General features: G+C 48.8%; 1 protein-coding gene across 1 annotated transcript; it reads right to left on the bottom strand.

The window, feature by feature from the left end:
* Nucleotides 1-14662: 14662 nt before the first annotated feature.
* Spab (space blanket) lies at nucleotides 14663-53319 on the bottom strand. Its single transcript, XM_077705655.1, has 5 exons — nucleotides 53041-53319; nucleotides 22720-22864; nucleotides 19125-19286; nucleotides 17788-17876; nucleotides 14663-17222 (listed from the first exon to the last, which is right to left on the bottom strand). Exons 1-5 carry the CDS (start codon nucleotides 53164-53166, stop codon nucleotides 17079-17081), a joined length of 666 nt encoding a protein of 221 aa, XP_077561781.1. The 5' UTR covers nucleotides 53167-53319; the 3' UTR covers nucleotides 14663-17078.
* Nucleotides 53320-72089: the final 18770 nt, after the last annotated feature.

Here is a 72089-nt window from a genome sequence, read left to right as displayed (position 1 = left end):
CATAAAATACAAAAAATTGGGCCCATCTCCCCGCGAGGGGGACTCGAGTAAATGCGTCGCATAGGGGATGGGTGTATTGCGTTAACGTTTAGTGTTTAGGGAGTTGGTGGTAGTGAATGCGTTGTATCAGCAGCTTCTTGACGTAGTTTGAATGAGTCAAGGATATAAGGCGCGTTCGTAGCCTCCCATTCTGTGTCGGCTTTGTGGCGCAGTGGGTAGAGCACCATGTACATTGCGTTCCGCCCGCAGGGTCGAATGATCGAAACCAGGCGCCGGATAGTATTTTTTTTATATAGTGTAGGAGGAGGGGTGCGGACTACGACTACGGACGTCAACGCGGGTGACATCGTGAGTTACTGAAATTCTCTGCATTTACAAAAAAAAAAAAAAAAAAAGGAGAGACGAGCCTCATCAGTTTCGCAGGCGACCTTGGTCTGTGGCAGGCGCAAGAAGCGAGAGGCGCCCAGGCGCCTGGTGGACGATACCCAGCGCGCCCCCTCGTTAGCGGATGCGCAAGCGATTGCCGGCGCGCCGCTGAAGTAAATCATTGAAAAATAAAAAGAAGACCCATCGGCGAAAGAAAAAAGTTTGACGTATTTCCGAAGTTTGGCAGCACATGCCAAGCAAGAGAGGTTGGCGAAAAAGGCGCGCTTTGTAAATACACAAGCAGTGCCGTACATATATGTCATTGACCATTTTTAAAGTGCCGAGGCCGCACATGTACGGCCGTGACCCTGAAAGGGTTAATACCTCTTTATTGGCTACGGAAATATTTTGTAAACGTATATCAGATTCCTCGACTAATGTTCTTGAAACGCACAGTCTTTCTTTGCATCTGAAATGGGATCTATTTAAATAGGAGTTAAGGAATTGCGCAATAGACAAGTCCGCTCGCCTTTCGTTTTTGAGGCGTTTTTATGTACAGGAACGCTTCATGAACTCGAAGCGGTCAGTCCAGGATCAGGTGTAAAGGAAATTGGTATTGTTAAAGCACAACTTCAGCAATATGTTACCGAAAAATACCACGGCGCTCTAATTCGGTCGAGAAATGAACAATTCTTTGATAGCTACCCCACTCGCCGTACATTTAGGGATCAGCGGGAGTCAGCACTTTCAAAGGAAGTAATTGAAATTCAACATGAAGGTATTAGGTACACCGAAGCAGCTTAAATTGCTGGTGCTTTCCATGAACATTACAGCACACTATTTGCGGGGTCAAGTCCACTGGCACGGGGGCAAGGATTTAGTTCCCCCCTTGATTTACTGCCTAAGCTGACAAACGATGAGTGCGCTCTTATTTCTGGGCCTATTACACTCGAAGTAGTTAAGGCTCGGAACATTGCTGGCGCTAGGCGGGACAAGGACGAAGAATTACACACACAAGTGAAGCGCACACTACCAACCAACTTATTAATCACAACAAACACAACTTATAAAGAAGTAAAAATTCAGATGACGTGACAGGAAGGGTCAATCAATCTCGATGAAAATATACACAATATTTCTCATTGCTCATGCGTTTGGCTACGAACTGTTGAGTAGTTCTATCTCTGTTGACGACAATGCAATCGATGGCGAACTGATAGCAAACCCATTGCTCGTATCTCCGTACCCATTGCATCACAGCAAACCCATTGCTCGTATCTCCGGCAAAACATCAGCATTTAACACCTCATTTTTTCCCCACGCAATAGTCCTGTGGAATGCTCTACCGGAGCACTGCACGTCATGCACCGACCGCGAAATGTTCCGCTCCAAGCTCACCGACCACTTGTCTGAGCAGCCTGCTTGTTATCGATAATTTGACTACCTCATGTATTTCTGTCAAGAATTCTTGATTTGTACGCACCTTAAAATTGTAATTCTATTTTTCAGACAACATTGCAGTGTTTGGTTGTCTTTACTGTCTACATGTATTCGATTCTAGTTTCTGTATGTTTTCTTTTACTTTTTTGTGTGTGTTATGTTTGAACATTGCTCTGTACCTCGTCACTTGCCCTCCCTTATGTAATGCCCTCGGGCCTTTAAGGTTGAAATAAATGAAATGAAATGAAATGAAAGTGGCTATGGCTCTCTTATCAACTTTGATTGTGCCGAATCGTATGGCAGCAGCGCCTTCTCTCCTCTCGTGCGATAGCACGAACACGTGTGTGACAGTCTCCTCTTTAGGTTAATGTCAAGGAATTGAATGACATCATTAACAGGTTTTTTCATATGCGAAATCAAGGCCCTGGTGCGCAGACTCAAATGTTTCAATGATTGGGGGGATGCTACTTTCCATGTCAGTGCCTGGCTTAAGCAAACCAAAAAAAGAAACCATCCACACACCGGAAACAATTCTGCACATGCAGATCTGGTAATGCATTTTCCAAAATGCGGTTGCTTTGGGCCAAAAAAATGCCGGAAAGCACGGGCGCTACACATGAACCTATGTCTATGCCGTCAGACTGGACGTACACATCATCGTTGTGGTTGATGAGCACAGACTGGAGGTAGAACTTGATTAAGGCCAAAAAGTTTTCGCTCGCAGTGCCTGACTCATTTTGAAATTTCGCAGGTCCGGAGTCAATAGCCTCCTCCACGGCGATCAGAAGGCGTTCGCGAGGAATGCTATAAAAGGTCCTTTGCCTCCACAGAGAAGCAAGGGATCGCCGCCGAGTTGCTCAAAAAAAAAAAAAACGTCACATCACAAAAGTCTCTCATCAGGAATGGGTCTGTCACTCGAAGCCTCCGCAGGTGCATTTGGAGATACCTTGCCACTTCTTTTTGCCAGGTGTTTCGGTCCTCGACAATTGTCTTGAAAAGCATCTCTTCCTTGTGTGTCTTTGCAGTGAAGAAGGGCTTTAGGCTGAGCTCTTTTGCTGCCTTGACATGTTTTGACAGGCTTTCCAAACCTATGCCCTCGCACATGTTTTCCGTAGTGCTCCGTACACCCGTGAGCCTTCTCTTGTTGCAGCCCTCAACCGAGTCGAAGTTCTTAGACACTGCATCATGCGCTTCTCTTCTGTAGTTTTTCTCGCCGAGCACTGCGAAGCTGCCCGTTTTGTCAGTCAAAATCAGCTTCAGACTGTTGCCTTCTAAGAAATCGGCTGTTTTCTTCATGGCTACTGCTTTGCTCCTACCTATCGGCTTGGGGGTTTTGACACATTCAATCCCTTCCGCAGTGCATACGTCTTTCTTCTCGTCCTCAGCGCCGTTGCCGAGCTTGTGCGCCATTGCAAGAAGGTCAACAGTTCTTGTCTTGGGGTACAAGGCAACCGCATTTTGGAAAATGCGTTACCAGATCTGCATGTGCAGAATTGTTTCCGGTGTGTGGATGGTTTTTTTGGTTTGCTTAAGCCAGGCACTGACATGGAAAGTAGCATCCCCCCAATCATTGAAACATTTGAGTCTGCGCACCAGGGCCTTGATTTCGCATATGAAAAAACCTGTTAATGATGCCATTAAATTCCTTCACATTAACCTAAAAAGGAGACTGTCACACACGTGTTCGTGCTATCGCATGAGAGGAGAGAAGGCGTTGCTGCCATACGATTCGGCACACTCAAAGTTGATAAGAGAGCCATAGCCACTTCTTGCATGTCGCAAGCCATCAAGTAATCCTGCGAACACAGCGAAAGTGTCTTTTCAAATTGGTCGCCTAACAAAAAGCGGGTTGACTAATCAAGTCCCTGCCTCTGTTGCAGAAAAAGGGTTAAGAACAGCGGTAAAACAGATTAACAACGAGAAAGACAGCAAAAAAACCAAAGAAGCGGCTGATCTTTCCGCAGTACATCCACAAAGATTCACACAAGTTAAAGAAGCTTGGCACGAGGCATGATGTCCCGGTGGTTTTTTCCGCTTAGAAAAAAAAACTAAAAAGGCTGTGCAAGATGGCTAACAAAACCAGAGATGCTAAACAAACGGAATGTGGCGTTAAGAACACGAGCAAGTTTTGTCGCATGCTGCTCCGGGATTGTTGATAGGATGCCTATATCGTGCGGGAAGGCTTACATAGGCCAATCTGGACGCTGCGTTAACGAAAGGCACGCAGAGAATATAAAAATATGTGCAAACAAGTTTCAGCACCAAGGCACTTGGCTGCCCACTGCGCCGGACATAGGTGCTCTGTGCAATTTGAACGCCCTACGGTCCCTTTTAAAGGAGTACTGACAACACGTTTTTGAGTTATTATTATTACACAGTTCGCTTCCTTTGCTCAACATAATACCCTGGCTGAAATATGAGTGGCCTGCGACGCGTGGAAGGTACTTTAATTTGATCTCATTTATCGTGCCGACAGAGCAGCCTGCGGAGCGGTGCGCAGCAAATGGACATCAGCGTGACATCACTCCGTGACAGGGAAAAGAAGTGACGTAGCCGTCTGCCTACAACGCTCATCAGAAAATCCTGACGTCACTTCCCGTGCGCTGCCCGGCAAGCGGCGATTGGGCGCTGGCGCGTTCACGAAGTGATACACGTAGCCAGAGCTACCGGCATAACGGCTGCCCAGAAAGGCACTCTTGCTAAAAATAAAAAATAAAGTTCCACATGCGGGGAAGGAGCCGATAATAAAGCCGAGAATCGCAACAGAAGCCGGCATCAGGTCCTTTATTGAAAGCGGTCATCCAATTTCCGCCGCAGTGCTAGGCCTAACGCTTTCAGGCAGCTCATCCGCTCCGCTCCGGTGGCGGGGCCGTCGAAACAACGCCCCCTCCGTCCTTTGCAGTGTTTTGACGTCCGCACGAAACGGTGAGGTCATGCCGTGATTCTGTTACGCGTGCCCTCTGGGCTGGAAGCGGGGGAAACCAAAGCGGACGATTTTCAGGCCGTTCAATAAAATTAATTATCGCACTCTCAAGTATTTAAAGTGTTGTTTCTTGTTCGCCAGGCCGTTAAGCATAGATGAAATCAATAAAAAAGAAACAAAGTTTTTCAGTCTGTACTACTTTAAATCTACTGATACGCTCACCCGCAAAATATGGAAAGCCTATGCAATTCCAAAAGTAAGACTTTGTCAGTTCGCCATCGATTGCACTGTCGACAAGAGGGATGGAAGTACTCAACAGTTCGTAGGCAAACGCATGCGCAATGACAGATATTGTATATATTTTCATCGAGATTGATTAACCCTTGCTGTCACGTCATCTGCATTTTTCCTTCCTAATAAGTTGTGTTTGTTGTGATTAATAAATCAGTTGGTAGTGTGCGCTTCACTTGTTTGCGTAATTCTTCGTCCTTGTTTCGCCTGGCGCCAGCAATATTCCGAGTTAACAACCAACTAGCCCCATTTCAAGTTCTGGTTAAGTTATAGGAGCCATGAAGACAAAATACAAGTTGGGTTTATTGGAAAGACTGCTTAGTCCCGATAACAATGATATTAATATCACCGCAACCTTACAACAAATAACGTAGATATTAAAGAAAACGTGTGAACCAGTCGCGACCCCCTAGCCAATTTCCCGCAACTTTTCTATGACATCACGGAACCTTGTTTGTGCGATTGGCGGCCGCATAACTGACATGTCGTGACGACACATGACTGGACGTCTCTAATGGGGCATCTAGTTCCATTTGACCGCATCACTTGAATGCTAACGTGCAGTTAACGCACTGAAAATTATGTTTTATTGTTGGCCCGTATGACGTTGTGGGCGCCGATGTGGTAGTGCGGCTGACCCCACATTTATTTGCACAGGAGAATTCGTAGGCAGCAGGAGTCCGCGAGTCGGGGAGCGCCCGTGGAATGCGGCCGAGCAGCGCCACAGCCTGGGTGTTCTCTGGCGCGTGGCTCGTCCTGCGTGTCGAGGCCACGCGCTGCTGACGATGGCACAGCGGCCCATGGCGATGATAGTGGGCGCTTTCAGCCAATGGCGAAGTGGGTGATACAGGGCTCCCCCCCCCCCCCCCCGAGCGTGGAGCGCGACAAAAAGAAAGCAAGAATATAAGCAACTGCCCAGCAAGGGAAGAGACAAGGGCTACGTAAGTGTATGTACAAGGTGTGTCCGCGGTCAGAGGTCCTTAAGTAGTCCAAGTGAAAAGGTATCTAAGATCCTAGAGTGGTTCTGGTCAGTCCCGTAATAGCGTCCGGTGACAGTCCAAGTCGTTGACATGAGAGCCTCCAGAGCGCATTATAACTTCCGGTGGCCTGGGCTGGGAGTCGAGTAGCGGACGAGCTTGAGTACGAATCTGCTGGTCCGATGTCAGGCTGTCGCGGGAATCCACATAAATGTTCCCCCTTCCCTGTGGCGCAAAATTTGAAAGTTTTTAAATACTTCTTGATTTTTTTTGTTAAAAACATCTTTTGTGGCTGTAATGGAGCTGAGTGAGATACTGAATCCTACTTCTTTCAAGTTAAACGAAGTTGTATTTTCTCTTCATGGCTCCTTTAAGGCTGCCATCTCTGACCTTACGACTAAAAACAGCCCTGGGCCAGATAGTTTGAGTGGAAAGTTCTATCAAATGTTTCTGCTATCCTTGTTCCCGTTATGTAAGAAATATTCACAGCAGCATACGACCAAGACGTTTTGCCGCTAACCTTTTATTTAGGACACACAGTTTTAATTCCAAAAACGCAAGATCATCAGGCTGCGACCACATTAACAGTAAGACTCTAAAAACACTTAGTATTATTTTAGCCGGATTCTGCATCTAATATTCACGCAGTCATTGCACTCAGGTTGCGTTCCAGACGATTGTAAGTTTGCTCAAATAGTACCATTATTTAAATCCGGTATTCGCTCACTAATAACAAACTACCGCCCAATTTCCCTAACCAGTATACCTTCCAAACTACTCGAACACATAATCACCTCTAGCTTAATGACCTACCTAGAATCAGTTATTTTTTTTATCCGCACCAACATGGCTTTCGTAAACGGTTCTCATGTCAGACTCAGCTCGTCGAATTCATACATGATATACTACAGGAAATGGACAATAACCATCAAGTAGACGCAATTTTCTTAGATTTTTCTGAAGCATTCGATCGTGTCAGCCAGAACCACCTACTTGCTAAGCTGTCATCACTAAACATCCCTTCTAACCTGATATAATGGATCGAACGCTTTCTAAAAGGACGCACGCAATTCTCCTCGGCTAATGAGCACTAGTCTTGTCTAACCAGCGTATCGTCCGGTGTCTCGCAGGGTGCAAGCCTATCGCCTCTGCTCTTTTTAATATACATAAATGACCTGCCTACTAACATTACAGCAAACCTAAGGCTCTTTGCAGATGACTGTGTATTGTACCAAACCATTTACGCCGTCGATGATCATTCTAACCCGCAATAAAACTTGGACAGCATTTCATTATGGTGTACAAAATGGCACATGCCATTAAACCTAACAAAATGCAAATCACTCTCATTTTTTTAGGAAACATGCCCGTGCGATATCTCAATACACCTATCACGTCAACAATATACCGATCAGCTCAGTTCTGTCATAGAAATACGTCGGGGTGTACATGACGTCATCCCTTTCTTGGGAAACGCATATCGACACCATTTGCTCGAAAGCCTCACGTACTCCCAGATATCTTCGCCGTAACCTTAAACTTGCTTCTCAAGAAACAAAAAGTCTAGCCTATCTAACATTCGTAAAGCCGAAACTGGAATATGCATCGGCCATCTGGTATCCATCACAAGCATACCTAACTGTACAACTTGAATCCATTTAAAACCGCACTGCACGCTTTATCACCTCGCAATATTCAAATCGTGTCAGCGACAGTGCCGTTAAACTATCTCTCTCCCTACCCGCCGCGGTGGCTCAGTGGCTAAGGCGTTGCGCTGCTGAGCACGAGGTCGCGGGTTCGATTCCCGGCCGCGGCGGCCGCTTTTCTGATGGAGGCGAAAAGCAAAAACGCCCGTGTGTACGAGATTTCGGCGCACGATAAAGATCCCCAGGTGGTCAAAATTAATCCGGAGTCCTCCACTACGGCGCGCCTCATCGCCTGCGTTGCGTCGGCGCGTTAAACCCCACAATCAATCAATCAATCTATCTCTCTCCCTCCCGACCCTTGAATCACGCCGCGTCATTGCTCGCCTATGCCTACTCCATAATTTTTTTCATCGGCCAGAATCAAGACACACGCTACTAAGGCCGCCTCACAGAATATCACCCCGCTTAAATCACACTTGCCCATTAGCTCTGATAACCGGCGGAACGTCAGCATTTGATTCGTCATTTTTTCCTAACGCTATTATTCTATGGAACGCTTTACCCGCCGACATCGCCACATGCACCAATAACAAACAATTTAGAAATAAGCTTGAAAAGACGTTCACATGATGTATTAACGATATAATTCTACTGTTCTGGCTTGATGGTCCTATTGATGCTTTAACTGCTTTTTGTATTTTGAATTCTGTTCGCTTTACTTCACTGTTACCTTTGTACATTTTTTGTGTAATTTTTATTTAAGGTATTCTTTGTTTTGTATTTTCCGGCTTTCATGTTCATCTTCTTGTTTTTTTTTCTGTCTGTTTCGCTCAATGGTACTCCTGCAAACCCTGTTATCCCCCCCCCCCCAACCTTATGTAATGCCTCCGTGCCCTTAAGGGTGTAATAAATGAAATGAAATGAAAAGCTGAAATCTGTATACGGATATCGGCCAATATCTTTCTGCAATGTAGATTATAAAATTTTTGCAAAACTTTTATCTAGGAGCCTTCAACTTGTCATTACTAGTTTAATAGGACCTCACCGAACTTGCGGCATTCGAGGTAGAAGCATTCAAACAAATTTACATATTGATCGATCAATATTGGAGTGTGTGTCTCATTCGACAGAGCAGGTGGCCCTTATCCAAATCGACCTTTCAAAGTGATTTGATCGAGTTTCTCGTGATTTTCTGTTCGCACTATTGGCAGCGGTAAATTTAGGCGATAAATTGTTAAAAGGCATTCAGCTTCGTTACAAACAGTGCACCACACAACTGGTCGTCAACCGCGTTCTGTCTAAGCCCGTTTCGATTAAGTCGTCTGTAAGACAGGGATGCCCCCTTGCACCCTTGTTGTTTGTCTTATACCTCGAACCTCTGGGCCTTAGTATTCAGCAGAGTCAAAAAGTACGGGGTTTTCGCTCACTATCCTGCGAGGTTAAGGTCCTTGCTTACAAGCGGACGATATTGCCTATTTTTGTGTCGATAAAAAGAGCGTTCAAGAAGCCCTTAACTTGACCAGGCAGTTTTGTGACGCGTCTGGATCGGCTGTGAATATGAAAAAAATGTTTCGGTTTAGTGAATGGTGTACGAAACCCTCTTTTTTTCTGGCATTACTTGGGATAAGGGCGCACTTCAATACCTAGGTGTACCTTTGCACCAAATACGAAACACCGGGGTGCGTTGGTCATTGGCACTCCAGAAAGTCAAGCGAGCCTCTCAGGCATGGATGGGGCGAGAACTTCCTGTGCTTGCGCGTGTGCAGGTTTCTAATGTCTTTCTTGTCGCAGAGCTTGTTTAGGTGCTGCAAGTACTTCATTGGGCGCGTTCTAAAGTACAAGCTCTGCATAGAGTTTTTGCGACTTTTGTGTGGGGGGTCTCAATGGGAACCTATGCGTAGGGACAATTTGTTTCTTCGATTAGTGTCTGGGGGTGCTGGCCGGACACATTTGTTTGTACACCAGCTTGTATCTCGGTTTTTCTTTCATAAAGTGGCGCATCATCCACTTCTGCTAAACGTTATTCAACAGCGAATAAGTCTCCACGGGTGAAGTCAGTATGAAGCCACCATGGGGCTTCTTAAAGGGACCCTGCAACACTTTTTAAATTTTGTTTGAAATCTTAAATGCTTGCAGAACGTTGTCACCCAACACACCCAGTACTTAGATTAGGGGGTCGCAACGTACTTCAACCAAAAATTACTGCTCTGTGCACATCAGATAACTTGTATACTCGCTCAAACGATTTTTCTGTGTTTTCTGTGTCTTGATGCTCTTCGACGGTTCTTATTACGTCACTGAGGCAATGTAGCGGCTGTTGGCCTGTTTTCCATCAGTTGCAGCCATGAACGCTTTTCGATAGCAACTTAAAAAAAAGCCACAAAAACAAAGCAGGAATGGAAGGCGTATCTGGTGCGACGAGCAAATCGCGCAGTGCCGCTCCATGCTGGCGATACTAACCATAGCCTTCGCATTGGTTCCAGACGCTAAGGAAAGAGTGAAAGCACTTATCGAAACTGTTGCAGGATTCCTTTAAAGGAGGTGGTGGACATGTTTCACTTGCTTACTTCCAGGTTTTCCCTGTAATATATGTTTACTCTTTCCAGGAAGGCATTGACGAACACTTTATTGGAGTCTGTTCCGAGTGCGGGTTTATCACCAGCCTTGCATTGGCCACCATAAGGACAGTGTTTTGAAGCGTGTGCATGTGTCTTCCTTCAAAAGCAAAAACGTTTTTCTTTAAGCTGCATACATCAACACTCCCAGTGAAAACATGGTTGCGCGAGAAAGGAATGTCTATTTCTTGGTGTGACAGTTGCCGCTTATGTAATAAACCTGAAACCATTGATCATTGTTTCGTTTTGTGCCGGGATGCGATGCTTTTCTGGGATGTGTTACGACGAACTGCTAAAATTGACATGGACATTACCCTCATAAAATTCGGTTCTTGCCTTTTCGAGATGATATATTTGTTGTCATGGGATTATGTAGCTTGCGGAAGTGCCGCATGACTGACAGGCACGCGGAACGCCCTCGCCCAATGAAGTCCATTTTTCAGGAGCAGGCATGCGTTGATGCAGAGCATTTATGCGGCGCAAAGTGACCCACCAGAAAGGCTGCGTCTGTTGGACGCGTGCGTTTGCTTGCCGTAGTTTTGACGGACGGCTTATTTTAGCTGCAGTGATGCGCATCTTCTTGGATGTCTCATAGCTTTTGTTGGCTGTAATAAGTGCAGTCTTTCATGCAGTAAAGAAATTTAATTCAATTGGATGACATTTATTAAGATGAGGGAGGTCGCATGGCCGTAGTTGGGGAAGGGGAGAAGGGAGGAGAGAGAGAGGTGATCACTCAATCGGTAGAGATGACTCGTTGGAGATAGATGATCAGTGATTTCTTTGGGAGGGGGAGTGTAGACCCCATCTCACACTACCCTTTCCAGGCCACTCTTAATGGAAAACACACCTAGAGCATGCAGAAAATTTGGGTCTTTGTACGGGGGATGATCAGGGGACGAATTGGGGGGCACAGCACTGAGCAAAGAATTGCGAGTAGATGCGAAAGCTGCAATGCTTGAGGTCTGAAAAGACATTTTGCTGGCAATGGTGACAGTACAGAGAGGCTGAAGAGTCCAAGTGCAACCATTTCTGCAGTGCGGAGGGCGTAAGGGCAGCATTAGCGATTTTCTTATTAACAAAGACTTCTGCGGAACGGGGTAGGGTGGGGACACCATGCAGGTAGCCCTGCGGAGTCTTCTCAGCGAGCCGCTTTCTGCGAGAATGTTTAGCATGATCCAGTTGGAGGCGCGGATGTAGACCTGGATCAGGTGCAAGATCTGGAGCAATCAAGGGAGGTGTAGACTGAAGGCTCTCCCGCGCTCAATTACGAGCAGCGTGATTGCCGACCCCCTGGGTCACATGCCCCGGAATCCGGGCTACGCGGACTTGCGTTCCGTTTCGGGCCAGTAGGTTTACCATGGCCTGGATGTGATGAACGGTAGGGTGATCAGAGTAAGCCCTGTTGAATTCCCTGATGGCGGCGTGGGAATCGGGGAGGAGGCGGACTCTGGGTGGTGGTGGTGCACGAGCCATGTAGGTCATGTGATCCAGGGCTCCTAGGAGATCATGGAACTCGGCTTGGAGAGGCAACGGGGCGATGGTAGCCATAGTAGTGGCGCCGCTAAGATCAGGGCGTTCTTCACAGTGCCACGCCAAACCGATAGAGTTGTCTCGTAGGCTGGTGTCTGTAAATATGTCCACCTCGTTTGGTAGCCTCTGTGCCATGCATCGGCGGAGAGCGCGCAGACGTGGAACGACGCCAGCTCGAGGGATAGCCGACCGTTGCGAAGAAACCACGGTACATCGAGCCCAAGGGGAGGGGCAGGAGATGGCATGGGTCCGATTGGGGGCGTTTGAGAGTCCCATGCAGTAGCACCCTGGATAGCGAGCGTGCGCCGGAGTTGATGGTGCTTCCTGGTCTCTTCAAGAATGTCTGGCAGGGGAGGCAGATGAGCAGCTTCCTCTAAAGCGCAGGTCCTAGTGTGCCGTGGGAGGCCTGTGATCGTCCGCAGGGACGCACGATGTAGAATTTGTAGTTGCTTCATGTGAGCTGGACGGAGACATTATGCAGGGGAGCCATACAGAATTCGACCAAGGGCAACTGCTCGAGTGAGTGCGAGGCAAGGAGCCTGACTAGCCCCAACCTGCCTATTAGACATCCTACATATCAAATGTAGCATTGGTTTCCAGTTGCGTCTTAGTTGAGTGATCCAACGTCTCACACTGTTGTGGCTGCCCAATGGGATTTCCAAGATGCGAACCTGGTCGCACTTGGTTTGGATTGGCGTTCCGGCCAGGAAAATAACATGATGGAAGTAAGATGGTGGGTTATGTAGCTCATGAACACGAGTAGAAACTCTGTCTTGTCAGGAGCCAACTCTAACCCAAGTGAAGGGAGGCTTTGAGCGAGACTAGCAGCCGCTGCTTGAAGTTTAATAATCATACTTTCGACATCTGGATAGTCAGCTGCCTCAGTCCACACCGTGACGTCATCAGCGTAGATTGTAAAACGTGATGTGGTATCGGTCTCTAGCTGACGAGCGATTCGAGTCATTGCCAAATTGAAAAGCACGGGCCCGAGGATGGAACCCTGGGGTACCATTCTAGCCAAGAAATAGGTTCTGGGGCGCCATCCCGGGTGCGTGCCACTAAGCTGAATAGGCCTATTTTCCAGAAAGGATTTTATCCGATTTTGAGCCCGTTGGCTTGGATATGCAGCAGCCAGTTCGGTAAGGATGGCTGCTTGACTGACATTATCAAACGACTTTCGCATGTCGATAGCTAGAACATAGTCCGGGTTACCGGCACGCGATGTACGGTTAATGACTTTACGGAGGAGCCAAAGGCAGTCGTAAGTGCTGAGATGCGGACGAAAACCGGTTTGGGATGGATGATACCAGGGCTGTACGTACTCGAGATAGTGTTGCATTTTGTTGTTGGTTAGTCTTTCGGTAATTTTTAAACAGAGTTGGGGTGAGGGAGATGGGGCGCAGGTTAGAGAGTTGAGCCGGATCCTTGTTGGGTTTGGGAATAGGGCTAACCAAGGTCAACTTGAGTGTGTCAGGAACAGTCCCCGTCGCCCAGTGGTCATTAATCTCAAGGAGTACCAATTGGGTGTTTTCGTCCAGGTTACGGAGGTGTTGCCATGTAAGACCATCATGGCCAGGTGCAGAATGAAGTTTGCCTTGGTGAAGAGCTGAGCTGAAGTTCAGGAAGAGTGAAAGGGCTAGGTCCTTATCAGGGGATGAAATTATATAGGCAGGAAGCGGGGGGTGTGGATTCAAGGAGGCGTGGGGGAAGAATGTGGTGATGAGGTTATGTTCCACAATGTCAGGCGGATTTTGTCGGGTGAGTGTGGTGAAGAGCGTAGAGCGACGTTTACCTTTACCGGCGAGACCTCGGTAAACCCTCCATAGTTTGCTGAGGCCACGTTCACGGCCGAGGTCGGAACAGAGATTATGCCAGCTTTCATTAGTGAGAGAGCGTTGATACTCGCGTATGAGCTTGTATTGGTGTCGGATTTTAAGATCTTTGTGCCTTTTACCATTTTTGAGGTACCGAGTAGTGAGGGTATGGGCACCCTTCCACAAGTTAGCAAGGTGTGCGTCAAGAAAGGCCGTTGTTGCGCCACATTCGACAAGTTCACCAGACTGAGCCTTGGCGTCTTTCAAGGTGGCATTGAACTGTGGACATCCGAGCTCGAATCCCATCGGATCACGCATGGGTCTTATTTACTCTTTACGGCGGCCACCATTTTTTGTACCGAACAACTAAAGCAACCACGACGGTTGTTCGCACAATGCGGCACTTAAGGCTTCCGCCTTAAAAATCCACCCTACCGCACATAAAATACAGGGTTTATCTGACCAAGTAATTATCTGGTATACGAGGTGAACCGTAGTCAAGGGCACCGGTTAATTTACAAAAGCGCTTCATTGGGCACCAAAGCACGGTGCGCATTGGAGCTTTCGTGCATTTCGCCTGTTCCCGAAAATTTAGCCACTGGTGAACGAGAACCATGCCTGCAACGCTGTGCCAACTAAGCCTGAGTAAAAAGACGTCATAGCCACTGGGACGCCGAGGCCAATGATCCAGGGCAATTTTAGGGCGTAGTTTAGGCAAGATTGCGCAACCAAGACTCTATTTCCCGCGAGGATTTTTAAGAAACGCGGGAAGGAAAAAACCACGCACCTCGTCTACATAGCCGAGGCCGTTTCATTGGCCAGGCGTCGTACTACATGTCCTCTGTGCAGGCATTTTCTCTCAGGCATCACTAAACAGCACCAAATGCAGAAAAACGTACAAAAAACGTAACAACAAGATATACCTGAAAGAACAACGGCCAGTGTAGCTTCATTCAGTGGGCTGTTTGTCTGTCACATGATGTTTTGGCGTCCTGAGGTAGCGCCGTTATCTTGCGTGAAAAGCCAGAGAGAACGACGAAAGAAAGAAGGAAAACACGAGTCCCAAGTGAATAAACTTTATTCGAACAGGCGCCTCGCAGCGCAGTCCTGACACAACCATTCCAGCGCACGCAAAGGTACACGCCAGTTTACTTGTACGCTACTCGGATCCGGTTAACGGACATCTGACAAAAGGGTACACGCTTACATTAAGAGAGACACCACCAAAAAATAGACGCCTGTTGCCGGTCCGGTGTATAGGCGGGACAAAGAGGCGTTCGAGCGGAGAATATGATTGTCGTGTAGGCTGCAACAACGCTGCCAGAGAGATTGTACGCCGCAAGAAAAGTTGTACATCGGGAATATGTCATATCGACGAGGAATAAAGTATAATGGGCAATGTGGACCAGTGGGGGGCTACATCGCTTGAAAAATGCAATGCAAAGCGGAATTAAATACGTCGTCCTAAACACGAGCGGGTGTTCTAAAACAGCTAGCAAAGATAATGATTAGCTACAATGATTATCTCGACGCTAGACGTAGAAGGGCTGTCACCGTTGTGAACCATGGGGTCGATATTGCGGGCCTCCGAATTTACCGGATGCTCTTCACGGCATTTCAAGAATGGAATTTTGTTGGCTACATTGCTGGCTCTGAAGTTAAATTCAATGGGTGAGCTTTCTGCTCCTGTTGCCCTGACGTTATTCTTGACGCTCGTGATGGGGGTATACGAGGGTTTTTATCCTAGCCAGGCACCCGATAATTCTACGAGATTAGCGAGATATGCACGAGTGAACTCCCCGCTTGAAAGCTTCAAATGGTAGCATTGAATTGAAGGCAACGGTACCTCGTCTACCAGTGCGCGCATTGGGCTGCAAGCTCCCCGCTACGCCAAAGAGTGAACACAAATAAATATACGACTTCCGTGTGCTATGCAAACGTTTGTGGTCATATAAGTCTTATGAGTCGTGTTCATTCTGGCACTCACGATCGGCTTAAAAACCTCCCGACCTGTATAATTTCCAGTTTTTAACCTTACTGAGATACAAAAGTACACCCCTCCCAGCTGCGATAGCATTATAGCACAGAATGCAGTTTCTTTCCCATAGTCATGTCGGCAGTATAGAATCCGCAACCGTCTTCCGGCGCTTAACACCTGCCGCATCAGGTAGCGTCACCATTATCCCGGCACAACAGCATTTACATGCGGCGGATGGGCAGTGCTGTGTGGATAGTGACGTCGTTTGGAAATAATCACTTCCCTGGAGACACCGAAAACCACTATTTTGCAGCACCACCACAGGAGACGACTCTCTGCTAACTGTGAACACGTGCTTGTTCTAACCTTACTGTGTTCGCCAACGTGCAGTGCTAACTGTTGCTAACTTTTGGTTACGGCTTTAGTCTTTAACGGGAAACTTATTCAGGAACCTGCGCCATCCTCTTAATATTTGCGCCATCATGTTGGCCTGGACGTATAATTGATAATTGAAGCGTAAACAGTATACCTTTCCATGTGGGTGAACATTCCTGCAGTTCCAGTCGCTCTGTAGCCTTTAGACGAGTCTAGCCGAAGCCAATGGGTTTCCAAAACCAACGTTTGTATCCACTGGCCTGTACGGACCGGAGCGGTCATTGCATGCACCCTGTCTTGTACCTCAAACGAGCAAGCTCTGCAGACAGCAACGAGACAGCGATATAAGATTTTCAACGTGTGCGCTAAATGCAGTATTTTTGCTCAACACAAAAGTCACGCTAAGTGACAATAGAGAAAATAGGTCGGCATCTAAGCTCACCTGCTTTAAATGTGTCGTCAGCTACCTCCGAGTGTGCGTAGTGCGGGTAGAGAAAATAAACTCGGGAAAAAATATATTGCCTTTAACAGTGTCAGCGACGGCAGTAGCCACTCGGACCCGCTTTAAGGGCACTGCCGTTCATGTTATTTCCCAGTTCCTCGCCGACTGTTCTGTGCTTCTGAAGACGTAGCTGAATTGGGGAAATACAATGAATGTCCTCCTCTGGTAGCCTAAAACTTCACTGCTTTCGCTGAAGCGTTACAGGCGAAAAAATATATCTATTCCCTTCCTGAGAGAACAGCACAGAGAGGAGCCTTTAACAGTAAAGGCGCCACTCGTACGTAAATGGTGCTCTTTTCAAGCATCTTTCGTGTACAAAACTGTCTCAGTTTTACGCGTCGAAGCGGCAACTGACCACACGCTGCATCGTAGTGAAGGGCTTCGGAAAAGTTGAGGCTGCCTTGTGTGCTGAACGTCACATACACGGGCGTCTCCGTTATTGCGCTTGAATGAGGAACTCGTTATGAAATGAATGCGGAGCGCAGCACACTCCCGAGAGCGGCTTCGCATGGGAAGCACCGCCTGAGCCCTTGCTGCTCGTCGCAACGCGACGGGTACGGAGGGTGACACGCGGATCGAGCGACGCCTTCTACGTGAGGGTTGAACGACGGACAGGGACGCCTAGCCCATGCGGGCCTTGAACAGCGGGTTGTGGAAGAAACTCATGGACTTGTAAGGCCTGTAGCTGGGCGAGTAGAAGTCCGTCATAGGCGCCGAGGCCACGCTGCCTATGCAGCTCTTGGGGTCGGTGAAGTAGTAGCACACCTGCAGTGCGCCGAACGAAGAGTGAGCATTTCACTAGTGACACTTCCACGCGGCGGCAACTCTCGATTGACAGCTGAGCCCTCACCTGCAATTGCGCCCCAGGAAAATACAATGGGACACTGGGTAGATAGTTGACTCGAAGGCTTTCGGAAGGCCTTTGAAACGATCGTGTCGCATACGTATAAGACTAACCCAATCAAGTCCCAAATTAGTTACACAGTAGAGTGGTAGCTAATTAAATATGGAGAAATCGTTTGAAGTTTCCACGAACCATGCCATGCGATAAAAAGTGCGGTTTGCACATATTGTTTTTTATGCTTAAAAATACAGTAGCTACATTGATTTTTGTAGTATATGCCATCAAGTGATTCCATTCGTTGCTTCTTCGCATAATAAAGTATTCTGAAGAACGGAGAAACAGAATACAAAGGCCTAGGGAATGCCTATTTTGCGATATTTATGTTAAAGACTAGACGTATACGGATGGGCAATTAAAACTACATCTTTTTAGTGTAATGGTAATGGTATATGCAACACATCCACTTGGGTGGTGGACGCGTCGTACCTTCCGGGGCGCCATGCGGTGTCTTCGCTGCATCTGGCAGCAGAGGCCCCTGGAGGCGTCGCACTCGTCTGACGACTGGCACTCGTCATCTGAAAGCAGTCGCCAAGTGCTGCGTCAGCACATCGCCTCCGAGAGCGACACTCCGTTTCCACGTCAGTGCAGGCCGCGGTCACTTTCTATTGCACCTAGCGCCGTCTGCTGACCAGCTTTTAACACTGTCGCAATATGCTCGATCAACTGCTGAAACGAATGCTCTGTTCAGCCTCTGTGGCGTAGCGGGTAGCGTCGCTGCTTGTAACGTTGACATGCAGGGTTCCAGCAGCCCCAGCAGTTCTACATCTTTCCTTATTTCCGGAATTTCTTTATTTGAAAAATGCTCCCTTATATTTCTTGTTCGCATTCCTTTCGTAAATAAGGGTGGCATAGTATCTTTTAGGTCGGTTTAGGTGCAGAAAAAAACCATATCACCGCGTCTAATTAAAGTTCCGCATCGCACCCGAAATGGCAGTTTAGCACTGACTTGGGAAGCTAATGTGAAATCCGATCCCAAACAAGGCTTGTGCTCAAAACCTCGTGGAAACAAACGTCCGGCACTGGGTAGAAGCAATGCGCGTGACCTTTTGGGCGTGTTTATAGTATCTAATGGTGCTTCGCTACAGCAGACAGGGAATTGCGACGTTTTTTTTTTTAATCACTGGACCAATCAAGCCCTGTTGCTGCTAAACAAGAGTGCGTACAAAACTAGCATTTTGGTGAGCAGCTTAGCGCTGACAAGCGAGGCTCTCAAGGTGTCATCTCTATACCTTTCGTTAAGGTAGAGGAAAAGTTAATGCAACTCAGTGGTGTTCAGCGGCAAGATAATTGCGTTTTAAGGAAGCCGCGGCTAGCTTAGCAGAACCGCTGCGTATACGCCCCGTTCAAGGCGAGAGTGAGAGGGAATCATTGTGTTCACTCTGGCGTGAGCAAATCTTGGCAAGGAGAAGAACGCGGTTAAATTCTCCCTTCCTCCACACAAAACCAATAGCAGACCGCGTTAGAGTAATCGTTATGTGCATTCTGGCGTGAGGGCGGCTAGGGAAGGATACGAAAATCGTTCAAATCCCTCTTCCTCCCCACCAAACCGGTGATAATAAAATGCCTTTTGCCCCTGGGTGAACTAAAATTTCACCAGTGCCCAAAATAGCACCCCTCCGCTCAATTCGACCAGGGATAGCTGGGTGAGCAGATAAAGCTTACGAGGGCTCACGGTGACAAGCAGAAGAGCCGAGCAAAATTGGACGAGACAAGAGACAAAGAAGACGACAGATGTTGGTGGCGGGGCGAAGATGGGGGCTCACTGAATTGCTTCTTGTGCATCTCCCTGTTTCGTTGCTGGCAGACGCGCCTGGCGCTTCCAGCCACGGGCCTGGGCTGCAGGCAGCTGAGTCCCCGCTCGCAGTCCGTGTCCTGCTGGCACGTCTCGCCCTCGCGCTGGCCGTACACAGGCAGGCAGGTGCCCACTGCGAGCACGCAAGGCTTCTGTCAACGGGCCCTGGTTTCCAGCACTGCCGGACGACAGTTAAGCAGTGGCCACGGGACTGCACCCAGACTATCGCCGGAGTCTTTCCGTCTTTTTGCTGAGAAGCTGTTGTAACATATTCAACCCCACTCATATACGCCGTATTGTGATGCAGAGAACGCTTTCGGGTAAAAAGAAAGTCCACAGCTATCAAATTTAGCGGACTGTCCAGTGGAGTATGGCCACATGTCACTCACACCGCATATTTGCTAACCTCGAAGCCTGTCGTCCGATGCAACCGACAGGCGGCATTCAGACATTTATCCTTTCGGAACCGTATTCGGACAGCCTCCGTCCTCAGATTCATTCATTCATTCATTCATTCATTCATTTTAATTCCCGTTTGTTTTACATAGTATTTTTCTCTCGTCTTCCTAAGCCCTTAATGCTTATTGGCTTTCCAGGAAGGAAGTTAGTGTAAACATACACAATTTTAAGCACACTCACAAATTTTAAGACGGCAATCACTTCTCGCTTGAAAATCCCATAGCAGAATTATGTATTGTAACCCAACATGAACAACAAAATCATACTTCTTGACAGCACAAATATATACATCGTGAAAACAGGCGCGGTAAAGGCGTTGACAAAGAAACGAAATACACAGGACGACGCGCTACTAGCAACTGGCAACATTTATTAAGAAACAGAAATATATAGTGCAACTGACCCCGATAACCCAACTGATGAACACTCACACAAAAATTGTCAATAAAGAGGAACAATAGACATAAAAATACAACCTATAAGGTAAGTGGGTATCACCACACGTGTCGTCCCAGAAACGCCAACTCGGCGTCTCGTAGACTGACCGAAGGTGGAATAACGCAGCTCGACCCCTCCCGGCTGATTTCCAAAGCTTCCATAATCTCCCTTTGCGTCCTGCTCACATGCCTAAACATCACGGTTGTTTTTTTTCGAAAATGGGTTTACACCCTTCTACCCGGCGCTCTTTACAGCGTGAAGCCAGGTGCGTGTATGGCCGGCCCAACAGCGAACTGTGATGTTCGCGTAAGCGTATGTTCAGGCATCTTCCGGTTTGCCCGATGTAGACAAGCTCGCCACAAGCTAGCGGCAAGCGATACACCACTGATTGGGCGCAACATTCGCAAACGTGCACGTTAATTATCAGTTTTGTCGTTTGGCACTTTTTGTTGCCTTAACGCGTTTCAAGGACCGAACGTATGCTGAAAGGACGCCTTTTCGTGAACTTTGACTCTTTTCCGCACTAAAAATTGTTGAGCGGGTGCTAGCTGGGATACTACACAGGGCGGCTGCGTTCCTCGTTCTCGTTGGCGGAGACGGCATTTAAAATTGGGAGCTTGCCTTGGAAAGGCAAAACTTTCCGTTTTCTGGCAGCATAACTCACCACCGACGAACCGACATCACAGACAGCAGTGGCGCGTACGGCCGCGGCAGTGGCGAAGCGCGACTACATGCCGACAGGCAGGCCCAGCGCCTAACCTACACCACGCTGACGCGTAAAACGCACACCAGTTTGCGGTGCGGACGAAACTCGCTAAATTAGTGCACTTCTCCGGCAGATTTTTCAAAAAAAAAAAGTGCAAAAAACAATGGATCAATAGCGTAGAGAATTTGTTGCATCAAGGTTAACCGTCGCAACGCCTTCGTTACATGCAGGTCGCAAACACATGGGTTTCAATGGGGCTGGCAATGTGGAATTGAAAAACTTCGTTAAATCCAGTAATTCGTTACATAAAGGTTCGTTACATCCAGGTTTAACTGTAATTTTCCGTTCGCTTCCCTTCGTCCCCCTTCGTTCCCCTTTTCCACGAGTGCATCAGCGGCTTGTATAAGCGTGTCGTTAAACTTATTGCACAACTCACGCGTATTTTCTTTCGGAAGGCTCTTTCTTATTGCGTCATCTGCGCTCGCCTCTTTAACTCTTCCCATTAATTCGATAGCCATTTACCACGTTTTTTTTTCTGTTATTCTTATAATCGGAAAATTGGGTCAAGTGGTATTTGCTTCTAGCCCGGCGTATTTTGGCATGTTACCAAATTCAGCAAACCCGAAACTCTTGCCTTTTCAGCGTATCCTGGGGCTCTTTCCGACATGTCTGTCATGCTTTACCTTTCAAATAGCAAAGTTCCATTATTCCAGTTGTGATCCATAAATTGTTTAATTGTCTTTGTTTTAATTTTACACACCTACTCGAGCACTCGTATATATCACGAAAAATTTTAATTACTTTAGTGTTCAAGCTTAGGTGACCCAGAGCCAGAAGGGTATTCCAATTAGTCTCACTTATGTAGGCATCAATTTAAAAAAAATTCATTTTTAAAAGCTCAGCATTTTCCCTCACTGCCTTAAGCTCGCGGATGCTATAAAGTAATGGTCAGCCAACTTTAACCTAATCACTCCGGACCGATGTGTTTGCTAAGCCCTACGTGTTATAATATGATCTACGCACGCCCTGGTGATTTGGTCCCTTAAGTATTTTCCGCTTGTGTAGTCACTGATGAGCACTGAAAGCCCGAATTACGATAATAACTTGAGGTCGTCCATTACTGCGGTTTTTTTATTGACATCAATGTTAATGTCTCCTATTATTATGAGGTCCTTCTCATTCATATGACAGTTTATCATTTGTTTCAGTTCACCTGAAAACAATTTATCGTTAATGAAAAACAAGTTAATATTCATGCGCGTGATGGTTACAGCCGTTCGGAGCAGTTCTTGCGCCCGTTTAGTTGGCAGAAGTCTATTTCATGATACACATACTGACGTGCACCCGGCATTGACGAGGAGCATGACATGACGTTTCAGGATAACACAGAAGCATCCAAATTGCTTCAAAAGTTGTAATTGACAAAACAGGCTACTCCTGATGCAGCTCTCGAAAATATGTGCGCTTATTAGGCACCAAGGCGTTGTGCTTTGACAAGAGTTCCATGGTCCAATAATTCCGGAAACCACAGGTTACTTCTGTTTTGCCGCTTTCTGACGCTTCCTTTATTACACCACTTGAAGGTGATTCCCAGTCGCGTTAAATTATCTGGGTGTATATGGTTCGAAAATCAAGCCGGGTCGTTAACTTTATTCCCATCTCAATTCCTGTATTTCCGTGTAACTTTTGATCGATTACTTAGTGTATACGATGTCTTCTGCACCAACGAACTCGTCCTGAGCAATACTTTGGAGAATGCAGGAAACTCAAGCAATAAATGGAAATCTGAAAGTACGTGAACTGCTTTCCAGACAGAGAAAAGGCTACGTTGTCGCTGTGTTGTAGCTTAGACCTAGCTTTGTTGTAGCGTGAAGGACGTGCACTGGCACCAGGACGGGTGTCCTGTGACGCCCTCCGGGACGGCACGCTACCCCGGACGGCGACATCTGCGTAAAGGGCTCACGTTTGGAGCCGTCCACGTCGACGCAGACGGAGCCACGGCAGCACTGGTCACTGGCCAGGCACTTGCGGCCGAAGCAGGTGAGCTCGTCTTCTTCCGACAGGCCCGTGTCCAGCAGCACCTCGCCGCCGCTCTTCTTGTCGTCCGCCTGCAGAGTGGAAGAACGCATCAGAAGAAAGCGAGGCCTCCGCCAAATGTGCACCGAAGACGCGCTGGGTGCCGTTCCTCCAGCAGCCCCCTGAACATCTTGGACAGCCTCCTATCTGGACATCCTCGGTCCCCAAAGGTACAACAGGCAACACATGCCCCACTCATGCCGTACACCACAAACTCAGTCCCTCCAAGCTTCGAGACTGGCTATAGCATGCATCCCCAACTCTACCGTGATTCTTGTCCGCACTGCGCCATTTCATCTGCCTCGCTTCAACACGTAACACCGGAGCACGAGCGCCTACGCTTCCTCATCACTACACGCTCTTCATTGTCGGCCGACCACTCGTAAACACAACCGAAAAAATTGGCCGCGTATCTGCTCCTTTCGTTGCAAATGACGTCAAAAGACGATAGTCTTTATCGGCTTTTGCGAAGTAAACGCCTCCCTTCGCTTTACCGCTCACCTCTCATGTTGTTCCTCTTGCGTCGCGCTCCTCCCAAGGTAAAGACGCCAAATGTTCGCCTAAATCATTTTACATTTCCCGCATTCCACTGCTCCAAACCGGGTGTCTCGATGTGAACGCGGCCGTACGGCGAAGACGCGCGTTAATCGAGGCGCCCTACTTCAACGTTTATAGAACTGCGTTTCCCACTCCACGTGCGTTGCAAGCAGAACGTGGAAACTATCTAGTGGAACCTTGCGTAACTGTTGCCGGTTGATTTCTTAAAATGCCGCCAGAAGCTATAGTGGCGCGGGCGACAGCAGGTGACGGCGGAGTTAATTCTTTCTCTGCAGTTGATGAAGTATTTAATTTCGCAAAAGTCAAGCATGTTTGAATTTTTATAAAGGAACACTGCAAATATCACTTCTGTATTGATTTGTTGTCTCATATTTGCGTAATGTCTTGCTCTTCTTCAACAATGTTGACAAGTATGAACATTACACCGGACCAAGACGGGTAGATTTAGCTGTGACTATATAAGACTATTGCGCAGGCATTGTTTTGCTTTGGCCGGGTGGCTGAATCGAGTCACAGACAGACAGACAGACATACAGACAGACCAAAATTTCTGAGTTTAAGTAGCCCAAGAAAGACTATCGTCTTTAAAAACTAACACCTCCCCTCGCGGGAACCCCTGTGTAGATGCGACGCATAGGGGGTTCACGTTGCAGCGTTGGGCAGCGGAGGAACGGCGCTGGAACGATGGAGCGGAGCGGCGCAGGCACCGCGTTTTATAGCGCGCATAACGGTGAGGGGACGCGCCAGTGCGTCTGCCACGGCTATGACGCAACACAATCCACTTTAATCCAATCCAAGCCAAGCCAAGCCAAGCTAATTCAAGCCAATCCATTCGAATCCAATCCAATGTCTCTCGCGAGAGAGTGTTCGCTATCGGAGAGGAGTGGGGGTGAGCGGCGAGGAGAATGGGGGAGGGGCGGACGCCGACAACAACGCCGACGCCGGATGCAGGGACAAGGCGAGTGAATGAGATGCAGTCGCATCTAAAAATGGGAGAGCACAGCTGCACCTGTAGCTCAAGAGCAGAGCCGTTTACGTTGCCTTACTGCGGCAGGCTAATGGAGAGGCGCTCTCTTTGACCTTGAGCGGCTGCGTCGCGCTCAGTCTCCTCGCTTCAATCTCCTCTTTGCATCAACCTGTTGCCTGCACGCGAGCGGCACAAAAAATCCCCGCATTTCCCCGAGGGGAAGAATGTGAAAGTGCGAATGCACGAGTTGAATTTGCGCGGTTCGGTAATGTTCGCGAAAGAGAGATCACACACACACACACAACTACAAAGAAAGAAAGATGCATTTATTCACAGACACCTATTTGTGTTGCCGTTGTACTTGATTGCTAGAGCGGATCTCAGCTTTGAAATTTCGTGTCAGTACTCCTTCAAGCAGGTGCATTAGCCCTTCTCACGCCCGATTCTTGGCCAATCCCCCACGTGGGTATGTGCCATGTCAGCGGCCAGGCAGCGCGCGCCCATCTCCCCCCGTTGCCAAGGAAGACGAGGAGATTCCTGGCCAATCCCCCACGTGGGTATGTGCCATGTCAGCGGCCAGGCTGCGCGCGCCCATCTCCACGTGCGCGGACATCGCCGGTGGACGCAGGTTCAGGGTCGCTTAAGAAGTGCATTGCACTTAAAAATCCCCACCAACGACAGGCTTACAGCTTCGCTGTAAAGCAAGCACGTAAAGCGCTCACAGCGAACGACGTGAACGCATCGCGTTACTTCCATTCCGGGATTGTGTCCCGTATAGGCTTATTGTATAAAGACCAGACAATTTCTCCCGAGAAATCCCGTTTTCCTCCGGCGGCAAATCACAAAGCGGATGCGATATTGGCGTCCGTTTTTTTTTTTTCCTTTTTTTTTTTGTCGTTCCTCTATTCCTCGGTGCCACGCTAGGCTGACAAGCGGCCCGGGGCGCTTCTTTGTTCTAACGAGGACGGCAGGCCATCGCGAAGCGCTTCAAGCCCCGGGAGACGGTGGCGCTTCTGGGCCGGCTCCTATCTGGGTCAGGCAAGCGAAATCGGTGACCTCTGCCCAAATCAGGCTATCGATCTGGGCGCCTCCAGGGGTGAGCGCCGCCGGGAGGAGAAAGCGGAGAACGTGCGCCGTCGCTCCTGGCATCGCTGGCGGCGTTGTCTCGCGGCGCGCCAGAGCTCGGAGGCGTTCCCTCCCCGTATGTCTTGTGGCCCGGTGGGAACCAACGCGCTCTCACCTCCCATTGGGGCAGCTACTGATTACTAGTCACACCTAAATGACAGCTCGGGGGCTCTTAGCATGAAATCAACAGTGACCATCGTAATCGACCAGTTTTAAGAGGAATTTCCAAAGTGGAGTAAGTTTCTGACAAGGGAAAATTTGACATCCACGTGGAATGCAGCCGTAATATGGCTACAAAGGGAGGCTTTTAGCCGTACCAGCGGAAATTTTTCTTCAACTGCGAAGCATCTCAGAAAGCTGGGTAGCGCTCCTTTGTATCTGTGCGGCTGCATTTTAGGTAGATGTCGCAGTTTCCCTTCGCAGCGATCGTCGTACGTGGCCGACTAAATATTTTGGTGAGAACATAATTACAGTGCATAGATAGAAGTACGAAGTACGGCCATTACATTTCAGTTTTTTTTTTTTGAGAAGCAGCGATAACAATGCTCAGTTTGGTTGTCCGTTGAATAATAAGGGTATAGTTGAAAGTGCTATAGCTGACAATATTTTGTATTTAAGGTTCGAGGTTGGTTGACCGTCATTGTAAGCAGGCAACGTCTACTTGCGGAAGTCAGCGGACGAGATTTGCAGTCACCACTACAACCACATTTTTGTGCATTCATGAGGTAAATTGCAAGTGCTGACACTAATTTGCAATTATTTTCAGAAGCAATAAACTTACTATAAAAAGATTTCCATGGTGAAGAGGCAAACATTAGTGTAAATGTTATTCATGAATTTTCTAGGCACATGATAGGCACCTTCTTTAATCTAGAAAAGTTGGTCTGCAAAGGTGAATGTCAAGGATTCTTTTTTTTCTCGAATTCAACGCGATACTGCTGGTAATGCGGATCCCCACGCCTTTGGGAGGCTCGACGAAGCCTTGCACGAAGGTGGAAGAAACAAAAATGCCATAAGAAATTGCAACGTCGCATCGCCCTATTAACAAAAAAAGCAGCAGAGTACGCCAATCAATTGAAAAACAAAATTGGAATCAACTGTGTGATCAATTACAAGGAACCTTGAGCACTCGGGGAACATGAAACATTTTAAGGTCACTCATGCCACACAACTCGGAGAAGACCACGACCAGAAAAAATGTGGAACGACTTAGTCACAACTTCCCGGGCACAGAGAAAGACATCCTCGAAGCAGTAAATAAGAAATTTTGGTGGGAAAACCTGTCAACAGCCGCCACCCACCCGGACTACGGTGGAAACGCCAACCCAGAACTTGGTCAGCCATTCACGAGGCCGAACGTGATGCTTTGCTGGCCAAGCTCACGAGGAACACCAACCCGAGAAAAGGCAGAATAACAAACAAGATGTTACGGAACACGAGCGAAAAGATGAAGGTTGATCGTTTGGAGAAAATAACCGTGATTTGGGACAGCGGCAGACTGCCGGCCATAAGGAAACACGCGATGGGGCCGTGCTTCCAAAACCCAACAAACCCTTGGGGATATCCAATCTTAGGCCGATATCATTGACTTTCTGCGCGGGCAAACCAATGGACCACACGGTGCTAGACAGGCTGACATCACACATGGAGGAACCAGCAGAGGAACAGAAAGGATTCCCGGACACCATGTATGGGTTCCGCTTCAACTTGTCCACTCGGGAAATCCTCTTACAAATAAAAAAAGAGGCAGTCCAAAGTTCGACGAAAACTCGTCTGGTGAGGAAATAACATTTCCGACAACAAACTGACACTCGCCAAAAAAGTAAGAACAATAGGTAAAAACAATGACGTTTCGGGGACCGTACGGGTCCCTTGTTCACATATGATACGAAAAGCGGCTCGGCCGTAATTATACATGCGTGGAACGTTGCAAAGCGCATGCGTATGTCGTAGGCATGGGCCCAGGTGTCCGATTAAGAGCGTGCGGGGTTGATTGGATATGGAATGATTCTCGGAGTAGGCGCGTTCATAATATTTTCTCGATGGCAATGATTCTGGCCGAGTCCCATGCGATGACATGACCGGAGTGTATAGGCTTCGTCGAAAGTCTGACAAAGGATCTTCTAGACCACCCCGGGGTATCTTTTACGTTATAGCGCGTCTTTGGCGTGTACAAGTTGCTGCCCGAGCTTACTTGTAGGCGCGTGGCAAACTTGGACTTCGTAGTCACTGAAGATTCGTGATAGCGTTTCGCTTGCACCGATAGCGTAAGGAATAGCAGCGCGCTTACGCTGCTTTCTCGGTGAAGTCGGTGGGTTTGCCGATCTGCGTTGTTGAACGCTTAGGATTTGTCTGGGATAGCCGCTGCTTGCGAGGTCCTCTCTTGTCTTCCGCCCTCAGCGCCTTGGCAGAAGAGCACAGGCGTTGGGCGCGTGAGAAGAGGTCCGAGGCCACAGAGCGCTTGTGTCCGACCGGTTGCGCCGAAGCGAAATCCAGGTACTGACCGGTATGCGATCGCTTCCGGTAGACCGTCGTCACGAAGCCTGTATTCTTGCGTTGCATGTACTTCAACATCGAGAAAAGCGATGCGGCCGTCAACCTTCTCTTCCATCGTGAACTGTATAGTTCATACAGCCTGTACCGAACACAGGCAGGTGTTCGGTACAGCGATGGGTGCTTCAATTTCGGTGACGTGCGCAAACCTCGCTTTGGAAGCCATCGAGAGGACCGCCCTCAGCATGTTTAGTCATCGCCTAAAAAAATATTCGTACGCTACGTATATGACTGTTTCTGTGTTTTAAAGCGGAAAGACGCGCCAGTACTTTTGCAATACCTCAACTCCGTCCAGCCAACCATACAGTTCACGATGGAAGAGGAAATAGACGGCCGCATCGCTTTTCTCGATGTTGAAGTACAACGCAAGAATACAGGCTTCGTGACGACGGTCTACCGGAAGCGAACGCATACCGGTCAGTACCTGGATTTCGCTTCGGCGCACCCGGTCGGACACAAGCGCTCTGTGGCCTCGGCACTCTTCTCACGCGCCCAACGCCTGTGCTCTTCTGCCAAGGCGCTGAGGGCGGAAGGCAAGAGAGGACCTCGCAAGCAGCCGCTATCCCAGACCAATACTAAGCGCTCAACAACGCAGATTGGCAAACCCACTGACTTCACCGAGAAAGCAGCGTAAGCGCGCTGCTATTCCTTACGCTATCGGTGCAAGCGAAACGCTATCACGAATCTTCAGTGACTACGACGTCCAAGTTTGCCACACGCCTACAAGTAAGCTCTGGCAGCAACTTGTACACGCCAAAGACGAGTTAGAACGTAAAAGATACCCCGGGGTGGTCTAGAAGATCCCTTGTCAGACTTGCGGCGCAGCCTGGTGAAACCGGAAACTTCAAGAGGCGCCTAAAGGAGCACAAAAATGACGTTGCTAACGGCCGCACACAGCTAAACGCCTTGGCAGAACACCAAAACGTAACCGGCATGTCATCGCTTGGGACTCGGCCAGAATCATTGCCACCGAGAAAATATTATCAACGCGCCTACTCCGAGAAACATTCCATATCCAATCAACCCCGCACGCTCTTAATCAGACACGTGGGCCCATGCCTACGACATACGCATGCGCTTTGCAACGTTCCACGCATGTATAATTATGGCCGAGCCGCTTTTCGTATCATATGTGAACAAAGGGCCCGTACGGGCCCCAAAACGTCATTGTTTTTACCTATTGCTTTTACATTTTGGCGAGTGTCAGTTTGTTCCCGCAAAAAATAAAAGAAGAGGTCATCGACAACCTAAGCACCTCAGAAACAAGCGCCATCCTCCCCTTGGACGGCAAAGGGGCTTTTGACAACGTGTCGCACGCGGCCATAGTTGAAACACTGAGGACTACCCAATGCGGAGAAAAAGCCTATAATTACATCACGGACTTAATTCCTCTCGCATCGCACGGAAACGGTGGGACTTGGCAATTTACGAAGCGACAAATTCGACGTCACCGCAAAGGGCACTCCGCAGAGCTGGGTCATCTCGCCATTACTGTTCAATTTATCAATGATGAACCTACCTGACCAGCTAAATGCCATCCCAGGTCTCAGGCATGCCATCTACGCCGATGACATGACCTTTTGGACTACCAAAGGCCCAGCAGGCATGCAACAGGACTCCCTGCAGGAAGCCGCCAACTTAACGGAAACCTATCTGAAAAGATGTGGGCTCTCTATTGCACCGGAAAAATCTGAAATTCTCATACTCAAGAAGCGAATGAAAGGTAGACCCCCCGCCGAGACCCCCGACCCACAGGTGACGCTTCATGGCGCTACCATCCCAAAGGTCGATACACTCCGAGTATTGGGTCTGACTTTTCAAAAGGCGGGGCAGGGGCTGCCACCCTCCAGAAACTACAAAACACTGCCACCCAGTTAACCCACTTAATCAGGCGAGTAACAAGCAAAAAACACGGGCTGAAAGAAGAGGACACAATCAGAATGCTACAGGCCCTGGTAATTAGCTGAGTCACCTTTACTTGGGGCTAAAATCGCTGAAATAAAGAAACTCGACATTTTAATTCGCCAAATCTACAAATTATCACTGGGACTGCCAGCCAAGACCTCCACAGAGAAAATTTTTCAGTTAGGAATCCACTACACGTGGCAGGAACTCACTGAGGCGCATAAAGCCAGCCAAATGGAGCGACTCAAACTTACCCCGACCGGAGCTACCTTGTACCGTTTCGGTTACAAGCCAAGCGTGGGACCCCAAAACCAAAAACTACGCATCCCCCATGCTTTGAGGGAATAATTGACACCATGGTGGAAAACGTCCCACGCAACATGCACCCGGTTTACCACAAGGAGCGAAGGGAAGCCAGGGTGAAGGCCTTCAAGGACAGCCTACAGCAAGGACAGCTCCACAAGATACATCGACCCTGCGAAGTACCCGGCAAGAACCAAGCGGGCGCACGCGGTTAGTGTGACAAACACTAACGGAGATGACTTGTGCTCAGCAACGGTCAATACAGATGACACCGACTCTGCGGAGGAGACAGCAGTCATGCTTGCCACCACCACAGTACCAGATACCCAAGGCCGGGTGACCGTCATCACCGACTCGCAAGTGGCCTGCCGTAATTTTCAAAAGGGCCGTGTCTCAGCGATGGCACTTGCTCTACTGTATAAGAGTTCCAAAGCACGGAAAACTCCATTGCGCATTTATATCACTTAGCCACCAGGTCACGAGTCCTTAGAGGGTAATGAAGCGGCAGATACCGCAGCCCGAGGCCACTCACACCGGGCTTCAACCCTCATAGGCACTCATCACTCTGCCGACAACCACCCGTCCATCCCCAAGCGCAGCAGACATACTAGAGTACTACAGGCTATCAAGAAGAAGATACCCGCTACCCCCCCCCCCCCCCCCCGAAGCTAACCAAAGAAGAAGCCCCACAATTCTGGAGACTGCAGACAAACTCATTTCCGCACGCCACACAGCTGTCCAATATACACCCCACGCTCTTCAGCTACAACAGCAACGTCTGCTCTGGGACGCCCAACACCCCGAACCACACGGTGTGGGAGTGTAAAGGCAAGGCGTCACGGAACTACCAAAAGGCATCGCACCGACACCGGAGCAGTGGAAGGTCCTGCTGACAAGCGATGTCCTGGAAAACCAGCGTGGCCTGGTGAGCAGGGCCATTCGAGCTGCAGCTGGCCATGGCATCCCGGACTAGGGACGCCACCCACCATGGATGACCGACAACCATCCCGCGCTCCTTCCTTTCCGTTCAATGGGAGCAATAAACGTTTTTTCTCCTCCTCCTGCTGGCTTGCAGTGAAATAATTACCATTATTCCTCTATAATAAAGTGCTCAGAGCGGCAGCACCAAGCGGAATCCGGCAGTTCTTTAACAAGGCCACACATTCCGGAGTTTTGCTCGCGAAGACAGCCGACTCTCTAGCAAGGATAGCACTTTCTGGTCCTGTAGTAGACGTCGTAGAGCCGACACCTTTAATAACAGCAGCTAGATGCCGTAGGATGCTGAAACTCCGAGAACAGCAAGAATCAGTTTTACTGTCATTAAGTGATTTTAATCATCTTAAATTCTCATGGGAACCTGAATGGTGCCCTTCACGCAACTTAGAGGTGGTTATTACAGCCTTACGTTGTCGAGTACCCCAGTTAAATAGGTACTTGCACAGATCTCGTCTGGCGCCAACAGCTCTGTGCAGCTATTGCAACGAAGACGAGTCTGTCGAACACTACCTGTTGACATGCCGACGTTTTTCCCGACTGAGACGTCAGTCCCTGGAGGTGCCACTTTACAGTTTGGGGATATCCCTAACAAGGCCGGCTATACTATCGTTCGGGGCATCCGAAACAGGGTTCTGCCACCGGGATGTATGCTCTGCTCTCCTGCGCTACATTGAAAATTCCAAACGATTCTCTTTATGATTGAGATTGGTCATCCTCGCTTTGATTTTCCAGTTTTTTTTTCTAAACCAACTGATCTAAATTATCTTTTCTAGGCGTCTCGTGATTTGATAAGAATTCCATTCATTTTTACCATCCTCTGTTGATTGGCCGATCCCCTGATTGGGTATGCGCCATTAATTATCAGGATCAACAACAACAACAATTGACAGAAATTGCTGAGAATTGGCGCCTGTATGTGGTGTGTGTGCCTACTTCGTCTTCGTCTGTTTAGCGCCCCTTTTAATCTTTCCAATGAGAATTCCAGGTGTAGCTTTCTGACAATGTAGTGCAGTTTATCGTTAGAAGTCTGCAACAGAGGATGCTGCGACCATCTGTAGAACGGGGGCGTACACTCTTCGCGCTTCTTTTATGTCGTAAGACAGGAAAATAAGGCTGTCCAGAGCTCTGCCTTTTCTGTTTCAGGTGTGTCATAGCACCTTTAGTTAGCTGTAAGATTGGTTGCGTAAATATGCACGCCCGAGGAGCAAAACAATAGCTTTCTGGTTAAACATTCACTAAAAAAGGAACAACCATTTCTTCACTCAAGAAAAACGAATTACCTGTCAAACATGACTGGTCTTGAAAAACAAGTTTTATACCAAGCTACACGATATAAAAAATACCGGGTAGTTTTTAGTGATTACTTTGCCCGTCGCCTGTCACTTATCATTTCCAGTGCAGTCTCACTAAGAGCTACATCTAAAAGAAATAAACCCTACATCGAGGTAATGCTTTACCGCTTAGCATTTTGTGTGCGATGTTTTCCGATGTCCACTTGAAACATGGCAATTGATAATCCTCTGGGACCTTTATGCGGTTATTATATATCTCTAGAGTTTGCATATCATTAATGCTGTCTTTCTTTCTGTCTTTTGAACAACTTCAGGATATTTTTTTTTTCATTACTGGGCAACACGCATGGAAGAACACGTGGCTAGACAGCTTTAAAAAAATGTTTTAGTGGTGTGTAGTTTCGCAGAATCTCCCGGCATCCCTAGATTATGTTCTCTTCTGCCTGCGTGACTTAGGCAGCCTAACCTTATTAGTTTGCCAATGATACCTTAGTGCCATCGTCCAGGAGACCGTCGACTTGAGCTCACTGTGGAAATAAAAATACGCCTATAATTGCGGTGACCTTGCATTCGTTTTTTTTTTTTTTTTTTCTCGCGTAAAATGCCGTAATGTGTATATGAGAAGATCTGCTGAAACCATAGGAAGACGAGTAGAAAATGCAGACCTCAGACATCTGCACGCACCTTACCCGGGAGGCTAATGAGAGAGAGAGAAAGCTTTTTATTAAAGAAGAAAGACGGGATGTTTGCCAGAATCTCAACGCTGACATGATACTCGGCAGGGGAATGGGTACGGGAGGCTAGAAAAGGCCCTATAGATAGCAGGGCAGAAGAACGAGCAGAAAAGAAGAAAGAAAAAAGCAGACATCGCAGAGTTTGTGGAAACACTTTGATGAACATCACGATCTCAGGAGTATTTTAAATAAATTCAGTAACGCCGATCTCGTCTTGGTATTCAAATAACGCCGCTAGTGCTTTGCGTTGAGCTGAAGGGTAGGGCCATGGACCGAGGAGTACTTTTAAGCTGATCGGTCCTGGGCGTAGGTGCTTGGATCTCCTGCACCAAACAGTACCTTGCGAGCATGTAAGCGCGGCACTCTAACAGTACGTGTTCTACGGTTTCCGGCGGTCCACAGTTATCACAGTAAGGATTCGAGGTTGCACCGAGTCAAAACAGGCATGTTTTCGTAAGCGCTGCATTGAGGCGTAATCGGTGGTATAAAGTTTCTAGTCGGCACGGATGTCGTTCTGGCAGCTTAATCGTGAGCTCGGGGCGTACGTAGGGCAAGAAGGCATAATGGTGCTCTGGAAGAGACTAGGGCCGGTTCCGCTACGTTAAAACAAGTGCCTTCATCATAGCTGAGGAATCAGGCTTGGTGAAGAAGACCTTCCTCATATTATGCATTTGAAGGCCCCTGCGAGCTGCTTGATCTGACTTCTCGTTCTCTGGAACACCACAGTGGCCTGGAAGCCACTGAAATGTCACTTGGTGCCCAATGTCTTTGGCTAGGTGGTGCAAGTAAGTTATTCACGAGAGGCGTGTTCGTGAATGCTGAAGCAGTCGTTGCGCAGTTAAGTTTGGAAGACTGCCTTGGAATTGGTGAAGATGGTTCATTGCCCCGGCGGTTGGCGGAGAATGTATCGGATGGCTTCCTTAGCGGCGTTTTGCGGAAATGACAATTCGTCGCTTCGACTAATGTGGTAAAAAAACTGTGAAGTGGTCTAGGTGGTACTGAGACTAAGACTGACTGAGGCTAGGGCAAAAGACTGAGCAAGGTCACAACACAGGCATAGTGCAGACTAATAACGCAATTTTATTGAGGAAGCAAGCAATCTGTAATAAAAGGCAACTACCTCGCGCCTTCCCGAAATGAACGCGTCGTGCGTTTTAATGAACGGGAAAAGTGGCGCAAACGACATTCATCATGCTTCGACGCAAGTACCTCACGAGGCACTCTTGTTTCTGTTATCCAAAATAAGAAGAGTTATCTCGCTGTTATCGAGCATATTGCCATGCAGCCAAGTACGACGTAGGGTTCTTCAAGGAGGAAAGTGTGTTGGAGGAAACTCGTGCTCCGCAAAGAACTCAAAGAATACTGAAGCGTCGAAGAAGTCAAGAGTGACGTCCACAGGCGATCGTCGGCAAATAAAATGCCAATGCGCTTCCTCGGCACGCATTTATCTGTAGTGCTCTCGTCATTAGAACGCGTGCTAAGACAATCCTGCGCTGGTAACTGGTGCTGGTAACAAAACATAAGAAATCAAAAGGCATGGTTCGCGGCACAATTGCTTCTAAGTAAAGGGCGAAACAGGTTCTTGCAGAAAGAACGTTTCTTGTAACAAACTTGTGCCCCGCAATAAACTACAACACAACACAAACGTCGAAGAAGCAGTCAACAACGTGAGAGCACCAGTGAATGAAATGCCGTTCTGTTTGCTCTTGTTTCTGTAAGCATCGAGTTATATCAAAAACATTTACCCGCCGCGGTGGCTCAGTGGCTAAGGCGTTGTGCTGCTGAGCACGAGGTCGCGGGTTCGATTCCCGGCCGCGGCGGCCGCTTTTCTGATGGAGGCGAAAAGCAAAAACGCCCGTGTGTACGAGATTTGGGCGCACGATAAAGATCCCCAGGTGGTCAAAATTAATCCGGAGCCCTCCACTACGGCGCGCCTCATCGCCTGCGTTGCGTCGGCGCGTTAAACCCAACAATCAATCAATATATCAAAAACATTGTCAATCATGCAAGAACAGTCTAGGGTAATTGCCGATAAGCTACACCTTTTTCCTATCAAACAAGACTCTGCGGCATAGTAAAATGAGGATGAAGCACGCGTATCGCTGCAAACGCTAGATAAGATTATTGGTGCGGTCACGCGCTGGTAACAAAGCAAATCAGAAGGAATGGTCCGGGTCAATATTTTTTAAAATAGTAACTACGAACGAACGTTGTCTCTCACTTGGTGCTATGCTTTGTAGCGAAATGTTTAGGATTTGGATGAATACTTTACTTTCATGTTAAATGTGCTGAAGCAGTCAAAATTCGACACAGTCGAATTGTACGCTAATTTTGACAGGGCAACCGCACGGTTGTAAGTCGGTAACTACAATGTTGCGCTTCTGGCGCAAGCCTCAAGGATAGCCTTGTTGCCTGTTCCATCGTAGCGTCGAAGAATATTTCGAAGGCGCTTGTTGAAGGTGTATCTTGCATCTTCACCTTGTTAGCCTTGGCAGTTCGTTCTGGAAACTGCGGGCTCACCGAACCACTAACTTGCGGCCTTGAGAGATAACATTGGCTCGGTGAACTCACAGCCTCTCGTGTAGTGGAGGATTGTTTTTTTCTTAGGAGGCGTCTAAAGTGTTATATTTTACACATACACGTTCGATTCCCCCTTTTTCGAATAGCCGGTTGTGTTTTAACGCGAATTAAAAGTTTCTTTTCTGAACTACTGGAAGTGCTAGCGACGAATGGCCCTATGACGAACCACCCTACGCGACCAAATGACCGGTAACGATTTGCCCTAGTTGCCCTATTACGAACCGGTCTGGCTACACTCAAATAGAGTCAGGGAAAACGATGAAGTGGAAGTCGGCTGTGTCAAATGGCACTCGGCCGGACTACGAGAGCAAGGAAAAGAAGATACTCGGGTAAATGATTCCTGTTTTTTACTGTGTTGCAGATAACTAAATTCATTCATTCTATCCTAGCGTAAGCAGTTAGTCGATAACGATGGGTCTCTTTGGCACCCTTCAACGCAATCTCTGTGTGGCTCCGCCTTCTCCCAGGAGGTCCCACTGCAATATAAAGACCCTCTCCGTTCAAGAGCTAACCCCTTCACCAACATTCAAGTCTTGGGGTTTAACGCGCCGAAGCTATGCTTGGGCTATGAGGTGCGCCGTAGTAAAGGGTTCCGGATTAATTTTGCCCCCCTGGTGATCTTGAACGTGCGCCGAAATCTCGACCACACAGGCGTTTTCACATTTCGCCTCCACCTGAAAAGCGGCCGCCACGATCGCACCCCTTTCCGAACAGGCATGGAGCCCGCCCTATTATTGGTATATGGTATCTAAATTATCATTAGGCTGTCCGCTACTAGCCAGCTTAGAATTTGGTGTTTTCTCGTCCTGATCCGCTCACTGAGTGCCATTCACCGAGAATCCTCCCCCCCCACCATCCCAGTGTCTAGCTTACGTCACCGGTTCCGTCTGCACAGATTGTAACGATGTCATTGCAAAAGGCACCTTTTTATGATATTTACACGACGTAAACTCCTTTTACCCGACTTTATAAAGCCGTCTCAAGTGCGTTGTATTTATTGTTGACGTTTCTCGCACGAGCCGGCCTTAAGCTCAGTTCTAAGAAATGCCGGGTCGGACGCCCCCATCCTTGACCACCTTGTTGATGCTACAGGAGCCCGCCTTCGTCGCCGCCGAAGTGCGTGTCCTCACGGATTTTCCTTGGTGATCCCCCCTTAAAAGACGGCCCACGTATTGTCGTACTTTCACCACTCCTGGAAAAACAGAATCTCCCCGACACTTTTTCTCCTGCTTTGCTGGCCCTCGCTGCATCTTTTTCTACGTTACAGAAGCGACCCATGAAATTGTTTCTGGCTGTCTTCCCCCAACGTCTGTTCACCGCGCGCCCGCTACCGACATCGTTTCCGCTGTTAGCCCCAAACCCTAACACAAGCCCAGCACTCCCGCTGCCTCTTAGCGGTGGCACGGTGCTCGTATAGTCGGGGTAGTGTAACAAGTTGTTTGGAATGTATGAAGTTTCACAATATTCCTTGGGGTTAAATCTGTCGCTAGTGTCGACTCCATTGTCCGAAAGAGCATGGTGACTTCGAGGGAATCTTAAGTAGCGGGTACATCAGCATTAAGGGCCAGCAACGGCCATGCGGCTACACAAATTATTTTTGGCGGAGTTGTTGTTGCTACTCGTAATGAGCGCGCAGTGCGGCGTCCTCAGAAAACCCCGAGTCATAGTTACTACCACCGTTTACCATGCACCTGAGCAGGTGCTTTACGAGGAGCGCCCGGTGTCGTCCAGGCTTGCGCATGGCACCCGCAAAAGATACCAAGAAAACAGTTCACGTGCGTCCACGCCTCGTGGGGGGAGCAAAAGACAACCCGCGCTACAGACAGCTCCAGCCCAGTTCGAGAAGCCGGTTGCCGCCGGTTCTAGCGCGTGCCGACGCGTTCCACTTTGGGAGAAATGTGAAAGCCTGCGGGCAAAACGACCCGGGCCCGCCAGTCATGCATGAAGACGACAACGATATAGATGGATATGACGATGACTACTGCTACCACAGTGAAAAGCGACGGAGGAACATGTAAATAGACCTGATGCAATTTGAAACCTGACGCAATGCGTGGTGGTGTTCCTTCAGTGCTTACACAGAAAGAAATCCACCAGCTACGCTATGGTTCAAGCCTTCCGCGACTTTGTACAAGCTTCACCAATTGTTTTACCTGAAAAACTGAAAGCCAATGTGGCGCCGCAAATAAATCATACTCTTTGCATAGAAACACTTTTATAAGCCACTTAAGCTTCGAAATAAATTACCCGCTTTGAAAAAAAAGAACAAACGCCTAGAGTGTGCCACATGCCTTCCAATTCAGCGGGCCGTAATTAATATATTTAGGAAAGATTATTACGTAGAGCGGAGAATTTTCTTGCTTGTAGTAATAACTTCACGAAACTAGTGCTATATCACGGCTCTTAATGTCATTTTTTCACAAAAAGTTATCAGAGGTCACTGCTTACACAATGCTCCTGACAACGTGCCTGCATTCGCGGTTAATGACTACGACGTCAATAGAATGTTTTTAGCGTTAGCATTACATTGTAAGGTGGCGACGGATGATAAGAAGCATGTAGCGACGAAGCGATGTATTTACATAATGCGAAGAACTAATTACATGCAGCCAAAAGCGAGCCCGGTCTGCAGCTTCTTCCTTGTCATCATCGTTGGTGGTCGGCCATGGCGACACGGGGATTACCCGCCACATCCTGTGGCAATATCTTACCCAATGACTGGTTCAGCTTAGCAGCTCTGAATGCAGAATGTAAGTAGTGACCGTCTGCTATACTTACTGCTACCATGCTGTTTGCCAGTTGCAGACGTTATGTTTTGTTGGCTGCCGCCAGACGGCCAAGCGCCTCACCCGGAAAACGAGAGAGAGAGAGAGAGAGAGGAGAGAGAGAGAGAGAGAGAGAGAGAGAGAGAGAGAGAGAGAGAGAGAGAGAGAGAGAGAGAGAGAGAGAGAGAGAGAGAGAGAGAGAGAGAGAGAGAGAACTCTGACCGGAATAGGTCTAGCAAGCCGTCTAAAAAAAAAGTAGTTGGTGGCGCGCACACATCCTCATTTATAGTTTGCCCATGAGAATATTCCCGCAAGCATATTGCGCGGCAATGACGCCACGCTTGCAGAGCGTAAACTCCACCCCGAAAGGCTGTTGCAGCAGCTGCGTGGAACTATCTTTGTACCGACCTTTTCCCCCGGTGCTTCAATTACAGCCGAGTAACAGAGAAAAACGTGGCGTGGCCTGGCGAGAATGATCGATGGGAATTGTCCCAGAATACGAAGAATTTATCCCATGATTTCTAGAAATGTTCACGGTGTCACTGTTCCCTGGCGTTCCACTTCGAACTTTTGGGCATCTTCACGTGTTGTGTGCGCTGCATGCAACTTTCTAACGGAGGTCGCCCTTTGCTCTTCTGCCGACCTTCAAGGAGCTGCGCTGACGTGAGATAGCGCGTACGCGAATCATTCGCAGAACGCACGCGTCCTTCAAGCAGTGTGTAAGCAAAACACTCGGCCAGTCGTGAGTGCATCCGATTATAGCCCGTCGTCGTGGCTACTCCAGGGGTACGCATCTGAGAATTGACCCCTTTTCTCCTCTGGGCAACAAAAATAACAAAGGACTAATCAATCCAATCTCGTTGGATTTTCCAATCCAATCCAATCTCGTTGAGACCTGATGCCCTGCACACAGCGTCAGCTTCCCAGCGGCGCACCATCACTCGCCGCTCTCGTTGGAAGGTACGCACGATGCTAGTTCCGCGGCACGCAGGCACTTTACAAAGATCACTTGGACGCGCCCCTAACTCTAGCTTTTTAGATGCAAAGCATCTCTTAGTCAACCCTCCGTCGTCCGGCGTCCGCACCTCTCCCTCTACACTATAAAAAAAAAGAAATAGCGGCGCCCGGTTTCGATCCCACGACTCTCTGGCCGCAACGGGAGGTACGTGGCGCTCTTCCCACTGGGCTACAAAACCGAGGCAGGAGCAAGTACTACGAACGCGCCTTGTGTTCTTGACTCATTCAAACTACGTCAAGAAGCTACCGATACAATGAAGGCACGCGAAGCTGACCGTCAACGGAAACGACGAACTGAAAACTTTAGAGGAGTATGTTGAATTTCCCGTGGGAAAGCTGTGGCGGGAAGCGCCACGCGCCTTGCAGCTCAACCAGAGAAGACGAAGAGGGCGGGCAGCGGGGTAGGAGCGTGAGCACGCAATGAACAAAGACGAGAGCCAGGAGGTGTTCGATCAGGTAACGCCGGTGTCGATCTCTTCGCTGTCTCTACATTTCTCTACATTTCTCTGTCTACATGGGGGTTCACACTACGTTCCCATTCTTGCTCCGATAAATGAAACAACATAACAGCAACTCAATGAAACCTACACGGAAACCCTATGATGCTTCGCATCCTCCTCATGGTTCCCCACAGGAAGATGGTGTAATTTTTTTTCTTAAAATGTAAACATTATCTTCCACACTTGAATGTCTTTTGAGAATGTTGGTGGTGTTTCTGGCAGGAAAAGCTGTAACACCCGAAAATGTTGGCCATTATTGCAGGAGAAATACTCTCTTGCAAAAAGAAAAGAAAAAGAAATTGGACGAGCAAAGGAACACTATATAGGTAGTGAAGCTTGTTGCATAGAGCTCAAGTGACGAACAGAAGCGAAGAAATCATTCCGGCGTACGGATGACTTTCTGGTCAAGTTCAGGCGTGCCACGGCAGGTGAAGACCTTTTGCAGTGTGCCTGCCGCCACGCTCGACGCTTTCCAGCTAAGGAAAAGAAGAGCCAGGAACTGCTATTTCTGGATTAGAGTTGACGTTCTTTGATAAGCACGTGCTGGACACGTGCACTGAGGTCTGAAAAAGGCCTTCCCTCATTTTACTCTGAGCACTCGAAGAGCTCGTCGAGCGCGGCATAGTTATTGCAGCACTTCAGACTGCAGTAGTGCGATCATGCCTTCATGAAATGGAGCGAAGCTTGTGTTCTCGGCAGCAGAACGGACAACTATACTCGGTTACAACTCAAGAACGGCACCACCTCATGTAGTGTATCCCTCCGCCAAAGCGCCGGACCCGTGACGTCAGTGCGCGCGCGTTTTGAAAGGGGTTTGCTATAAATGCGTGATATCGTCTGCCTTGTCTCAGCAGTTTGTTTGTCGTCCCTGGAGTCGTTTATAAGCATATTAAGTCCAAAAAATCACGGAAACGGCTCACGCCATGTTCAAAATATTCCCAATAACGCACTACTTGTGCCGCGTGGAGAAACATCCGGCTACGGTGATAAGGCACAGCAGCAACTTCCGGTGCCGTTCTTAAGTTGTCACCGAGTATAGGCCAGTTTGGCTTTGACCAGCAAGATGAAGTTTCCGTTCTCAGGCTGAAAGGCTGCAGCCGGTGGGATAGCCTGTGTGGAGGACGCAGTGTCACCGGGCAGGAATTGTGTTAGAAAGCTTAAAATCCGGTGCAACGTCAGGAAGGAGGCAAGAAGCGGCAAGCAGGGCACATCTGTACGCAGCTCCTTCTGTGCACGCCGTGCCTCAGTCATTCAAGAGGTCTGGACAGAAGGCGGGCCCGAGGACCGTTTTTTCCGCCCCGAATAAACTGTGACCCATGTGCAAGGTGGTGAGCGATGCCCAGTCAAAACGTGTGCTAAAAGCCTGCATCAAGATTTGCGCTGTGTGGGGACAATTTATTGTACAAGATCCGCCCTCTCGCGTGGGAAAGTGTATGTGGGGCAGACAGGCAGGTGCCTCAACGAACGCCTCAAAGAACATGCATATTCTCAGAGGGCGCACACCAGAAGCGATCCGGGGCAACACTGCAGAACATGCGCTTCTTCCCCACAATTCGAGGCGACCCTGCAGATACTGGAAAGGGGCCGCTCCCGCGCGAGATCGGTGAAGCCTTCGTGACCGCTAAGAACGAGATAGCGCGTCAGCACCCGTCCTGTGGCCCTGCCTGCCAGCGAGATTGAATACGTAGACGGATGAGGGGCTTCAGATAGCCTAGCATCTAGCGTTTATGTCTAGCGTCTATCGTCTTGTGCGGTGGTGGTAGGTGCTTTAACATTTAATACGTTCAGTTTTTGAGCCTTTGTTGTTCTTTTATGGGTTGGATGACGCTGACTGGAACGTCACAGTTTTTTTCCTATTTATTACCCGCCGCAATAAATAAAAGCCAGTTATACATATAAGTTAAGGGTTCCTGACCCGCATGTCGTTCACTGCACTTTGCAATACATTAATAGAATAAAGTGTAAGTATATTATTGTATAAAATTGAGTGTCATCGTGTCCTGTGGGAAATGCCGTTTAATGCTTGCATGTTCAAATGTTTTTGATGTGTGCAGCTTGGTTGAAAGCAGATGTTTCGAATGTGTATGTATTTCACCGTGCTGCTTTTGTTACCTCTAAAGAATTGAATTTTTTTCTGAAATTGAACACTGTTGTAGCTAATGGTGACCTGTAGGGTTGGCGGGCTCGTCAAACAGTGGCTGCTTTTTTCTTGCCATCCTGTTTTTTTTTTTCATCTGCAAAAAAACTGGAATAAGCGATTGATTGATTGATTGATTGATTGATTGATTGATTGATTGATTGATTGATTGATTGATTGATTGATTGATTGATTGATTGATTGATTGATTTACATCTACCGGTGTTTATCTTTTCGATAACTTGTAGGATGCTATTTGGTGCTTTTATGTTGAGAAGTTAGGGCTTTTCGGTAATTCATTTACGGCAAACGCAAGTAAGTTTAGCCTCGTTATAACGAACACTGATATAGCGAATTATCGGCTATAGCGAACTTAACACAAACTTTGGTTGGTTACCTTAATTTCAATGACAATTATTCTTTTACAACGTAACTGAAACAGCGAGAGCCGCGCACGATATCGGATATAACGAAGAAATATTTTACCAGGAGGCTGAGAAGCCAGTTGGAAAAACTGTCCGGTATCCGAAACAGCAGAAATATAAAGGCCCTTTTGTTCGTAGACACTGCAGAAAACTCCATCCTGGTCAGTGCAGTGAGTAGCCACCAGATGAAGATCACATCCTTCATCAAATAAATAAACGCGCAGGCCTGTTTTTTCAAGTGAACCTTGTTGTGTTGTAATTTCACGTACTCGTGTTCCGGTTCATTGAGCTTGAAAAGCAACAAGAAGAAAGGTAAGGGTTCGAAGCGCATAAAATGCATTTCTGTATCGAGTACTTTTGCGCGAGTCAGATTGTGGATTTGTTAGAGCCGATTTTTACCTCTGCTGTTACAACGAATATCGGATATAACGAACTGTCCCGACACTACTTCGTTATGACGAGGTTTGGCTGTAGTGACGCATACCAGCGGGAAACATTGTGACAGAAGCGCGCACTACACTAGTACGCTCATTTCTTTGAAAACGTACGCTAACGATGCACCTTGAGCGCAATCGTATAATAATAATGCTTGTTCGCAAATTTCAATTCGTCGACGCCAACATTGTTTGGTGCGCAAAGTAGGACGAATTTCTTAAGAACTAGTGCTTCAGAAATGCGCTATGTGTGTCTCGTACACCACTAAGTAGATTTAAACAGAGTCTGCCGACATAGTATCAGCGTGTTTCTATCGGGCATTCACTCACGCCAACGTTACTTGCTACGAATTCTTAAGCAGAACGGCTTTCCGGAAATAATATTGTACCCTCATCGTGTGCTGTATTTTTCTCGTCGCATTCAAAGGCAAGTTTGCCTCAAGAGCAACACTATCCGCGCTTAACCTTCTTCATAAGTTAGCCTTTACAAGCGTTAAGTAGCCTGTTTACGGGACTATAAATACCGAAAGAATTAAATCGATATATTTTCGGAGTGTGCGCCGAGCTTCGTCTTAACCGCTAACAGGCCCAGAGGCTACAGCCCACCTTGCCTCCAATAAAGCCTTTTCTCTCTCCTTTTATATTGATGCCGCTGAAAGACTGCGAAATGTTTCTTCTTAGTTGGCAGTGGGGTGAAATTGTTCCGTACATATCACCGTCCTTGGGTCACAAGCACCATGAAAATGGTATTTTTCCGCTTTAGCCGACTCCAGAGTTTCTGCTATAGTAGATTCTAAGCTAGGTTTTTTGGGATTAAGACAGAGCGGTATATTCTCCATTCGCGAGACATTCCGTTGTGTGTTGCGACATTTTGAAATAAACGCACCCGCAGTATTCAAAACGGGACTCGCGCGTCTTCCTCGCTGGAACAAGTGAAGCGAGAGACAGCCGCGGTGGCGGCAGGGATCGAGGCTGAGGGATCCGGGGCCGAACAACCGGGAGCGACGCGCGTCACAAGCGCGTTCTCCCTTGCGTCATCGTGGTACCCTTGACAACAACGGCGCGGGGCAGAGCAAGCGCTCATCGGCACTGACGACGGCAGCAGCCGTGTCAAGGCGTCCGCGGCGCCGTAGCTTCGCGAAATTGCGCAACCTTTTTATCGGCGCACGTGTATTTTACCCCCCCGCAACTCGTTTTAATTGGTATTGCTTATGGCCCAGCACCTTAAATTGCTGCAGATTTGTATTTCTACGCCCATTAAAGATTACCACTCAAATCGACGTCGTCATTATCATAATGGTAATCGTGATCATCACCATAATCACTAGCCTGCTTTTGTCTCCTGAATGGAGTACGGAGGCCTTTCCGATAAACGCCCAGCCTATCCTCTCGTGCGTGACTCGAGCCAAAACCACGCGTTCTTTACCATACACATCCATCATCCGGAAGGTCTCGAGACGGGAGCGGCTGCAGATGAACCACGGATCGCTCGAGCACCGCGTCCGTGCAGCGAGAACCCCTATAGCACAATGGCCTTTTAGGAGAGTGCTTTATTAAGAAGACTTCTGCAAACTCAGCCTACACGCCAGACAGCGTAAGCAAATGGTTCGATGAAGCCACGTCCTTTACATCGGCACCCCCTGTGCTCCTTCTGCGGGACACATGTATAGTACCGGACCGCTACCATTTAAAGGGACTCTGCAACACTCCTGATACACGCGTCCACTCTTTCCTTCACGTCTGGAAGCACTGCGAAAGCTATAGTTATCGCCAGCACGGAGCGGAACCATAGCGTGATTTGATTGTGGCAGCAGATACGTCTTCCGTCCTGCTTTGCTTTTGTGGCTTTCTTTTTAAAGTGGCCATCGAATGCTTTAATTGCTGAAACTGAAGGAAAGCTGGCCAATAGCCACTACAACGCTGTAACGACGTAATTCCCGCGAAGAAAACCAAGACCGGGAAGATTGAAAAATCTTTTGTGCAAGTTTTTAGGTTATCTTATGGGTATAGAGCAGTAATTTTTGGCTGAGGTAAAATTTCCGACTCCCTAATCTAAGTGAAGGATGTGTTCGTTGATTACGTTCTGCGAGCATTTAGGATTTAGAAAAAAGTTGAAAAACGTGTTACAGGGTCCCTTTAATCTGGCACTGCACATGCTTCAGCAGGTGTAGCCTTACTCGTAAAATGGCAAGCCCCTACTGACCTAGATGCCCATCTTGGATTACTCCGCAGCGAACCATCTTTGATCGGGGAAATTGACCGCTATGCTTAATAAAGGGGCCTCTAAAAAGCGGTCTCGAGCAGTCTGAGGCGAGCCTGACAAACTTCCCCAGATGGCATCCATGACTGAAGGCACGAAGGCGTGCTGCCTCCTTCCTATCATCCCTAACGTCCCTTGGACTACAAGCCTCCTCTCTCGGAATTAAAAAAAAAATCAACCACGTCTACAATGGCAATCGCGAAACTCTAGGCGGAACCGCTTTTTTGTTGCTGTTGCCTCCTGTGGTTGATGTGGACACTAAGCGCGATGTTGTCGCCACAGCCGTGGTCTCTGGGCAGTGGCGCTGAGGAGCGCGTAACATTCGGCCTGCCCGCCGAGGGAAGCGCCGTCCTGACGCTTACGTACTTATGTGCCCGAAGAGGCAGAGGAATTGCGTCACATACGTGTCTGGAGAAGTAAAGCTTCATACGACCCAAGCGGACCCTGTGCCCGGTCGTGGGTGACGCCGTCAGGCACAAATGCCGTAGGACGTCACGTCACTTAGCAGTTGTCGTAGGAGTACCGTGCAGGGGCAGTTTGGGAAGTTTCTTGGAGACCCATCGACGTCTGCTTGGGATGCATGCCCAAACGCCAAGACGGAAAGCGGCGTGCCTGTGGTGAGCAGCATAACGTACTCGCTGCTGCGTTATCCGATCAGTCGCATATACGTCATGAGGGAGCGTCGTGCCTCGCACACGCAGAGAAGAGCGAAAGGGGCCATGCGCACTGTTTCTTCTTGTGCTGTGTTGTACGGAAAAGCGATGCCTCGTGAGGGTTTTGTGCAGGCGCTCAGATGTGACGTTTCGCTGAGGCTGATGTCGCCGAGCACAGGTTGGTCGTTCAATGCGCTTCCTCTGACCTTGATAAGGACTGCAGGGGCCCCGCGCCGAGGAGCAATGTCTTCGACGTCGAGTGCTGCGCAGCGTTGAAGCCGCTTCATCGTATCGGGTGAGACATCTACCCAGTCTGCTTCTACATCGCGTTCGTGCCTAGGTAGCCATAGTGCTACGTGCATCGTCGACCCCCTGCACCTTATGTCCGGTCCAATCACGCCCAGTAAGCAAAACTAGACTATTCTCCCTGACACTTCCTGAATGCGTCCCATTTCGTTCGAATTCTTTTCTCCTTGTTTGGACGAGCACTGACAGCTCGCACAAGATATAGTTGTACTCACGTGCATCAGCTATCAGAGTTTTTTTACTCTCAGTAGCTTTCTCCACGTTAACCTTTCAGCTTAAGCGAGGGCTTAGTCCCAATGCAGGGCATTAAGAAATATTTGTAGGTATTCTCCTAACTCCATGATCAAGATGATGCCGTCCACGAATCGCAAGTAGTTCGAGTGTCCATCATTCAGGGTTCGTGTCGCTTACACTGACCCTGTGGGAAATCTGTCAAAACATGGCCGCACTTCGTTCGTATGCGTCCTCCTAAGTAGGTCTGTTCAACTGCACACTCCTACAGAGATGGTGTGGCGGCAGCGGTTTCTTTCCACCGAAGCAAGAACTTTTTTCGCAATCTCTAAAGACCGTAGCGAGGGGCTGCGCGATAATCTAGGCCATGTGCAGTTCCTTAATCTGCTTTGCCTTCCCCTCTTTCCTAGCCACTAAACCACCAAGGCGTGTCTGGATTCTTCAAAGGCTGCTCTGCGGAAGACTGCAGCCGAAAGCGCGTTCAAGACAGCTAGGAAGCTCTCCTACGGCAGGTCCTGGTTTCTTTCAAAAAGCACTCGGTCTCGTTCCTTACATGTTGGTCTTTGCGCTCTCCGTCCGACTTTTCCTTTCGCGTTGGTTGCCCGGTTACGCGCCACAGAGAGTGCGCAGCGGTGAGCGCGACCACGGGCGGCGCTGCGAAGCGCGCCTCCGTGACGTCGGCTTAGGGATTCTCGTATTTGCCGTCTGCTCCACTCGGGCTCGCTCTCCCTGCCGCTTCTTTGCGCTCAGTTGACGTCTGATGGTTGTCCGCGCCAGATTTTGGGTGTGCGTAACTTTTTATCATGATGATAGCCTTAAAATCGCATACACTAGCTCAAAGCGTGATTTAAAGTATAGTTTTTGATGCCTCTACGGAAGAAACATTGACGGCGTCGCCCCGTTCCTTGCGAAGCCGGTGCTGTGCGGAGCTCGAAGAGTCGGAGCTAGGCGTCAGCTTCTGTATTAAGCAATCTTTCGAACAAAGGGAGAAGCCGGCTGCTAGTAACCGACAACAGAGAGAATACAAGACCAAAACAAATTCCCGGCCTTTGGAGCTGTCGGCTTTGGCAGAAGGCATTCCGATTCCCGGTTATCATATGTAAGGTAAAACAGTTTTTGCAACCCTGCCGAACGCTCGAAAGTATTGTATCACATCAATTTACGTTGTCATGGCATGAAAGTGTGCCGCCATGCACTATAGGCTGCAGAAACTGTAGGTTGAGTTCCAAATAACCCACTGTGTGTATAGCTAAGCGCGTGCTGGTTTTATACCACGCTTCTAACCAGCATGGAGATATATTGAGCAAAACGGCAACGTCTACGGTAAATATACGGTAACACTATGTTTGCTCAGATCTGTACGGATATTTCGGTACATTTTCCACAGCCAAACCTTCCCAATATTCAGATATGCGTTGTAGGAAAACTGCACTCAAGAGGGAGAGTGGGAGAAGGAGGAGGAAACTTTACTTAACAATAAAATCGACGTGGTTAGTGGTCCGGCTGCTCAGAGTAACAGTAATTTTCCTCAATTCATAGAATGCCATCCCAAATAGACCAGGATTTGTTCTTTAAACCTGGAAGTGTTGGAAAACAATGAAAAGCATCTTATAAATATTCATCCGTTTCGATTCTTCTAATATGCGGGCGTATACTATTTATTGCGTTCGTTGGCGAGTATATCAAGCCTTCAACACCGCAATCACGTTATAATTGTTCGGGTTGATAGTCAGTTCGTTATGATAACGATGGTTGCGGTAGAAATACTGAGCACAAAAGCCGCCTTCGAGTACTGTGGACAACGTTGTCTTGGGTGCAATCGCGATGGCGTAGCACAAACCTTCTCATTGTATTTGGATGTGAATAAACAACGCACGCTGTGGATATGCACCTCCTTGAACGCAGCCATAACTAAAGCCAATTTGTGAAGAAAGAATGTGTACCATACATCCTGCAACAAATACCCACACGATCTTTGTGAGCCTCCCAAACATCCCCAAACCTAGTGATAGGACGTTTGTGACGGTGCAGAAAAATCAATGCGTTGGGCACACACACACAAAAAAAAAACGTTCATTTGATACCAGTGAACAACAACGACGAAAGAAAAGGAAGACATCTGCTTTACTTCCTGCTGTGCCATGCGCGCGTAGGGGCCCGCTGCTTTGTACGTAGCATGAGGCTGTTGAGTCGCCATAAGAGCATCTCAAAAGTACGGTAGGGAAGCCTACGCATTTTGAACACTTATCGAGGAGCTCTGAGCGCTGAACCTCGCGAATAAGCTCGAAAGGACGAGTTAAACACTATCTTCTCACCGATGCTCTGAAGAAAGTTGTTCTCGCTCTTTTCGTGCGTTGTAAACTTGTAGGGGATACAGCTTGAAATTATTCAGATCTGTCAGAAGGTGGCAAAAATCACAGAAAATAACTGAATGACTATAAATGCGCTTTTTAATGCACTAGAGCATCAAAGCGGGCGATTTCTAGCACAGGCACTGCTGCTTTTCGCAAGCGGAGGGTAGCAGACGGCAGCGGCGCGAGTCCCTAAGCCGACGTCAGAGCCAGGGGGCGCCACTCAAACATCTCACCGCCAAAGCCTTCCGCCTCCTGCTGGTCTACGTGGAGGCCATGCACCGGACTTGCCCAGCGTCTGTAGACGATAGTCTGCTGGACGCGCCATTGCTGCTGCTTCACCAAGATCCATGTCGAGGCTCCTCGCTGTTCTTACTCGCCAACCTATCTTTTTATCACCCCCTTTCTCCTCTCTAATCTTTATATCCCCCTCCCCACCGCACTGGGTTGTATGCAGGTGAGCCCCCAGTTGGGCTCAATAATATCCCCAGTGCACTTCCTTTTCCTTCTCACCCGAACCACCTAAGAAAGGGATGGTTCCGCCATTATCAAGAAAACGTGAGCGCTCTTGTAGCGCACAAAAGATAGCAGCCGACAGAAACCCGAATCGGGGCGGAAGCAGCCAATTTGTAAAATCCATGCGCCCGCACCCCAAGCGTGCGTCTGCCTCGCAGGGATCCTCGTCCCCGATGCGCACGGAAGACGCCCTCTGGGCAGCGGGCGGCCGCCTCGGTGCGCAGTGATCGGCGCTTTATTATTAACAATTCTCCAGTTACGCCGGGGTTTCCGTTCGCGCGCTTCACGTTCGGTGGCGTAGCGCCTGAGTGGGCGAGTCGGAACACTTCTAGACGGGTTTCCAGTGCATTTCTTTATGACAAAACATGTTAGCAACGGCGGCAGCGCGTGCAGAACTATTTAATCGTATGATTTGGAGGATGGAAATTGGGCCTATTGGGCGGCACTTAAAAGTTAATAAAACTAATTAGAACCCGGTGTTTTATGCGCCGCATCTGCACCTGACCTATGAGGCGCTTTATAGTGAGAAAACATGTGCCGAAATCTTGTATATATGCTGGGTTTTTGTTTTGTGCCGCACAGAAGGGAAAAAAGTTGTTGGAGCGGGACATCGAGCCGGCGCCAACGTGATGATAAGTCTGAACTATTGAGCCACCACACCAGAGAAGTTAAAAGTAATTATAACCAGCTGCTTGATTACGCAATAAAAACTCGTTCTGTCTCCCCAACGGCTCACACAATATGTTGTTTTTGACCAGCTTAAGAGTAGGTACCGCTACAATTTTTAGTTACTTGTGCAGCATAAATGAAACATGCTATATATAGAAAAGCACGTTCACGAAGGCCTCATATAAATATTAAGAAAGCTACCTACTGCGGAAACTCATGCAGTGACTAAGGCGTTACGCTGCTGAACCCAAGGACACGAGTTCGATCCCAGTCGCGATAGCCCATTTCCTAATGGAGACAAAAAACGAAAGCGTTCGTCTGTCGAGATTTCCGCGCACGCTAAAGATCCCTAGGTTGTCAAAAAAATGCTAGAACCCAAGTGTAGGTTAAGCGCGTCAACACCCCCCCCCCCCCCCCCTGCCCTCCAAAGAGAATTGGGGCAACTTGCAATATTGGTGCAAGGCTGGAGAAACGGCGGAGCCAGAGGTCGACCTAGCTTCTTCCAGTTTTGCTGTTTTGTTTGGCTTTGCTAGGTTTTGTTAGGTTTTGCGATGTTGATTTGATTGATTTGATTGTGGTGTTTTAACGCGCCGACGCAACGCATGCGATGAGGCGCGCCGTAGTGGAGGGCTCCGGATTAATTTTGACCACCTGGGGAGGTTTTGCGATGTTCTTACGAGGCTAGGCTAAGTGTTGAGGGGTGAGGCCAACTTTAGCCGGATTGTACAAAGCCGTTGCGGTTGGTTTCCCCCCTACTGACAGCGGATCCCGGCTATGGCCACCACCCGCTCCGAATGATTGCGCAACTTTGCCCCACCAGTGCAAGCTGCGCCAAATTTTTTTTGTTTGCATTTTAGTAGCCCACGAAAGGCTATCACCTTTAAAGTGGTATAGCAAAGGGTGCGCACACGAAGGGTGCTCACACTCGAGCAGGCGCGAAAGCCGGCTTCACTGTTATACTACCCCATCCGCGGGAGTGCACCCTTTACAGGCGGCACAGCTTTTTCTTGGTATATTTTTTTGGTAACGTCACCGGATCACGCTCAAGGTTAAACAGCTCCGCTGCTAAAAGAATATTCTCCCACTTGACAAAAGGGACACATAATGTCAGAGAAAAGGGCGAAGAAGATTACGGACACGAGCGCCGCCAAATGCAGTAATCATTTCCACACAAGCAGACCTATGTCTTCATGGAGACACATGAACGCACAGCTTCGCTGTGCTACAGCAACCGGTATAATTAGATTTTAAATGTAGGTAAATATTAGGACGCCAAGTAAAGCTTGTCGGTTCAATTTTGACCGAACAACTGTGCATAAAGCGAGCAAAAAAAAAAAAAAAAAACAGGACTTTAAACACGACCTCTGCCCAATTCGTCGCCATCATTACTCCATCATTACTCCAGCGCTCGTGTCTGTGGTATTCGTTCTCCCGTCCCGTTTTATGCGCTTTTTTCGGAGAAGTATGATTCTACCAGCGCAGCTTCGCCCCTTAGTGTAGAACTACTTTTAAGGTGCAATCGTAAAGTTTGCTGATGTTTTGGTTGGTGGAACAACCTTCTCTTCATTCCATACATGATTGACAATCCAGCGCGCGAAAACACGGCACAAAAAGAACGAGAGTTAGACAGGACAGCGCTGCACTCACAACTGATTTATTTCGAAGAAAACATTGGTCATATATACAGATCAGTCTCCCACGTGGCGGTAACTTATTGTACCCGCTAACCACAAACAAAAAAAAAAAACCCAATCATTAATCGGTTTGCACATGTGTAGTCTGGTTTACTTGGTCATGCAAAGGCGTCACTCAGATACGCGTATTCCCGGTCGCCCAACTCGCCCAAATCACAGTCCTCTTGTTCATTCCATACATTCAAAATTATTTAACGTTTTTAACTTCGTTACTTAACGGAATCATTCATTGTTGAATGCAAACTTTTTACACAGAAAATTCGTTCTTCAGAATCGATGCGTACAAAGGAAGAGTACATGGAAGAGTATTACATAAAAGAGAGTCATATGTACAGAGTGGTTTCCGCTGTTGTGGCAAGCCTGTTTCGACGCGGCAAGCTAAATGGGTTAAAAGCATAATGCCACCAATAGCTTCCCGTAGAGTAACTGACAGAGTAGATTGCGACGCCAAGTGCTGCCAAATAAAGAATATCATGTTACTCTTTTGTACCCCACGAATTTTGTGTATTTCTACTAGCCCTAGTGTCGGCCACCAAAGAAACGAAAGCTCACTTTTCTTTTTTTTTTTTTTTGTTCCTGCACTTTGTGTTGAGCCAGCTTGAATGCCTGTTGGAGACATGCGCATGCGAAATGAATCAGTTGGCAGTTTTCGAGCTTCTTCATTTCTGATGCGCCATTTCTGATAGCGACCTGTCAGTGTTCGCCGTGTTCAGCAACGCAGCTTGGTATGAAGGCCGCATCTCTGTGTACCCATGCACTGGTTTGTACAACACGTGTGTGCGTGCCGCTGCATTGATTTGGAGTTCTTGTTGGTATTTAGATGCAAAATATATCAGACATTGGTAATAAAACGGCGAACAAGGGAGGAATCAGCGATGGCTGATGCGGCGCTATATAAGAAGAGTGTGAGGGCGACGTATCGGCTGCAAGGTGAAGCCGCTGGGCAGTGATGGACTGAGCAATTTTATCCTCAACAGGAGAAGCAACTTTCCTGCTTCGAATCCACACAGGTGTCTGCTTGTTTATGCAGACTGGTCTTGCTAAGCCCTAGCTGTGCTTTTCCGCAGCGCAGTAAAGCACAGAGTTTGCTACCAAGGCGGCATCTAAATGCATGGCCGCCAGCAGAGCGCCAACTTAGCGCGCAGGGTGGCCATTCGAATGAGCGTGACATAGCGGGGAACTGTCCTCGGAAGGCTGTACTTATTGGGAGAAGCAAACTGCTCGGTGCGTGGCTCACCTGCGTCGAGCCGCCCAGGGAGGCCTGAGACTGCGGCGCTGACCAGGAGTCGGCGGCCCAGCCGCGCGAGTTGGTCACCGCGGCCGAGATGACCAGCAGAAGCGCCGTGAGCAGGGTCGCCTGCATTATTGCCGCCTGCGCTGCCGGCCGAGCGGGTAGCGAAGAAGGGCGCTCAGGGGTTGCAGCACGCAGCGGAGTGGCGTCGCAGCAGGCCGGTACGCGCTGTAGCAGTCGGTCGGGCCTCCGCAGCGAGCTATGGTGCAGGCTCTCACGCGCCCACCGGTTTAAAAAATCGAAGCGCGCTGGCCGCTAAGTGCGCCTGCGCAGTGGACCGGCCGGGAGCCAATCGAGCCCTCGGCAGCCTCCCGCAGCGGGCTCATTCCGGCCGATCTATAACGAAGGCCGGAGTGCGCCGAGCCTGGCGGGGCGTGCGGGCGCCGAAACGGCGCGCTGTGTTGACTCCGTGTCGCGCTCAGCGCCGCCTACTAACTCCGAAGACAGTTTGAAAGTTTATTTCCCATAAAGTGCATACAAATCTTTACCGAGGGAAATCAGGAAAAAGTTGCTCAATTGCAACTTGACGGGCCCAAAAACCCTTTCAACAGCAGGGTTGAATGTTCCAACAGAACTTAGTTTCTACTTCGCCCATAGCCTCGTTTCTGATGGAAAATAACAGGTGGCGCACTGCAAACTAAGCGCTGATGGCTGTAACCACGGTTTCTGCACCGTGACGCGGACCTAAAGGTGCACTCGGCATGACCTACTGTGGTGTTTCGGGAACACTGAACACACCGCCATGCGGGAACGCTGCTGCGTGCGCTCCAGTTAACGAGCTAGGGTAAATGGGCCGCCTCTGCCTTCCGAGAATGCAGACAAAGGGAGGTGCGTTGACCGGCGCCCTTTTGTTTTTCACACGCCCAACAGGTGCGGAGCAAGAGCGGGCGAACGCCGAGAAACACGGGCACGAGTATTCGTGGCTTTGATAAGAACAGGATGCTTAACCGGTTCGGGTGGGGGTCGATCGGGTTCGGGCGAATCACTTCGTTCAGAAGTGTTGTCTAGTTGGCCAGGATCCATAGTGACTACAGCGGGGAATAAAAACGAAAGTATACAATAAAGGCACCGCACACAGACAGTGCTTGTCTATGTCCTTGCCTTTGTTGTGTCTTTTCGTCTTTGTTTTGTTGAGGTTCAGTTCCGGTTCGACTGAACCAAGCAGCACAACTAATTTCGCACCGGTCTGCGAGCGTTGAACCGGTTCGGCAGGTATACACTGATAACCAAACGCCAAAACAAAATGGAACTGTGGGGCTCAGCGTCATACGTACGTGGAGCGCGTTGACGACTCAGCGGAATAGCGCCAAGGAAATTTTATGCCTTTGGCATCCATGTGCCGTTTACGCCCTCCACGAAAAAATGACGCCTGCATCCTTCGTACAATCAACAAATCGTCTGCATAAAAACTAACGAGCCCCTTCCCTCCGGCAACAGGGGTGCACGCGAAGCCTGACCTCAGGGAAAACGAAAACGACCGAAATCGAAATGTTATGACACAGAAACGAAAACACTTTCGCCAAAATCAAAACGCAATGACCGAAATGAAAATGCGAAACTATTGATCGACCAATACGAGACCCTTTAATCTCAATCAGCTTTACACAAACGCAAATGTTTGGCATGTGGATCATTATTCTGCAATTATCGCGAACGTTTACGTTCTTCAATGGCTGCGCGCTGTTCCGCGGACCGAACCCATGCAGCGCCAGAAGGTGAACTCCCCGACGAGAGCGAGAGACCGCACCTGCGATGTGGCGTTACGCGAGCAGATACGCTGATTGGCGCCCATCATGGCGAGATATAGCGCGACACTTGTGCGCCCGTAGCCGCGCCAGCTGCCGATGGCGAGCGAAACAGACGAGGTCCTGAGGAACTACGTTGGGACACCCCCCGGAGGGGGATCCATTGTAGTTGATAATAATTCCTTCATTTTCCATCCTTTGAGATGAGGGAAGCAAGGAAAGAAAGCTGTACGAGCAGTCTGAGTAGCTCCCGCTTTATTGGCTAACGGCTTGACTAGTTGCAAGCGAGAGCTGCACCCGGATCATGCGAGAGCACGTGGATAAACTTGGCAGGACCTCCTATTCTCGAAGGGGCCTTTGGCAGCCGAACGGGAAGTCTTCGCCCGTCTACTCCGTTACCTTGAGACGACCAGTCCCACACAGCGGCTGTAGCCCGGAGTGCCGTGCTAATGACTGATGTGCCCGGACTGACTTACACCTGTGCTACACAGTTGTTTCAAAGGCCTTCCGTAGGCCTTCGAACCAATTGTCTGTCATTGCAGATACATAAGGGCACTTGCAAGGGAGCATTCAACTGTCCAGTGAAAGTTGCCGTGTAGCATAGGCATTAGCCCTGTGTTTTGTTCTTTCTTCTCTTTCTCTTTAACCGTCTGCTCTATCCTTTCCCTCTCTCTATCCAGGGCAGCTCCGCTCCCAGTGTTCCGTCGTAGCCTGTTCAACAGGATCGCGGCACAAGGGGCACGTGGAATCGTGCCGGGCATCTTACTGAAGTGGCCAGGTCCCCGTCCCAGCCGACGTGAGGGCGACCCCCAGGCGAAGACGTCGGAGCAGGACCTCATCGTGGCGAGACAACCCCCCAGGGAAATCCGCACCGCGCGGGGGTATGAGAGCGCGCGCGGTGCGCCGTATGCGTTCTTTTGCACTGGCAAGGCGAACAGCGTTTGAAGAAGGTGGAAGAGGAGCGGGATATCGCACACGCACGGGGTGTCCACTTGCCTTAGCAGTTTGCATTTCGGGGTGGCTGTTGCTTTCCTTTCCCTCAGACCACGTGCAAACATAAGGTTGGCAAAGTCCACACTTTATCCCTAGCCAATCCCTCCGAGTGGGTATGTGCCAAACACTACAATGGCATCATCTTCACCTTCCTCTTCTTCGTCATTAGAGCACGTGGATAAAATTGGCTCTGCCGTAAGGCGCTTCGGCGTACGCCACAACCGACCGCGCAAGTCAGCCTATACAAGCTTCTCTTGAAAAAAAAAAGAAAAAAAAAGAAAAGCACCTTCCGCCCACGCAAGCACAGGTCGACGTTCACTTCGCCAGCGAAGAGCAGCTTTCTCGGCGAGTCCATATGCTGACAGGAGCGATCAACGACTCCAATTGCACAGTGGTGTGAAGGCGGCATGTTTCCGCCAAAATATATAGAAAACCACCACGCGAACGTAGGCAAGAAAGAGGCAAGACGCAACTGCACGACAAAGCCGGGTATGCGACACTCATGCACTGAGGGCTCGGTTGGGCACTCTCAACTGACTAATCAAGCCGTGGGCAGGGAAGAAACTTGCAGCTATAATTTTTTCTCGGAGTATTTTGTTGCGTAAAAGAATGTTTGAACACTGATGCAGACGCACCCTGGTATTTCGAAACCTTCTTCCGTTCGAGCCTCCAGCGGAGGAGATCCTCGAATTCGCTATCTCGATGCATAGGCATTGAGGGACCCATCCCTCAGCCGAGCGGGGGGGAGTGCGGGAGGGACTAAGAACACGGCCCGCAGTGTCACTAGCTGAGGGCCCAGAAACGCTGTAGTCACAGGGACAGAGCATACTGCGTCACGTCACTATTGTTGGCTGCCCGCACCATGAACACCGCAAATGCAATTGGAAACCCAATATGGACCTCGCGGGTTTGAGTGAAACACTTTTCTTTTCTTTTTTTTTTTTCTTTTTTTTTGCACAAAAATTTCTAGAGCCCCGATAAGCGTTAGGACGATATTTTGTTTAGAGCGAAGCTGTTAGTGGTTCGTTGGCCGAAATTTCTCGTGCCGTCCGTTAGAAACAAGCGGAAAATTGACCCATGTATACCTATGGAGAACAACACACCACACGTTACAGAAGGGCGGATAGATCTTGAGAGGGGTGGGTGCGAGTAGCCTAAGTATATAGGCTTGCCATTACAGTGGAGAGTACGCCGAAGAGTACGCTAGATACGCTGGAGAGTACGAGATTTGGGGACTCGTACTAAAAAAAGCCCGTGACTTGCAGTCCGCCGCATAGTCAGTGTGTAGTCTCAGCGGGCATATAACAGGGCAGTTGAAATCGATCGTCTAATACGAACGACTTTTGCAAGAAACGCGCTAATCAAGAGCAAGATTTGTATTTACCTCCGCTACGCGCGTTATTTCGGTGCACTGGTCGACTCAAGACCGTTTACGACAACAGGCCGGTTAAAGAAGGCCCTGTGAGAATCTACGCACTTTAGAATTGACGCAATAGCATAAAAAGTTCGTGTCAAGCTTAATACAAGTGTTTCATGTTCCAGTGGAATAACGGCTAGTGTAACGATGGAGCACTGAACTGTATACGCCTGGAGAGAGGCTACACGGTGCGACACGTACCACTGGCGCGTTGCAGGAGCCTGTAGCAACGAGGCCCGTTTACGACGTGAGGAGTCGTCAAACAGGAGCGCTTCATGTTAAGCCCTCCCGCTAGCAGGCGCGAGCCGCTCATTCGCGCCGGAATGGCTCTCGAAGGCGCGTGTCAGGCTCCGCTGCGGACCACGAGACGCGGGAACAAAGACGGTAACGTTGCGCAAGCAGGGCTGACGAGCCACTGCAAGGCGTTCGATACACAAGGTAAGTCTGACGTGCCTTCATTTTGTGATGCCAACACAGAATAGTCCTCTCACAAAAAAAAAAAAAAAAGACAGAGAGTCAAGTTACTAGCATGCCTCCAGCTGCCGCTAGCCATTTTTTTTACTTTCCGGCTGCCCTGCAAGTGCTTTGATGTGTGCGCACAAGTGCGTGAGTGCGTGCATGTTTGTGCGCGTGTACCGCCCGGAAAGGAGCAGGGTGGCGATCCCCACCCTCATTCTGTTCGTAGCACCGCTGAAAAGCCGGAAGAAGCGACGTTTCCCCAGCTGCAAATGCTATCATTCTTCCCTTCCCAGGCAACAGCAATGTGGAGTCATACTGCACAGACGGGTGGAAAAGCCTGGATCTTTTTTTAATTACGTTTTCTGTATGTTTTCATGCATGCCTCAACAAAGGGGCACCCCATATAAATTCAGCGAAGCCTGAAACAAAAAACACAGTAAACAAGCTGTCCGTTGGAGCTAATTTAAATAAAGCAATGGTTCCTCGCGATGCTCTTTCCCACCGGTTGCGAGCTGGCTAAGAGAGATAACTAGCATCATCATCATCATCATCATGACCATCATCCCCAGCCTATCTACGCCCACTGCATAGCAAAGGCATCTCCCATTAATCTCCAATTACCCCGGTCCTGTGCTAACTGCGACCAATTTATCCCCGCAAACTTCTTGATCTCATCTGCACACCTAATTTTCTGCCGCCCCCTGCAACGCTTGCCTTCTCTAGGTATCCACTCTGTTACCCTTAATGACAAACGGTTATCTTGCCTTCGCATTATATGCCCTGCCCACGTCCATTTTTTCTTCTTAATTTCTACCAATACGTCCTTAGCACGCGATTGTTCCCTGACCCACGCGGCTCTCTTCTTGTCCCTTAATGTTACACCTATCATCTTCCACTCCATTGCCCGCTGAGTCGTTCTCAATTTAAGTTGAACCCTCTTAGTGAGCCTCCAAGTTTCTGCCCCGTAGGTGAGTACCGGTAAGATGCAGCTGTCATACACTTTCTTCTTCAGGGAGAATGGATTCATTATCTGAGAATGTCTGCCGTATACACTCCACCCCATTCTTATCCTTGTAATTATCTCTCCCTCATGGTTGGGATCCGGGGTTACAACTTGCCCTAAGTAGATATATTCGCTTACCACTTCCACTGCCTCGTCACCTATCTCAAACCGCTGGGCTGTCCCGAGGTTATTGATCATTACTTTGGTTTTCTGCACATTAATTTTCAGGCCCACGGTGCTACCCTGTTTGTCCAGTGCGCAAAGCATGCTTTGCAATTCGTCCCCCGAGTTACTTGGCAAGGCAACGTCATCAGCAAATCTGTGGTTACTAAAATATACTACATTAACCCTGTTCCCAATCCAACGTTCTGAATGCTTCTTGTAAACATGCTGTGAATAACATTGGAGAGATTGTGTCTCCTTGTCTGACGCCCTTCCTTATAGGTATTTTACTGCTCTCCTTATGGAGGATGATGGTAGCTGTGGACCCATTGTAGACATCCTCTAGTATTCTTACATAACGCTCGTCTACCCCCTGGTTCTGTAATGCCTGAATGACTGCTGAGGTTTCGACCGAGTCAAATGCTTTCTCATAATCTATTAAGGCTATATATAGGGGTTCAGTATACTCAGCGCACTTCTCTATCACCTGATTGATTGTGTGAATATGGTCCATTGTTGAATAACTAGTATAGGCACGAGAAAAGATTTTCGTTTTGTGTTCCCTGAGGCATTTAACAATGTCTCGCTTGCAAAAACCATGAAGGCTGGAAAGAAAGAAAGAAGCGCTGCTGTGGTTACGTGCGAGCTTTCCTCGCGGACCGCACAGCAACTCTTAGATTTGGTCTTTAAATATACTCTCAAATAGCGACTATCCGCCAAAGGCACCCCGAAGGGCTCAATACTCTCCGTCACTCTTTTCAATGTAGCCTTGAAGGACCCTGCAACACTTTCGATAAACGATTTCAGTCTTTCCTTCACGTCTGGAAGCACTGCGAAAGCTATAACTATCGCCAGTACGGAGCGGCACTGCGTGATTTGCTCGTCGCTCCAGATACGCCTTCCGTTTCTGTTTTGTTTTTGTGGCTTTATTTTTCAAGTTGCTATCGAAAAGCGTTCATTGCTGCAACTGAAGGAAAACCGGCCAACAGCCGCTACACGGGATTAATGACGTAATACGAGCGATGGAAGAACGTCAAGACCGAGAAAGAGTGAAAAAATTCCCGCGCCTTCCCGTGAGGGGAACATGAGTAAATGCAGAGCATTGGAGCCTCAGTACTGGTTGAAGGCAGGGTTGCTTCCATCGCTTCTTCAGTGATGCTGGAGTAGCAGACACAAGTAAACGTGGGAGCGAGCGTCAACCAAGGAAGGAAGGAGCAACGCAGTGACTGAAGCACGAGCGACCGCTAGCCGCTTTATATTTGCAGCGCGCGCAGTAGAGGGAGAGCAGTACGGGGGGGGGGGGGGGGGGGGGAGAGCGCGCATGCGCAAGCAGCGCGCGCCCTTCCACGCCCCACCGCGCTGCTATCACGCACCTGTTACGCCGAGACCGCGACGGAGCGAACGGGCTGACTACGACGCATGCGCGCGCCAGCTGCTATTGAGAGGGAGGAGGGAAGGAGGAGAGGCGCACCTGCTGCGGACGCGGAGCTGTGGACGCCGTCCGACGCAGGAAGAGGCGAGGCTAAGAAATGTTCTGCATTTAAAAATATTTTGAGCTAGTTTCCAAGTTATCTGATGGGCATAGAGCAGTAATTTCTGGCTAAGGTACTTTGCGACCCCCTAATCTAAGTACTGGGGGTGTTGGGTGACCACGCTCTGCAAGCATTTAATCTTTCAAAAAGTTGAAAAGGTGGTGCAGCGTCCCTTTAATACCCCTCGCTCGGGCTCTGCTACAAAAACCCAACTACACAGCACTTTGTGCTCTGACGACATAACAGTACGGATATCACAAGGCAGGGACGCGCATATCCAACAGACTCTCCAACTAGCGGCCACAACAACGACAGCGACAACGACGGCAGCAGGACTGCCTCGTTCCCCCCAAATCACAGCTCCTATTACTCCCACCCCCCCACTGACCCAAACAATGCGCATCCAACATCCAAGTCGGTTTGTCGGGCTCTACACACCAGAATAAAATACCAGGGCTCACTATCCAACACAATAAACTCAACACACACACACCATTCACCTACCCAGGACCTACGCAGACCAAATATCGGGACTCCTATGGCGCGTCACCGCGCGAGGACATGGCCCTCGGGAGTCAGATTGCCTCAAGATCACACGCCCGAAAACCCCACGCATCACGTATACTTTACCATACCAAAACGCGCACTGTACGCTACAGCTGTTTCCGACGCTCTTATAGAAGCGCCCTGACTGGCCCAACTTCCCGCTTTGCCCTAACCAACACCGGCATAACCGTCCTATCCTCCCTCAAAATTACCCTGCCCATCCACCCCTCTTCATCCCTCCAGAACGACGGGAAGTCCTCTATCATCTTTTCATACCACGCAACATGCACTGGTCACACCTTTCTCACACACCATCGCCTGGCGCGATGTGCGAAGGAATCATGACGACTAGATCGAACGCCGCAAAAGAAGAAGACGTAAAAAAAAAAAAACAGAACAGATGACACGTGCAAAATGCGCAAAGCTCACAGCTCCGAGCGCTCAAGACCACAGCACGAGCTGCGCCGGCTGTGGGCGAATCGGGAGCTGCCAGCGAAAGTAGCGGGAAGAGAAGCGATCCTGTAAAAAATTAAAGCCGTTCCACTCAATGTGAGAGCTGTCGGAAGTGCAGAGCAGTGATTCGCCTTTATGGCCTGTAGCGCCGTTATTCGCGCACTGCTACTACCCAATGCAATTCAAATTTCCCGCCTTAGCAGTGCTCGCGCACCCCTTGCATGAAACTGCGCCAACGGGAGTTCTGTCCTTTTGGTGCTTGCTTTCCCTCCCGCGTGCCGGCGTTGAACTGCCACTTTTTTTCGCTTACTATCGTAAAAACCAACCCAACGAGTGTTCCTAACTAAATGAACGCGGGCGCTGCGGTTATTTACGTATATATTAGTTCCGTATATCGATATTGCAGTGAGCGACCCAGGCACGAACGCATTATACGCCCGCTGAACTGCCGGTGCCACGTGCCAGAGTATCGGACTGCAGAGCGCCGCCATCGCTGACACGCCCTCGGGACCATATAAAGCCATCTTCAGCTAGAAGCCCCACATTGCAGCGAGCGATCCAGGCACGAACGCATTATACGCCCCGCTCACGAATCTGCTCTATGTCGTACGTGTGTAGTTTTTCTTGGTGTTTAGCTTAGTTCGCTTGGATCGCTCCCTGCATGACAATGGGTGACAGACCCCCAAACAGTACGAAGGAACTGCTGAAGCACTTCACGGACATCAAATGAAACCTTGAACAATAGTTAGACGAAGTTATAAAAAAAGCATGGAATTGATGAACAAAAGATTCGAGGAACTTCGTGGCACTAAGCAAGAGTTTGAAAACCTTAAAAAACACAATGCCGCCCTCAAAAAGTCAAAAGACGAACTGGCCCAGTCAACGCTTAGTGCAACGAAAGGGTTAACTGATCTAAAGCAGTACACTAGAAATAACAACCTTAAAATAAAAGGAATCCCCAAAGAAAAAAAAAAGGAATCGCGCGTGGAAGTTGTTCGAAATATAGAAGGGAAAGTCGGAGTAGCAGTGGCTGCTTCAGACATGAATGTGGTACACAGAGTGCCAACAAAAGAAAAAGATAAAACTAACGCGATTGTTCGATTTGTATCCCGAGCTAGACGTGACGAAGTTCTCCAGGCAGCAAAGAAAAAGCCGTTCGCAGCAAACGAAATAGGGTTACAGGACACGAATGCCGTGTTCATCGATGAACACCTGTGTCCTGAGAAGAAAGCATTGCTGGGCATGGCCATCGCAAAAAAGGAGAAAAACTGGAAATTCGTTTGGGTCACTGAGTCGAAAATTATCGTGAGGAAAGCAGAGGACGCCAGGGCTATCCACATTGCCACCAAAGAGGATCCCGCAAAAATTGTGCAAGGATGTGTGAGGTTGCAAATTCTTGCATGCTAGCTGAATAAATTGGATTATAGTGCTCCGAATGCTGAAATTCTTTTCGAGTATTCCCAGTATTAGTCTCCTACACTGCAACATAGGAAGCCTAAGCAAAAATTATGACTTACTACTTTCTCTTTTAACACGTCAAAATTTACAGCATGAAATCATAGCTCTATCGGAAACTCGGTTGAAAGATAAAGAGTTAATAATTTGCCACAGTTCACGTTTGTATCACTTCCGAGAAAAGCTCATGCTAGGCGGTGGAGTCTTTCTCTACGTATCCGCACAAATTTGTTTAAAAAAAAACTCCGCCTAACCGAAGCACTATTAGGGGAACATGAAATTTTATTCGTTGAATTAGAAAACAAAATTTCTGTCGGCGTAGCCTAGAGGCCACAAGGGTCTTAAGTTCAGATATTTATGGCAAAGGTGGAGGACGTATTACAGTACTTTTCTAACAATAGCAGTAAAGCTATTATCTGCGGTGATTTCAATCTAAACAAGGCCAATAACATGAATACTGAATGCTCGCTAGTTGTTGTTGTTACTGCTGCTGCGCCCTTAGAATTGGCACATACCCAATCAGGGAATCGGGCAATCAACAGAAGACGGTGAAAATAAATAGAATTCTTATTTAATTACGAGGCGCTTAGAAAATACAATTTAGACCAGTTGGAGAGAGTTTTGGTTTTATAAACGACAGAAAAACAAAACAAAAATCAAGGCGAGACTGACCAATCGCAATCATAAAGTGAATCTATTAGAATTATCAATGAAGCGCAGGAGGGCAGAGCATACACCCCGGCGGCAGAACCCCGTTTCGGAAGCACCGAATGATAGCAGAGCCGGCACTGATAGGGATATCCCCAGACTGCAAAGCGGCACCTCCAGGAACGGAAGTCTGCAACGTGAAAAACGTCGACATGTCGAGAGAGAGAGATGAAACTTTATTAGGCAGCTCAAGTCTGAGCCGCGGAATTATCAGTCCACGGAGAAAGGGGGTGTTCCACGGTCCTCCGACGGTGGTGGGCTTGGCGGAGGTGCACAAAGGGTTTCAATGTGGGCAGCCAAGAGGGACCACAGGGCGGCCCGTAGGTTTTCAGGGGGAGCGGCCCTGCTGGACCACGAGTAGGGAATATCAGGGGGGAAGGGGTTGGTCGAAAGAAATGTGGAAGACGAGGTCGCCCGTACACAGCGCCAATATGTATGTTCATTGTCCGGATAGCCACCGCATACCTGACAGTGCGGACGGCCTGGTGACTTTTGTATGTAGTGGAGGAACAGATCACAGGGCAGGGACAATGTCTGCGCCTGTCTAATATATGTAGCGTGTCTCCGTGACATGAATTTAGATGGGGAGGGAAGTACCATTCTTGCTTTGCGGAGGTTGCCGAGATGTTCGCGGCGCCTTTTATGGTGCATTGCTCTATCCTCTTTTGGATTGTATTCCTCGGGCCACGGCTGAGGGCTGCTCGGGAAATGAGCGTCGCGGGCCAGAGCGTGAGCTCGTTCATTACCCTCTATGCCTTGGTGGCCAGGGATCCATTCGAGGAAAACGTGTAGGTGGGGATGAGCGTGCATGTATGTTGTCAGGCTAGTGTGGACAGGGGATGGAATGTCATTCGAGGCGAAGCTTCGAAGTGCTCCCTGACTGTCCGTGCGGACTGTAATGTGGGCGGTCCGATGCTGGTGAAGTGTAATGGCTTCTGCGATGGCTTGAGTCTCTGCAGCTGTGGGTGAGGGGACGTTGACGTGATGCCGTACGTGAGCTGTGCAGGGGCCAACCGATGCCGTAGTCGTTGTATGGTGCACAAAACGGGCGTCCGTGTAGGTGTCATGGATTGGTTCGGGCAGATGTTGAGCGCGAGATGCTCTACGTTCTTGATCTGTGACTTGACTCATGTGTTTTGGTATGGGTAGCACAGTTATTCTTGGTATGCTTTCCCAGGGTGGCGGCGAGGGAGTGATGGGTGGGAGGTGGTCGGTGGAATACCCGAGGGCGCGAAGAATCTCCCGCCCTTGCATTGAAGTTGTTAGTCGGTGGTGCTGAGCTTCATGATAAACTGAGGCTTTTTCTTCAAGAGTGTTGTGGAGGGCAGCGTCATTATTTAATGCTGTGGGAGCGTAGAGAGACACTCCCATTTCTATGCGGATGCATTTTCTAATGGCTGTTTCGATTTTGTTGGCTTGTGTCTTGGTAAGGCGCTGAAAAGGGTATGCATACATGACGCGTGAGAACGCGAGGGCTTCCACTACTTTGCGTAATTCGTGTTCTTAGAGGCCTTGATGGTGTCGCGTCACGCGGCGGAGCATTTGGTGAATTTGGTTAATTTGAGCAATGATGGATTTGACCCATTCTGTACTTTTAGCGTCTTCTTTGAGGATAAAGCCCAGGACCTTGATGTGGCTACGGCGAGGAATGGGCAAGTTGTTTACTGTCAGATTAATTAGGTTGCGATATTGGTTATTTTTCTTGGTTCTGTTGTCCAATACAACTACATATTCTGATTTCTCGTTTGAACAGGTGAGTCCTACGTCATGGGCGTGCCCGCTGATGATATCGAGACCCTGTTGTAACGTGTATTCCTGCTCGCCGGGGCTACACTTTGTACACCAGAGTGTGACGTCGTCAGCGTATATGGCGTGTTGAAGATTTGGGATAGTGTTCAGTTTGTCGGGGAGATTTTTCATCACTAGATTGAAGACCGTTGGTGATAATATGGACCCTTGTGGTGTGCCTCTGTGAAGTGGGTAAGGCCGAGATGGTTTCCCATCGGGTCCCAAGATGCAGATGGTTCGGTCTGTTAGAAAATTGGTAGTGTTCTACAGACTCGTCTTCGTTACAATAGTTGCACAGAGCTGTTGGCGCCAGACGAGACCTGTGTAAGTACCTATTTAACGGGGCACTCGGCAACGTATGGCTGTAATATTCACCTCTAAGTTGCGCAAAGGGCACCATTCAGATTTCCATGAGAATTTTAGATGATTAAAATCTCTTAAAGACCATAAAACTGATTCTTGCTGTTCTTGAAGTTTCAGCAACCTACGGTACCTAGTAGCGGTTATTAAAGGTGTCGCTTCAATGACATCTACAACAGGCCCAGAGAGTGCCATCCTTCCTAGAGAATCTGCGGTCTCGTTGAGTGGGATCCCCGCATGTCCAGGAACCCAAAGAAGGCGAATTTCAGTGAAGTGAGGTGGCAGGAGTGACCGAAACGTCCGCAGAAAGGGAGCGTCTTTAGGGGAAGAAAGCGCTAAACATACAGAAAAAGAATCTGATATTATGATTGGAGATGTAATTGATACATCCAGCTCTCGTAGGGCCGGGACAATTGCCAAGAATTCCGCGTGGAATATGGGGATACAATCACCCAGACGAACCGAGAAGGACCAGTTAGCGTAAAGGGAAAATATACGTATACACCGGATGTTTCATCTCGTTGAGAGGCATCTGTATATATATAGCACCTGGCTGCATGGAGGCCAAATGATCTTGGAGGAGACGATTGAGCAGTCGGGCTGGTAACAGTTTAGCATTTTGGGGGAAAATGTTCCGGAAATTGATAGAAAGAGGAGAACTCCGGTCAAGATATAGAATAACCTGATTTATCGCTACACCCAATGGAGAAAGAAAGCTCTGTACCAAAGAGCTTTGCGGACATAAGGATCTGGGCCATTGCTGCGCCAAAAAGGCAGCTGGTTCAGCAATAAAGATAAACTGCTTCCTGTTAACCCTGCTATAAGCTCTCAGAAAGGTTTCTACAGTAAGTATCCGAATCCTATTTTTCAGAGGAGGAACGCGCGCTTCCAAGTAAACTTCTGCATTAGCTGCATTCTTAGGTAACCCTAACCAGCAGCGAAGAGCCTCGCGCTCCAGAAGAACCAGATGACGTAGCTTATACGCCGCGGACCCAGCGAATAACACACACCCAAACTCTAAAATGGGATGGACGTACATTCTGTCATTCTGTATATGACAAGGAGGGTCTCTCTGCGCATACCCTTCTTTCGATGACTGAGACGCCTCAACACACCAACAGCACGTGCACCTTTGGCCTCTACGAGGACTATATGTGGGGTCCAGTCAAGTTGACTGGTGTATATTATCCCAAGACACTTTAAAGAAGAACCCGAGGAATTATGCACTGTAGATAACAAGGGTTGAGATCGGAAAAACTACTAAGGAACATTTGTTGACATTCACAGAAAGACAGATACTGTCCAACCAGGAGGCAATAATATTCTTATGTGAAAGCATTAATTCGTAAAGTGGTTGAATGTCAGGTGCTGATGCAAAAAACGCAATATCGTCCGCATAGACATATGTAGAGACACCAGAAACCACCGGTGTCTCTACCGGTGCTTGTGACCGGAGCAGTCGCTGTACCAACTGAGCTAACCAGGAGGCTAGCAGTTTGAAGGACAGGTGTTAATCGAGAGATTTCCCTTAAATCTGGTCGATTAACACCTGTCCTTCACTTCGAGTTGTTGATCAATTCGCTCTCGCGCTACAAACTGCTAGCCTCCTGGTTAGCTCAGTTGGTATAGCGACTGTTCCGGTTAAGCAGTGGTCCCGGGTTCGAAACCTGGACCAGGACAAATTTTTCTTCAACTGCGAAGTTTCTGAGGAAGTTGTATAACTTTCCTTTGTAGCCGTATGGCTGCATTCAGGTGGATGTCAAACTTTCCTTCGCAGAAATTTACTCCTCCTTGGGGATTTCCCCTAAATCTGGCCGATTAAAGGAGCCATGAAGAGAAAACAAAAGTTTGTTTTATTCGAAAGATTAGGTGTTTCATAGTACCCCAAGCGCTTTCCCGGAAGCAAATGATGCTTTATTCGCTGAGAAATAAGGCAATTTAAGCCAAAATTTTAAATCTCCCGCTAAAATTGCACATTTCGTCACGTGAACAATGGCGTCATACGAGCCGGTCCATGAAACAGATACTTAGTATGTCGACTCCATATAGCACAAACACGCGGGAGTCGACCGAGACGGCGGCCATTTTAAAAATACTAGTAAAACCTAGTGCACCCGCAGCCTTAGTCATGGAATCGCCTGATCCGGAGAACAAAACTCTCGCCGAGGAGCTCGGGCTTGCATTTAACAACCTCACACCACTTGAACGCTCAATGCTTCTAAGTGCACGAGCGGCAAGAGTTGTGGGATACGCGGTGGACGGGATTGCGACCATTCCGCGATAGTCACAACAGACGAACGCCCAGCCGTCGGCACCGCTGCCTCGTCAGCCCCGTCGCGACGGACGAATACAGACTGGTACGTATGTGCCGTATTTTCAATTTCAGTAGCAGTATCGCTTATGCCAGTTGGCCGGTGTTGTGTATGGAAAGCCGTTCGCTCGAGCTCTCTGCTCCGACCAAAAAGATTCGAGCGTCAATGCGCGGTGTGTACGGCAATTTTTTTCCCCAAGGTCAGAGCGAGCGCTTTGACTGCTTTGACGGCGATTTGACGAAGTCGGCGACGAGCGCCAGCATGTCCGGGTCCCTGCCGTAATCACTTCCTCGGAAATGAAGCGAGCACACTCGTACTTCCTTTAGCTCTCTTTCTCCTCCGTTTGCAAAGTTCACAAAACGTAGCCACTTGCTTCGCCGAGGTTCGTCGTTGGGCAGCACATGAAAGGAGATCTCACCGGCGGGGATGTCGCACTCCCTCGACGATTCGCCCGTACTACATGGGCATTTCAAAACACAGCAACGAAATTTCATTGTAAAGTACTCGAACAAACTGAAGTTTTCAGTGGTTGTAAACTGTAAACGAGCTCGTAACGACAGCATCAAGCCAACACGACCTCCATACCGAAACCTGTGCGACGAGTGGCACTATCTCGTTGCTGCTCTGTGTTCCTTACTCCCCTTGTTTCTATTTTTACCTTTGCTGGTTGGCAAGGTTTCGCAGTACGCAGTACCGTACACCATCAGGTCCTGGAGCAGATGAACGGCAGGAGGCTGAAAGAGCGGCATCCAGCTCTTGCATCGAGAACGGAACGTTGAGGCGGTCGTCTGTGGTCTGCGGTGTACGCCTTTGTGTACGGGGAAGCAGGGCGTGGAATCCATCAACAAGCATTTTGCAATATGCTTCAGAAACCTTGGCAGCGAAGGTCGGAAAGCTCTCTTATCATGGTTCAATGCAACGTGGATCTCCAGCTCTGTCCCCAACCACTGGAAATGCAGTCGTGTGGTTGCTCTACTGAAGCCAGGAAAGTCCCCCTTGAAGCTGTCCTCATACAGACCCATCGCATTGGCAAGCTGCATCGGAAAGGTTATGGAGAGAATGGTGCTGGCCCGACTCGAATGGTTTCTTGAGAAAAACAACATTTACCCGGATGTCATGACAGGATTCCGAAGAGGACGATCCTCTATAGATAGTGTCATCGATCTGGTGTCTTCAGTGGAGCAAGAAAGAAACCGTCGCCGAATCGCGGGCGCATTGTTTTTCGACATCAAAGGCGCCTATGACAACGTGCTCCACAGTGCGATTATGGATGCTCTAGAGATTGTGGGTGTAGGCGGCCGACTCTATGAGTGGATTTCCAGTTACCTTACTGGTCGGACAATCTTCATGTCCACGTCTGCCGATGACACAGGACTCCACCAGGTTAATCGTGATGTTCCACAAGGAGGAGTACTGAGCCCCACCCTCTTTAATATTGCCCTAATCGGTCTCGTGGACGAAATGCCTGAAGTCGTCAGTCACTATGTACGCTGACGATATCTGCATCTGGACTTCTGGTGTAACTCGACCGCAGCTGCGAGCCCGTTTACAGCGAGCCGCAACAACGACGTCTCGGTACTTGTGCCGTCAAGGCCTCAGTTTAGCGCCAGAAAAATGCGCCGTTCTTGAAATTCACCAGAAAGTCGATGCTCCGGTATCCTATCATTATTGAGGGGACACTGGTACCTTACGTCACGCACCACAGATTTTTGGGAGTGACTGTAGACCGCGGTCTGTCGTGGACGAAACACATCGATCGTTGAAGACTAAACTTGCAAGCCTTGTACATGTTCTTCGCTTCGTGGCGGGGATGAGATGGGGTCCATCTGACAGCGCTCTTCTCCAGTTGTACCGGAGCCTGGTTTTGGGGCATCTTCGTTACAGCCTTCCAGCCATTTCAAACCTGCGAACTTCTTCCCGGCGCACATTGGAGGGTTTGCAAGCACAAGCCCTCAGAATATGCTTGGGACTACCACGATGTACCTCTACTGTGGGCACAATCGCCGAGGCACGTGTTTTTTCAATGGATGCACTTCTTTTGGGCGAACCCCTTCGAGTCTACCTTAGATGCTTCACAAGGCATGAACACCATCCATTATCGGCTTTTCCTACTACGTGTTCGAGAAGTAGTTTTGCGGCAGCCATTTTGCAGCACCAACTTAAGATCCCATCAGGTTTCGCCCCAATGGTGGTTTCCCAGAATCCTCTGTGGTTACTATCAAAACCATCAATTTACCTTTCCATCCCGGGAATTGGGAAGAAGTCCTCTTTGCCATCAATAGCCCTCAAACAGTGGACTCTAGCATTCTTGACAGACAAGTACGCCGGAACTGTACATGTATATACTGATGGCTCTGTGACTGCATCCCGGTCCACCGCGGCTGTGGTAATTCCAAGCTTATGCGTTACCCGAGGATTCACACTAGACCACAAGACAACTTCTACTGCCACTGAGTTGGTTGCCATACGGGAGGCGATTCGTTTAGTCTCCCGTGAATCACCTCAAGCTTGGACCCTGTTTTGTGATTCCAAGCCAGCACTCCAGGTCCTCAACGGAGTTATGAGGCAAGGACCTTATTATGCCCTTGCTGCGGAAGTACTCGAATTATGCTCATTGGCACTGCAACAAGGACATGTCCTCACCATTCAGTGGGTACCAGGTCATTGCGGGCTAGCTGGTAACGACTGGGCTGACCAGGAGGCAAAGAAGGTTTCTGCAAATGCAGATGTTGTACGTCTGCCCTTCGCAAGGACGGACACGACCGCCCTTCTGTTTACCATTCTCCGCCACGCCTCGGCGAGTCACTGGTCCCACCCTGACAATCGTCATAGAAGATTACACCGCCTGGACCTCCGGTGTAACCTGTAAGTTTCGGTTACCTCCTGGTATTCAGCGAAACTACGCCACGCTGTTTCACCAACTACGGCTTGGCGTAGCCTTTACCCGTCGCTACAAGCACCTCATTGGCTTTACGAGTGACCCCGACTGTGAGACATGCCATGTACCAGAGACTATTTCGCATGTTCTCTGCCACTGTCCACGCTATGCGCAACCTCGAGAACACTTAGTGAGAACATTGGCCCGTTTGGACTGTCGTGTGGTGTCGGAGGAAGTGCTGCTGGAACCTTGGCCAGACGCGAAGCGTTCCTACAAGGCATTTAAAGCTGTGCTGACATTTCTGCGCAGCAGCGGCCTCTCAGAGATATTGTAGTTGAGGCCCGTCCGGCTTAACTTTAACACATACACCGTATCGGTATAGGCATCTTCTATACATAGCCCTTCATTTATTTCTCCGCCATCTTCATCTCTCTCGTCCTCTAACCACACTCTTTCCTCCTCTTTCCCTTCCCACACACAGAATAGCTGGCCAGATATACTACCGTCAGGCCGACCTTTCTGTGTTTATTTCATTTCAATAAAATTCCTCTCTCTCTCTTGCTGGTTGGCGATATGACGGCCAACCTCCTGTGAAGGGATTACGATACCAAGCAAGGTCGCGGTTGTGCGTGCTGGGACGGTTCGTTGGCCCCGAAGAGCCTTGTACCCGAAAATTCGTCTGCGCGACGGTGGCGACGGCGGGATGTCGAGTTCGGCTGGCGGTAGTTTCGTACGCATTGGCATACACGCTTGCATGTTCGTTCGGAACTTCAACCGTTTACTCCACCGTTCTTTGTCATAAAAAGAATGTGCAGTATGTTTCACGGGCATTTAGCTCGCTATGCAAACTGTAAGCCCTGCCTAACATGCGTTTGCTTTTGCCGGCCTCCGCCAATCGCAGAGCATTCTCGAGTGACATCATAGGTTCTGTTGCGGAAAATGAGCTGGTGGGTCGCATGGTCATTTCCTTTTTTCCTAATTATGTAGCTTATTTGAGCGAAGTTTGCGCTATAAGTGGTGTCGTTATGGTTCTAACGAGGCAATCTTCCGAATGGACCAAACTTGTGTTTTCTCTTCATGGCTCCTTTAACGCCTGTCCTTCACTTCGAGTTGATCAATTCGCTCTCGCGCTGCAAACTGCTAGCCTCCTGGTTAGCTCACTTGGTAGAGCGACTGCTCCGGTT

Source organism: Haemaphysalis longicornis, unplaced genomic scaffold (assembly GCF_048455015.1).
Source record: "Haemaphysalis longicornis isolate Haplotype H1 unplaced genomic scaffold, Haemaphysalis longicornis Haplotype H1 scaffold_4, whole genome shotgun sequence".
NCBI lineage: Eukaryota > Metazoa > Arthropoda > Arachnida > Ixodida > Ixodidae > Haemaphysalis > Haemaphysalis longicornis.
This window is presented reverse-complemented; position numbering and strand designations above follow the sequence as displayed.

Bases quoted from the DNA above. Each gene is read 5' to 3' on its own strand.
- Spab (XM_077705655.1), bottom strand. From the start codon at position 53,166: ATGCAGGCGACCCTGCTCACGGCGCTTCTGCTGGTCATCTCGGCCGCG. The intron at 22,865-53,040 runs GTGAGCCACGCA...TCCACTCTGCAG, and splicing joins CCCTGGGCGGCTCGACGCAG to GCGGACGACAAGAAGAGCGG. The intron at 17,877-19,124 runs GTGAGCCCCCAT...GACTGCTTTCAG, and splicing joins GATGCACAAGAAGCAATTCA to ATGACGAGTGCCAGTCGTCA.